Raw genomic sequence first — 56,428 nt, 5'->3', positions numbered from 1 at the left:
TCTCAGTGGAGAGTGTGTGTGTGTGTGTCTCAGTGGAGTGTGTGTGTGTGTCTCAGTGGAGTGTGTGTGTGTGTGTGTGTGTGTGTGTGTGTGTGTGTGTGTGTGTGTGTGTGTGTGTGTGTGTGTGTGTGTGTGTGTGTGTGTGTGTGTGTGTGTGTGTGTGTGTGTGTGTGTGTGTGTGTGTGTCAGTGCTGTGTGTCTCAGTGCTGTGTGTGTCTCAGTGGAGTGTGTGTGTGTGTGTGTGTCTTACAGTCATGTGTGCATACATTCTACGTATATGTGTGTGTGTCTCAGTGCTGTGTGTCTCAGTGCTGTGTGTCTCAGTGCTGTGTGTGTGTGTGTCTCAGTGGTGTGTGTGTCTCAGTGGTGTGTGTGTCTCAGTGGAGTGTGTGTGTGTGTCTCAGTGGAGTGTGTGTGTGTGTCTCAGTGGAGTGTGTGTGTGTGTCTCAGTGGAGTGTGTGTGTGTGTCTCAGTGGAGTGTGTGTGTGTCTCAGTGGAGTGTGTGTCTCGTGTGTCTCAGTGGAGTGTGTGTGTGTGTCTCAGTGGAGTGTGTGTGTCTCAGTGGAGAGTGTGTGTGTGTGTGTCTCAGTGGAGTGTGTGTGTGTGTCTCAGTGGAGTGTGTGTGTGTGTGTGTGTGTGTGTGTGTGTGTGTGTGTGTGTGTGTGTGTGTGTGTGTGTGTGTGTGTGTGTGTGTGTGTGTGTGTGTGTGTGTGTGTGTGTGTGTGTGTGTGTGTCAGTGCTGTGTGTCTCAGTGCTGTGTGTGTCTCAGTGGAGTGTGTGTGTGTGTGTGTGTCTCAGTGGAGTGTGTGTGTCTCAGTGGAGTGGAGTGTGTGTGTGTGTGTGTGTGTGCGTGCGTGCGTGTGTGTGTGTGTGTGTGTGTGTGTGTGTGTGTGTGTGTGTGTGTGTGTGTGTGTGTGTGTGTGTGTGTGTGTGTGTGTGTGTGTGTGTGTGTGTGTGTGTGTGTGTGTGTGTGTGTGTGTGTGTGTGTGTGTGTGTGTGTGTGCGTGCGTGTGTGTGTGTAAATCTATAGTGGCTAGTCCCCATAGGGGAATCCTTTATGGTTTTATGTAGAACCCTGCCAAATGTTCTACCTAGAAACCTCTATAAAGGGTTCTTCCTCTAACTCCTTGTAAATGGTTCTACCGAGACCCATCTATTAAAGTGTCTACTTAAAACCTATGTATTTTATAATCTAAGGGTTCTAAATGGAACCCTCATTGAATGGTAGAATCCTTTTATCTTTTGATACAAAATGAGCATTCTAAACTGATGATTTACAATGCATTACATTCACACTGAGACCTCCGGCCACTCTCTCACTCTGTCTGCATGGGTCTGTAAACTGTAATGATTCCTAAGCCCTTGAAAGCTACCTCTGCATAGCCATGAGATTGGAGAGTGTCTGAAGATAACTTTGGGAATATAAAGTCAACAGAGATGAAGTTGGAACACGCTGGACGGGTATTTAAGATAATGACTCCAGCATGGATTAATAGATTAGACTTTCATTGGATCTCTAGTTTACCCCTCCCTTTTTATATCTCTCGCCATCCTGTTCTCTCTCTCTCACTCTTTCTCTCTGTGTTAACCTCTCCCTCCTGTTCTCTCCCTCTCCCTCCTGTTCTCTCTGTGTTAACCTCTCCCTCCTGTTCTCTCTGTGTTAACCTCTCCCTCCTGTTCTCTCCCTCTCCCTCCTGTTCTCTCTGTGTTAACCTCTCCCTCCTGTTCTCTCTGTGTTAACCTCTCCCTCCTGTTCTCTCCCTCTCCCTCCTGTTCTCTCTGTGTTAACCTCTCCCTCTTGTTCTCTCTGTGTTAACCTCTCCCTCCTGTTCTCTCCCTCTCCCTCCTGTTCTCTCTGTGTTAACCTCTCCCTCCTGTTCTCTCTCTCTCACTCTTTCTCTCTGTGTTAACCTCTCCCTCCTGTTCTCTCCCTCTCCCTCCTGTTCTCTCTGTGTTAACCTCTCCCTCCTGTTCTCTCTGTGTTAACCTCTCCCTCCTGTTCTCTCCCTCTCCCTCCTGTTCTCTCTGTGTTAACCTCTCCCTCCTGTTCTCTCTGTGTTAACCTCTCCCTCCTGTTCTCTCCCTGTTTAACCTCTCTGTGTTAACCTCTCCCTCCTGTTCTCTCCCTCTCCCTCCTGTTCTCTCTGTGTTAACCTCTCCCTCCTGTTCTCTCCCTCTCCCTGTTCTCTCTGTGTTAACCTCTCCCTCTTGTTCTCTCTGTGTTAACCTCTCCCTCCTGTTCTCTCCCTCTCCCTCCTGTTCTCTCTGTGTTAACCTCTCCCTCTTGTTCTCTCTGTGTTAACCTCTCCCTCCTGTTCTCTCTGTGTTAACCTCTCCCTCCTGTTCTCTCTCTCTCCCTCCTGTTCTCTCTGTGTTAACCTCTCCCTCCTGTTCTCTCCCTCTCCCTCCTGTTCTCTCTGTGTTAACCTCTCCCTCCTGTTCTCTCCCTCTCCCTCCTGTTCTCTCTGTGTTAACCTCTCCCTCCTGTTCTCTCTGTGTTAACCTCTCCCTCCTGTTCTCTCTGTGTTAACCTCTCCCTCCTGTTCTCTCTGTGTTAACCTCTCCCTCCTGTTCTCTCTGTGTTAACCTCTCCCTCCTGTTCTCTCTGTGTTAACCTCTCCCTCCTGTTCTCTCCCTCTCCCTCCTGTTCTCTCTGTATTAACCTCTCCCTCCTGTTCTCTCCCTCTCCCTGCTGTTCTCTCTGTGTTAACCTCTCCCTCCTGTTCTCTCTGTGTTAACCTCTCCCTCCTGTTCTCTCCCTCTCCCTCCTGTTCTCTCTGTGTTAACCTCTCCCTCCTGTTCTCTCTGTGTTAACCTCTCCCTCCTGTTCTCTCTGTTTTAACCTCTCCCTCCTGTTCTCTCTGTGTTAACCTCTCCCTCCTGTTCTCTCCCTCTCCCTCCTGTTCTCTCCCTCTCCCTCCTGTTCTCTCTGTATTAACCTCTCCCTCCTGTTCAATCTGTATTAACCTCTCCCTCCTGTTCTCTCCCTCTCCCTCCTGTTCTCTCTGTGTTAACCTCTCCCTCCTGTTCTCTCTGTGTTAACCTCTCCCTCCTGTTCTCTCCCTCTCCCTCCTGTTCTCTCTGTGTTAACCTCTCCCTCCTGTTCTCTCTGTGTTAACCTCTCCCTCCTGTTCTCTCCCTCTCCCTCCTGTTCTCTCTGTGTTAACCTCTCCCCCCTGTTCTCTCTGTGTTAACCTCTCCCTCCTGTTCTCTCCCTCTCCCTCCTGTTCTCTCTGTGTTAACCTCTCCCTCCTGTTCTCTCCCTCTCCCTCCTGTTCTCTCTGTGTTAACCTCTCCCTCCTGTTCTCTCTGTTAACCTCTCCCTCCTGTTCTCTCTGTGTTAACCTCTCCCTCCTGTTCAATCTGTATTAACCTCTCCCTCCTGTTCAATCTGTATTAACCTCTCCCTCCTGTTCTCTCTGTGTTAAACTCTCCCTCCTGTTCTCTCTGTATTAACCTCTCCCTCCTGTTCAATCTGTATTAACCTCTCCCTCCTGTTCAATCTGTATTAACCTCTCCCTCCTGTTCAATCTGTATTAACCTCTCCCTCCTGTTCTCTCTGTTAACCTCTCCCTCCTGTTCTCTCTGTATTAACCTCTCCCTCCTGTTCAATCTGTATTAACCTCTCCCTCCTGTTCTCTCCCTCTCCCTCCTGTTCTCTCTGTGTTAATCTCTCCCTCCTGTCCTCTCTGTGTTAACCTCTCCCTCCTGTTCTCTCTGTGTTAACCTCTGCCTCCTGTTCTCTCTGTGTTAACCTCTCCCTCCTGTTCTCTCTGTGTTAACCTCTCCCTCCTGTTCTCTCTGTGTTAACCTCTCCCTCCTGTTCTCTCCCTCTCCCTCCTGTTCTCTCTGTATTAACCTCTCCCTCCTGTTCTCTCCCTCTCCCTCCTGTTCTCTCTGTGTTAACCTCTCCCTCCTGTTCTCTCTGTGTTAACCTCTCCCTCCTGTTCTCTCTGTTTTAACCTCTCCCTCCTGTCCTCTCTGTGTTAACCTCTCCCTCCTGTTCTCTCTGTTTTAACCTCTCCCTCCTGTTCTCTCTGTGTTAACCTCTCCCTCCTGTTCTCTCCCTCTCCCTCCTGTTCTCTCCCTCTCCCTACTGTTCTCTCTGTATTAACCTCTCCCTCCTGTTCAATCTGTATTAACCTCTCCCTCCTGTTCTCTCCCTCTCCCTCCTGTTCTCTCTGTGTTAACCTCTCCCTCCTGTTCTCTCCCTCTCCCTCCTGTTCTCTCTGTGTTAACCTCTCCCTCCTGTTCTCTCTGTGTTAACCTCTCCCTCCTGTTCTCTCCCTCTCCCTCCTGTTCTCTCTGTGTTAACCTCTCCCCCCTGTTCTCTCTGTGTTAACCTCTCCCTCCTGTTCTCTCCCTCTCCCTCCTGTTCTCTCTGTGTTAACCTCTCCCTCCTGTTCTCTCCCTCTCCCTCCTGTTCTCTCTGTGTTAACCTCTCCCTCCTGTTCTCTCTGTGTTAACCTCTCCCTCCTGTTCAATCTGTATTAACCTCTCCCTCCTGTTCAATCTGTATTAACCTCTCCCTCCTGTTCTCTCTGTGTTAAACTCTCCCTCCTGTTCTCTCTGTATTAACCTCTCCCTCCTGTTCAATCTGTATTAACCTCTCCCTCCTGTTCTCTCTGTATTAACCTCTCCCTCCTGTTCAATCTGTATTAACCTCTCCCTCCTGTTCTCTCCCTCTCCCTCCTGTTCTCTCTGTGTTAATCTCTCCCTCCTGTCCTCTCTGTGTTAACCTCTCCCTCCTGTTCTCTCTGTGTTAACCTCTCCCTCCTGTTCTCTCTGTGTTAACCTCTCCCTCCTGTTTTCTCTGTGTTAACCTCTCCCTCCTGTTCTCTCTGTGTTAACCTCTCCCTCCTGTTCTCTCCCTCTCCCTCCTGTTCTCTCTGTATTAACCTCTCCCTCCTGTTCTCTCCCTCTCCCTCCTGTTCTCTCTGTGTTAACCTCTCCCTCCTGTTCTCTCTGTGTTAACCTCTCCCTCCTGTTCTCTCCCTCTCCCTCCTGTTCTCTCTGTGTTAACCTCTCCCTCCTGTTCTCTCTGTGTTAACCTCTCCCTCCTGTTCTCTCCCTCTCCCTCCTGGTCTCTCCCTCTCCCTCCTGTTCTCTCTGTATTAACCTCTCCCTCCTGTTCAATCTGTATTAACCTCTCCCTCCTGTTCTCTCCCTCTCCCTCCTGTTCTCTCTGTGTTAACCTCTCCCTCCTGTTCTCTCTGTGTTAACCTCTCCCTCCTGTTCTCTCCCTCTCCCTCCTGTTCTCTCTGTGTTAACCTCTCCCTCCTGTTCTCTCTGTGTTAACCTCTCCCTCCTGTTCTCTCCCTCTCCCTCCTGTTCTCTCTGTGTTAACCTCTCCCCCCTGTTCTCTCTGTGTTAACCTCTCCCTCCTGTTCTCTCCCTCTCCCTCCTGTTCTCTCTGTGTTAACCTCTCCCTCCTGTTCTCTCCCTCTCCCTCCTGTTCTCTCTGTGTTAACCTCTCCCTCCTGTTCTCTCTGTTAACCTCTCCCTCCTGTTCTCTCTGTGTTAACCTCTCCCTCCTGTTCAATCTGTATTAACCTCTCCCTCCTGTTCAATCTGTATTAACCTCTCCCTCCTGTTCTCTCTGTGTTAAACTCTCCCTCCTGTTCTCTCTGTATTAACCTCTCCCTCCTGTTCAATCTGTATTAACCTCTCCCTCCTGTTCAATCTGTATTAACCTCTCCCTCCTGTTCAATCTGTATTAACCTCTCCCTCCTGTTCAATCTGTATTAACCTCTCCCTCCTGTTCTCTCTGTTAACCTCTCCCTCCTGTTCTCTCTGTATTAACCTCTCCCTCCTGTTCTCTCTGTATTAACCTCTCCCTCCTGTTCAATCTGTATTAACCTCTCCCTCCTGTTCTCTCCCTCTCCCTCCTGTTCTCTCTGTGTTAATCTCTCCCTCCTGTCCTCTCTGTGTTAACCTCTCCCTCCTGTTCACTCCCTCTCCCTCCTGTTCTCTCTGTGTTAACCTCTCCCTCCTGTTCTCTCCCTCTCCCTCCTGTTCTCTCTGTGTTAACCTCTCCCTCCTGTTCTCTCTGTTAACCTCTCCCTCCTGTTCTCTCTGTGTTAACCTCTCCCTCCTGTTCTCTCCCTCTCCCTCCTGTTCTCTCTGTGTTAACCTCTCCCTCCTGTTCTCTCTGTGTTAACCTCTCCCTCTTGTTCTCTCCCTCTCCCTCCTGTTCTCTCTGTGTTAACCTCTCCCTCCTGTTCTCTCCCTCTCGCTCCTGTTCTCTCTGTGTTAACCTCTCCCTCCTGTTCTCTCTGTGTTAACCTCTCCCTCCTGTTCTCTCCCTCTCGCTCCTGTTCTCTCTGTGTTAACCTCTCCCTCCTGTCCTCTCTGTGTTAACCTCTACCTCCTGTTCTCTCCCTCTCCCTCCTGTTCTCTCTGTGTTAACCTCTCCCTCCTGTTCTCTCTGTGTTAACGTTACTATTTATACACTTTTGTCATACATTATATATTTTCATTTCCACACATAATCCCCATAAACTTGATATAGTTTCACATTCTTTTCTGACAAATGACTAATACGTTTTACCTGTGTGCTTTTGACCATATGACAGCTAGGTATATATTCTGTTGCAGTGCAACAGAGCAGAAAACCCTAAGTGGCCTACTTCTATGTTTCTACTCCCATCTGGGTTACTGGCTGCCTCTGGCCCCACGGCTGGACAGTGGAAACTGCACAACAACATAGACCAACACTATGTCGCCTCCTATTGATCTCCATATAGACCAACACTATGTTGTCTCCTATTGATCTCCATATAGACCAACACTATGTTGTCTCCTATTGATCTCCATATAGACCAACACTATGTTGTCTCCTACTGATCTCCATATAGACCAACACTATGTTGTCTCCTATTGATCTCCATATAGACCAACACTATGTTGTCTCCTATTGATCTCCATATAGACCAACACTATGTTGTCTCCTATTGATCTCCATATAGACCAACACTATGTCGCCTCCTATTGATCTCCATATAGACCAACACTATGTTGTCTCCTACTGATCTCCATATAGACCAACACTATGTTGTCTCCTATTGATCTCCATATAGACCAACACTATGTTGTCTCCTATTGATCTCCATATAGACCAACACTATGTTGTCTCCTATTGATCTCCATATAGACCAACACTATGTTGTCTCCTATTGATCTCCATATAGACCAACACTATGTTGTCTCCTATTGATCTCCATATAGACCAACACTATGTTGTCTCCTATTGATCTCCATATAGACCAACACTATGTTGTCTCCTATTGATCTCCATATAGACCAACACTATGTCGCCTCCTATTGATCTCCATATAGACCAACACTATGTCGCCTCCTACTGATCTCCATATAGACCAACACTATGTCGCCTCCTACTGATCTCCATATAGACCAACACTATGTCGCCTCCTACTGATCTCCATATAGACCAACACTATGTTGTCTCCTATTGATCTCCATATAGACCAACACTATGTTGTCTCCTACTGATCTCCATATAGACCAACTCTATGTTGTCTCCTATTGATCTCCATATAGACCAACTCTATGTTGTCTCCTACTGATCTCCATATAGACCAACACTATGTTGTCTCCTATTGATCTCCATATAGACCAACTCTATGTTGTCTCCTACTGATCTCCATATAGACCAACACTATGTTGTCTCCTATTGATCTCCATATAGACCAACACTATGTTGTCTCCTATTGATCTCCATATAGACCAACACTATGTTGTCTCCTATTGATCTCCATATAGACCAACACTATGTTGTCTCCTATTGATCTCCATATAGACCAACACTATGTTGTCTCCTACTGATCTCCATATAGACCAACACTATGTTGTCTCCTATTGATCTCCATATAGACCAACTCTATGTTGCCTCCTACTGATCTCCATATACAGTGCCATACAAAAGTATCCACCCCCTTTGGTGTTTTTGTTTCATTACAACCTCTAATTTAAATGGATTTTTATTTGGATTTCATGTAATGGACATCCACAAAATAGTCCAAATGGGTGAAGTGAAATTTAAAAAATAACTTGTTTCAAAAAATAAACAAATAAAAACCGTAAAAGTGGTGCATGTATATGTATTCAGCCCCTTTGCTATGAAGCCCCTAAATAAGATCTGGTGCAACCAATTACCTTCAGAAGTTACAGAATTAGTTCAATAAAGTCCACCTGTGTGCAATCTATGTGTCACATGATCTGTCACATGAGCTCAGTATATATACACATCTGTTCTGAAAGGCCCCAGAGTCTGCAACATCACTAAGCAAGGGGTACCGCCAAGCAAGCGGCACTATGAAGACCAAGCAGCTCTGCAAACAGATCAGGGACAAAGTTGTGGAGAAGTTCGGATCAGGGTTGGGTTATAGAAAAATATATCCGAAACTGAACATCCAAAGGAGCATTACCATTATATCCATTATTAAAAAATGGAAAAAACATGGCACCACAACAAATCTGCCAAGAGAGGACTGACCACCAAAACTCACATATCAGGCAATGAGGGCATTAATCAGAGGCAACAAAGAGACCAAAGATAACCCTGAATTAGCTACAAAGCTCCACAATGGAGATTGGAGTATCTATCCATAGGACCACTTTAAGTCGTACACGGCACAGAGCTGGGCTTTACGGAAGTGTGGCCAGAAAAAAAGCCATTGATTAAAGAAGAAAATAAGCAAACAATGTTTGGTGTTCGCCAAAAGGCATGTGGGAGACTCCCCAAACATATGGAAGAAGGTACTCTGGTCAGATGAGTTTAAAATGGAGCTTTTTGGCCATCAAGGAAAACACTATGTTTGGCGCAAACCCAACACATCACCCCAAGAACACCATCCCCACAGTGGGGATGTTTTTCCATCGGCAGGGATTGGGAAACTGGTCAGAATTGAAGGAATGATGGATGCTGCTAAATACAGGGAAATTCTTAAGGAAAACCTATTTCAGTCTTCCAGAGATTTGAGACTGGGACAGAGGTTCACCTTCCAGCAGGACAATGTCCCTAAGCATACTGCTAAAGAAAAAATTCTAGTGGGTTAAGGGGAAACATTTAAATGTATTGGAATGGCGTAGTCAAAGCCCAGACCTCAAGCCAATTGAGAATCTGTGGTATGACTTAAAGTTTGCTGTACACCAGCGGAACCCAACCAACTTGAAGGAGCTGGAGCAGTTTTGCCTTGAATGGGCAAAAATCCCAGTGGTTAGATGTGCCAAGCTTATAGAGACATACCCCAAGAGACTTGCAGCTGTAATTGCAAAAGGTGGCTCTACAAAGTATTGACCTTGGGGGGGGGGGGGTGAATAGTTATGCACGCTCAAGTTCTGTTTAAATCTAATTTCTTGTTTGTTTTACAATTTAAAACATTTTGCATCTTCAAAGTGGTAGGCTTGTTGGGTAAATCAAATAATACAAACCCCTAAAAAAACTATTTTAATTCCAGGTTGTAAGGCAACAAAATAGGAAAAATGCCAATGGGGGTGAATACTTTTGCAAGCCACTGTAGACGAACACGGTTGCTTGTACTGAGGAAGATCAGGGTTAAAGCCATAATCTGCAATTCGTTTGGTAGCCAAATGTTTTCAACCCCACCACTTGGTTTGAAGTCATATTTTTCAAGAATCAAAATGGGCATTTAAGTCATTAATTGAAAAGGACTATTGAACAGCTGTAAACGTTGCAGATTGTCACTAGACATTCAGGTGGTGAAATAAAGGCACCATTTTCTGTGTGACAGCAAGACAGCAAGTTTAAGGATTTTGGTAAAGAAAGGCTTAGGGGTTCTCTGTCGATGAGCAGCAATCACCTCAGTCTTCCTGAACCCTCCCTCTGTTCCAGCAGTCACCAGTGCCCTTGGAATCTAACAGCATTGATTTTGTCTGACTGTGTGTGGCATGTACACAGATAGGGATCAATACTCTGCAATGGTCTATGGTGTCACCTCCCCTCGATCTTCAAACTATTATCACAGTGAAGCAATCTTATCCTAAAATAAATCAATACTAATTGCACTGTACCGTTAGTGCAATTTGAACACGTGCATTCTGAAACAAGATCAGTACACAGAAACCATAATGGATTTACTACTTAAAATGGCAGGCAACAAAAGCATGAATTAAATAAGGTGGCATACCAGGCCAGGCATGAACTTTTAACCCTATGAGCCTCCATCAATCTTTAGTAACGAGAGCCTCAGTCATCTTACCCCATATCTTTATCTGACCTTTTAGTTGTGACTGTCCCCATTGAGAATAAGAAATAGTGAGGTGAAAGGGGGTAACTTGAGCAGTCAAAGCCAATCAAATCAATAAACACATTTCCCCCCCCAAAAAATACTATTTTAAACTCAAATGCTTGTTTAAAAAAACTTTATTAATACTTTTCTAGTTCAAAGAAATACAATATAAAAGACAGTTCTTTCTACATTTGCAGAGCATAGTTTTTGCTTCAGAAAACAGAAACAAATCCTACTTGAACAAAGTGATCAAATAATCAATCCCCTGCAGTGACCATGTGCCAAATGGTGTCAGCAATAAAGACAACATATTCCTCATTTTTAAAACAAAGAAAGTCTGTGCAAAGAAAGAATGCATATCAAAACACAATGTTTCTGTCTCAAGTGGCACCCTATTCCTAAACAGTGCACTAATTTAAACCAGAGTGCTATGGGCTCTGGTCAAAAGTACTGCACTGCATAGGGAATAGGGTGCCACTTGAGACGCAAGCCAGTGTTGCTACATTAAGGCAAAACCCTATGGATAAAACACTGGTGAAGTTTCCTTGGTAAAGTGACAGTGTATTCATTCTTCCACCCCCCCCCCAAAAAAAAAAAACTTAAAAAGCAGCTCGTATTGCACTGACAGATCGACTAATACCCTTTAATAATAAAATCATAAGGAACTCCCTAGTTGACCACATAGAACAGAAGTTGAGGACGCACACACACACACACCACACACACCGCTACACAGTAGAGGCTGAAAAATAGTAGCCTGGTCCCAGAACTGCTTGTGCTGTATAGCTAACTCCTAAAATCTGGGTTAGTTATACAACACAAGCCGATCTGGGATCAGGTTAAAAAAACAGCCTTACTAATAAATAATCACAGATCACTTATTGAGTAAACGAATACAGGGAGCATCTTATTTTGGGGCCTCCATCTGTGAAGGTTCTGTTATGGAATAGAATGCTGAATGTCTGGAGCTCATAGAGTTCCGTACAAGTGGAGTTACTTTATATGACCCATTGGGAATGGACTAGGAGATTCAACCATTTATCTTTCCCTGTCAGAGTTCTGGTTTGGTTCAAGAACCCTGGCACTCATATACACATTAATACCGGGCTTATCGTCAAGACTTCCCCTCGGTTGCATTCCAAATTGCACCCCTTCCCTGCAAAGTGCACTACTGGTCAAAAGTGGTGCACTACTGTACATAGGAAATAGGGTGCCTTTTGGGACAGTACTGCTCTAAAATCAGAATGCAGTGCTGTACCAGGGCCAGATTCCTACCCCCAAATAACTTCTCATTGGCATGGAAACAGAACAGAAAATGCATTTCACTCCATTAGAACCATAAAATGAGATTCTAAAAGCTTAAAACGAAGAAACTTAAAAAATGCAAATATACTTATAAAACTGAACGATTATGTACGTTGCCTACTATTCTCCTAGAACACAGAATTCCCTCGTATTGTACAAGCGTTGCAGGTTATGAGCCCAATAGATAATTCACATTCTATACACGGATATGGAGCAAAAAAACAAACAAAAGCACAATCCAAATGAAATCAATCCGATCACACCGCTACTGCTGATCAAATCAACAGCTGCAGTTCAATTAACAAAATATAATAGGCAATAACCCTCAAATTAAAATGGGGTGGAAATTCAAAATCCCAAATCCATCATCGGTTTAAAAAAAGAAATATCCACATTGAAAAAATTCCACTGTCAGAATGGTAAGGTGATAAAGAAAGAAACCGTGGTGTTGAGACTGGACTGTGTCTGGAATGGCATCATATTCCCTAATTAGTGCATTACCGTGGACAACACTATGTAGGGTGCCAGGGTGCTATTTGGGACGCAGACTGGAAGTGGGGGAGTGGTTTATGTCTCAGTCTGGTAGATCTTGTTGGAGTCGTGGTGGTTGTTGGTGTTGGAGTGGTCCTTGGTGTGGCAGGTATATGCTAGCCCACCTATAGCTCTGTGGACAGGGCTGCTGTCGTCATCGTGGGAGGTGTTGCTGAGGTTTAGGAGACTGGTGCAGGTGGGCAGGTAGACATGCTGCACGTGTTCCACCTCAGATCGACACACCGGACACAACTGGGGAGAGATAATTGAATGTCAACATAAGACTAGCTGTCACTTGTTAAGTTACAGAAATGGAACAGGTCAAATATATCAAAGAACATGAAGACATGGCTCTCAGTAGTTTGTTAAAGCAATGGCACTGTTACTACGGTCTTTGGACCACTGTGTGCTACAAGTACTGCACACACCGCTTCAAAGGGTTCACACACACACACACCGCTTCAAAGGGTTCACACACACACACACACACCGCTTCAAAGGGTTCACACACACACACACACACCGCTTCAAAGGGTTCACACACACACACACCGCTTCAAAGGGTTCACACACACCGCTTCAAAGGGTTCACACACACCGCTTCAAAGGGTTCACACACACCGCTTCAAAGGGTTCACACACACCGCTTCAAAGGGTTCACACACACCGCTTCAAAGGGTTCACACACACCGCTTCAAAGGGTTCACACACACCGCTTCAAAGGGTTCACACACCACCCTATTTACCAGTGGAAGCTGTTGAGGGGAAGACAGTGTAATGGCTGGAATGGAGTGAATGGAATCAACCACATGAAACCATGTATTTGATACCATTTCATTTACACCAATATTATGAGCCGTCCTCCCCTCAGCAGCCTCCACTGGCATATACAGTGTTTTGGTTGTTTACGTGTGAGTCGAACTCATTCCATAAAAGCACGAATACCCACCACAAGCCCTGGGCTGCAGAATAGACCAGGCAACCAGAGTCTCAGAATCATATTGAAGACATCCAGAGCAGACTAATTATACTAACCAGTCTGTCAGTGACAGTGAAGAGTAGTGGAATAACACTCCAGTTTAATTTAACCAGTCAATTGTATTATAGCCGTGTAAAAGCCTGTTAACCAACCCGGGACCACTAGATGGAATTATCCACGATACACTGTTCAGAAAAGACTAAGGGGGCAGCCATGTTGGAATGATTTTTTCTGTCCCCGGAATGTTCTCCCTGCGTGGCAGTTCTCTCCTCTCACTGTGTTTGGGTCTAGCCACATAAAACAACACATTTCCCTGTGGATTTAGTGGAATAGACATTCGCTGGCCTGCTGCCGGCAGCTTTAATCCACAGCCGCTAACTCACCATCTGCGACGGCAGTTCAAGCAAAATTTAGGAGTTTAGTGGGAGGGCCAATCAGGTGAGCTGAACCCATACATGAGCAAAATACTGAATCGGTTTTTAAAAGTCATAAAATGGTTATGAGAGAAAGAGAGGTTACTGCTCAGAGGAGGTGACTCAGGAGAAAAGTCAAGTATTCTTCTTGAATCTGTGCTCTGCCACTCATGGTATTACACAGCTAGAACCCTAAAGTGTGCTTGTTGTGTTGTGCCAAGGACTACCAGAAAAGGAAGACATTAAACCTAGCGAGACAGCTTTCGTATTCATGGTAGATGGTAGTGGTGGCACCCAAATGTCGACTTGACCAAAAACCATGAAACATTTGTGCATAGGTTAGTGTTCATCGATTAGTAGTTGTTTCTCAATATGACCAAAACCAACACGCACAACATTCAATCATTTACAAGCATCGACTTTCGTCTCAGTCTCCTCACCGGTAGTTGGTTGGCGCATGTCTGGCAGCATACCATGTGTCCACAGGGGCAGAAGGCTGCGTCTATCTCTTCCTCACAGCACAGCATACACAGCAGAGCCTCCCTGAGCTTCTCTAGTCTCTCCAGCAGTGCCCTGCTCTGCTGGCAGCTGCCACAATCCTCCCCCATCCCCTCCCCCTGGCCACTAAGGGGACTGTGCCCCGAAGGCATCCTCTCGTCGCCCGTCCCCGCTGCACGTGCCACCAGGTCCACGATGCCGGCGTTGTAGAGCGCCCGGCGTGCGTAGTCGTAGACCTCCTTGGAGGTGCGTCGGATGTCGAAGACGTACTTCTTGCCCAGGTTTATGTTCTCGTTGAGGAAGAGAGACGCCAGGTGGCCCTTGAAGTCACGGCTGTACTGCATCATCACTGCGTTGGTCACCGTGTCACACCTGGAGGAGAAAGCGAGAAGTTATTAACCAAGAAGTCAATCCAACTTTTCTTCATCAGTCAATTGAACGTTGGACAATTTTTTAAATCAATTGATTTCCCAATTCTCCACTTTGACTCAACCTATGCATGGGATTGATCATGTTTAATAGCAGTAAAGGACTAGAAATCCTCTAAGTCTGATCCAGAAACAGTTACTACACTAAGCTCAAGTACAGAACAAGCCCATCACCACAACCTGGGGAAGACATGGTGAACAATTCTGAAAAATCCCCCCCCCCACACACACACACTAGAAGTCATCTTCGTGACTATTATAACCTAGCTGTGAACAATCTCATTGCTCTGCAGTAGGCCAATTTAAATGGCTGACCTTCATTTTCCTGGAAGAATAAAGCACTTTTTCATTAATATCAACACCATTACATTCCATGGCTTTATCAATCACTTCAGACCAAGAACATGTAAAAGGAATTGGTATATAGTAGCTTCAACAAACTTCCTCCTTAAGGACCATAGCATAGTCTCAGTGAATGTGTACAACTGTAATTCAGGATGCATAATTCACCGAGCAGCACTCCATGTTAAACAGAGCAAAATGTTGAGTGGAAGTGATTGAGAGAACCTGACCTATCAGGACTTCTAAATGGGGAAGTAAAATGCTTGTCTGGTTAGCTGCCCCCCTAGGCAGTAGAACTCTACAGTGCTTTAGGAGCATTCGTGTATTCTGAGGGCCGTAAAGTCGGCTGAATAAGTGACAGAAATACCATTTAGAGAGAATGATCCAGTCGGTAGTGTAAATAAACATTTTGTCAATTCATTAGCATGACAGTGCAGCCCATGGGTGGTTGTCAGTGTTTGTAGCTCTATACTATACTCAGAAGCACTCCTTTCAACCCTACTAAATAGTTAGCGGAGAAGCCAGTCCCTAAAAGGTTTCATCATGGATCATTTGATCAACAATGCCTTGGATCACTTGGTGATCAAATCTAACTGCACAATTATGATGACTATATGTGGAGTACACTGTATAATTGGACTGCATGACTGTTTGGGCTCCCCACAAGTGGATCCTCTCCTGTCCCCTCACCTGTAGAAGGCATGTGTCTCTGTGATGGCCCGGTACAGTCCGCTGGCAGCCCGGTTGCTGATCAGCTTGAATAGTAGAACCACACTATCGCTGGTATCCTTGATCACCGTCAGGTAAACACTCTTCCCTGACTGGGTGGCTATTTGGATTATGGGATAGCTGATCCTACAATGGATAAAGAAAAGTTGACGGCGGAAACTATTCTTTAAACTAAATCCTGTAACATGACACAATGTTGTACAACATTTTGCAATACTGTGTAATATTACAGGATTTCAGTTCCATGATGACAATCTCAGAACAATAAGAGATTTCCTCAAAGGTAAAGATTGTGGGATAAATCAGGTGGACATTACACTTAATATATATGGACATTTCAGTAAAGCACAGTATTTGTAGGAGATACTCTGAACTATGTACAGTAAATTGTATATTGTGCACCCCACATACAAAGTGCTCTGATATGACTTTAGTCTATATTATGTTTGAGCTGACTGCACAAGAGATGGAGCCTGAAGAGCCTTCATTTACCTGTTGACCAGGCTGAAGTCCTCTTTACAGACAGTGATGCCCTCCGGGCCCACCCCTATGGCCAGCCTCTGTGCCTCTGCATCCCTGGCCCAGTGCCACTCCACCCCGTAGTGCTCCAAACTGGACACCAGCTGCAGGGCCTGGTACTCCACCGACCCCAGGCTCTGACCCTCCAACGCCTTGTGCTTAGAGATGATACTGTGAAGTGATGGATAGAGAGAGACAGCAGTGTCACTACTGGTTCACATCCAGAGCCTCATTGCTTCAAATAGTTCATATTCTGTATTTATTTCCTGTGAGGGCTGTGAGAAAACAGTACAGAAATCCCATCTTCACACAGCTGAACAACGTGACAGACTGCTGGGTGCTGCCTGAGCAGTGAGTCTGTCACCCAGAGAGCAGATTCTCTAATATAAACCCATCATACCCCTAATCTGATCAAATCATATGGGAATCAGTTACTATAATGTAATGTGAGCCTCTGCTTGCGCTGCTAGTAGTTCTCTCCTCACTATATGTGCAGTGTGAATTAGAGTATGAAGTGAGCCATTATTGAGTTAACATTACTCATGGACTAAGCCTTTACTTCCTCAGTTCATATGAACATTACTCATACAGCTACTGATGCACTGATGTCTGTCCTGTCAATGGAAAATGTCAATACGTTTCCTTTACAGACAGCTTTGCTGTTCGGAAACTGCCACAACAGTGACTATATTTTCCTGCAGTAATTGCTTCAATATGGTAGAATGATATGCATGACATTTTTTCCTCTGGCATTGGAAAGCTGTTTCCAATCTTAGCATTTACAGCTATGCTAAAATTATGACACGACACAACCAATATCTGTACTGTGTTATCATCCCAAGACATACGCTTGATTAGGCGGAGCGAGAACTTCCATAAAATTACCCATAGTGCAATATAAATATGCTTTCGCCAATTACTAAAAACAGAGCTGAATAAAATTAACAAATTGGCTATTATAATTTTGAAAACACACTAACAAGAGAGCATCGTGTCAATTTAATCCTGATTAACCCAGTACATTGACATCTGCACTTACCCTCCCAATTATGATCTCAGGTGGGATCCTAGTGTGTGTCCCCTAGAGTGTGTAAACACAGCGATAGATCCATCCTCTGACCTTGCACAAACAGTCCCTAGTTTAGATTGGCCTGCACCCAAACTGCTGCTTCTCAAACTGTTGATTTAACCAGTCAACGAGCTGCTGTGCTACTCCCTGGCATGGTTCTGCGAGAGAGAGACTGTCTATTGTGGGCTTTATGGGTTGGTGGTAGAAAACGAAACTGATGTGAGCGTTGACTGCGCTTTTAGGTTTAGTTTCACAGAAAGGATAAGTTGATGTTTACCACCTAGTTATAGTCCTGTTTTTTTTATGGCTGTTTAAAGGAATGGGTCAAGTCAGATGAAATATTATTCCTATTTCAAGTTTTGATTTAGAGTGTTTCCAGAATATGTAAGACATTTAACCGGCTAAAACGCAAACCTGCTACTGTAGCTCCAATTGTCCCTTAGGTGTTGAGTTCAATGCCTGAACAGGTTTGGTTCATGACTAAGAAAAACAAGTGGCTGCATGGTAGGAACACGGGAGGGGTGTGTCTGTAGAGGGAACATTGTGACCATGTGTTATCCAGTTTGCGTCCAAAATGGCACCCTTTTCCCCATCTAGTGCACTACTGTTGACCAGAGCCTATGGGGAAATAGTGTGCCATTTTTGACTCTAGCTAGCTATAGGGAGCCATTTCAGACACAACCCAAGTTTCCTCCATCTGTTGCTCATGTCACACTGGGTGATATCATGTGGGTCAAACTTTGTTGTTCCAATTGCAAACCTACCTCTGCTAGTGAAAAACAAGTGGGTGCATATAGACAACATGGGAGGGGATGGGAGGGGGTGCTTTCTTTCCGTAGAGGGAACCTTGTGAGCGCGTGTTGTTTAAGATACAAATTAAAGATCACTTTATTGGCCAATCGCACACAGGGTCCAAACAAAATTTTACTTACACTTTTAACTCAACCCCTCTGAGTTGTGGTGTTATCCAGTTGTGTAAAGTACTTAAGTAATTTTTTTCTGTAATTTACTATTTATACTTTACTTTTTTTCTAAAGAAATGAATGTACTATTTTACTCCATACATTTTCCCTGACACCCAAAAGTACATGTTACATTTTGACAGGAAAATGGTCCAGTTCACACACTTATCAAGAGAACATCCCTACTGCCTCTGATCTGGCAGGCTCCCTAAACAGATTGCTTTGTTTGTAAATCATGTCTGAGTGTCGGATTTCCAAACTGTGCTGCTGTCTGCATTACCAGAGTAACGCGTACCCGGTTCTCATGGCACAAATGTTTATGTCAGCTGCACACGACTAACTGGTTCATATCCAAAAAGTAGAAGGCAAGGTTACGGCTTGGAGCAAATCAGTAAATTATAGTCTTTTACACTGAATTGAGCACCAACCATAGATTCTTGGGAATAGGTACACAGCTTGGGTACAAGTCTGACCAAAGCAACAGAAGTTAATTTCATGTAAATTATGGTCATAAATCTGTTTCGGGATGAATTTTAAACATTGGGAATCTCTTTGAAGCACCTGACTAGATGTCTGACTGATGTTGGATGAATCGTTAACACCACATCTGGCACTTGGTTCAGCTGGATTTTGATACTTCCATATCATAAGCCTACCATAACATTACGGTCTACCATATCTAAACCAGCCGGCAGGATTGGGGAGTAACGGATTACATGTCAGGGATTACAAAAATAACGGTAACTTTAATCCGTTACCAGCTAAAGTATTGTAGTCCGATTACAGATACTTTTGAAAAACTAGATGAATTACTTTGAGTATTACTTTTAAACTCAGAAAGGATATTTGCGGAAAAAAATCTTTGCTCAATGACATTCATTGCATTTAAAAAGCATGAAAAGAGGCACGTTTAAGTTTGTTCCTTAAAAACATGCGTCAGAGACCACTATGACGACACACCAAATGTGTTTGATGGGTCGCGGGAAAAGATCAGGAATGGGCTTTTGTAGGCTACAGTACAAGCTACAGTTGAAGTCGGAAGTTTACATACACCTTAGCCAACTACATTTAAACTCAGTTTTCCACAATTCCTAACATTTAATCATAGTAAAAATTCCCTGTATTAGGTCAGTTAGGATCACCACTTTATTTTAAGAATGTGAAATGTCAGAGTAATAGTAGAGAGAATTATTTATTTCAACTGTTATTTCTTTCATCACATTCCCAGTGGGTCAGCATACATACACCCAATTAGTATTTGGTAGCATTGCCTTTAAATTGTTTAACTTGGGTCAAACATTCAGGGTAGCCTTCCACAAGCTTCCCACAATAAATTGGGTGAATTTTGGCCCATTTCTCCTGAGAGCTGTTCAGTTTTGTAGGCTTCCTTGTTCGCACATGCTTTTTCAGTTCTGCCCACACATTTTCTATAGGATTGAGGCCAGGGCTTTGTGATGGCCACTCCAATACCTTGTCCTTAAGCCATTTTGACACAACTTTGGAAGTATGCTTGGGGTCATGGTCCATTTGGAAGACCCATTTGTGACCAAGCTTTAACTTCCTGACTGATGTCTTGAGATGTTGCTTCAATACATCCACATAATTTTTCTACCTCATGATGCCATCTATTTTGTGAAGTGCACCAGTCCCTCCTGCAGCAAAGCACCCCCACAACATGATGCTGCCACCCCCGTGCTTCATGGTTGGGATGGTATTCTTCGGCTTGCAAGCTTCCCCCCTTTTCCTCTGAACTTAACGATGGTCATTATGGCCAAACAGTTCTATTTTTGTTTAATCAGACCAGAGGACATTTCTCCAAAAAGTACAATCTCGGCTGATTTCTTTTGATTTTCCAATGATGTCAAGCAAAGAGGCACTGAGTTTGAGGGTAGGCCTTGAAAGGCATCCACAGGTACACCTCCAATTGACTCAAATTATGTCAATTAGCTAATCAGAAGCTTCTAAAGCCATGACATCATTTTCTGGATTTGTCCAAGCTGTTTAAAGGCAAAGTCAACTTAGTGTATGTAAACATCTGACCCACTGGAATTGTAATACAGTGAATTATAAGTGAAATAATCGGTCTGTAAATCATTGTTGGAAAAATTACTTGTCATGCACAAAGTAGATGTCCTAACCTACTTGCCAGAACTATAGTTTGTTAACTAGAAATTTGTGGAGTGGTTGAAAAACGAGTTATGACTCCAACCTAAGTGTATGTAAACTTCCGACTTCAACTGTATACACACACACACACATCCATCAATTGTTGAAAAATATAACTTATAAATGCCTCATGAGCCTAATTCAACTGTCACACTCCATGAGAACCCAAAACAAGCTTATTTTTCTCCAATGTTTGTATACATTGTAAATGTAAATAAATGCTGTATAGCCTCATAACATGGTTAAAACTATAATGTTGATGTCATGGATGGTCAGTCCTTGATTCCATAGCTCTGTTTATTAATCTGACAGTGGTTACATTTCTCCTGGTCCATTCCTCAGCGTTTTACCAAAACAGAGGCAGGTAACCATTTTGTTATTGTTTCATCTGTGAATTTGCCCTTTAAAACAGCTGCATATTATCAAGATAAAGTTTCACCAACAAAAATGGTAAACAGGCCTATAGCAAATGCAGCATATGGCATTCGCATTTCACATGTAAATAACACTTTTCAGTAGTGCTCAAAGCATGCCATTCCATGAGCACAGCATCAGTCCTCCAATACAACAAAATCCTAAACACCACAGTAGGGCTGGCTAAGTCCTTAGTTTTGGGGTTATGCTCAGGTTAAACAATTTGGCTAATCTATACTTCTATAAGTATATAGATATTATATTATATATTCCTCCTCCCCTCCCCCCCCTCCTCCCTCTCTGCAGATGACTTCGTCAACCATTTTGAAAAGAAGGTCGACGACATCCGATCCTCGTTTGCTAAGTCAAACGACACCGCTGGTTCTGCTCACAGTGCCCTACCCTGTGCTCTGACCTCTTTCTCCCCTCTCTCTCCAGATGAAATCTCGCGTCTTGTGACGGCCGGCCGCCCAACAACCTGCCCGCTTGACCCTGACCATTTCCGGAGACCTTCTCCCTTACCTCACCTCGCTCATCAACTTATCCCTGACCGCTGGCTACGTCCCTTCCGTCTTCAAGAGAGCGAGAGTTGCACCCCTTCTGAAAAAACCTACACTCGATCCCTCCGATGTCAACAACTACAGACCAGTATCCCTTCTTTCTTTTCTCTCCAAAACTCTTGAACGTGCCGTCCTTGGTCAGCTCTCCCGCTATCTCTCTCAGAATGACCTTCTTGATCCAAATCAGTCAGGTTTCAAGACTAGTCATTCAACTGAGACTGCTCTTCTCTGTATCACGGAGGCGCTCCGCACCGCTAAAGCCAACTCTCTCTCCTCTGCTCTCATCCTTCTAGACCTATCGGCTGCCTTCGATACTGTGAACCATCAGATACTCCTCTCCACCCTCTCCGAGTTGGGCATCTCCGGCGTGGCCCACGCTTGGATTGCGTCCTACCTGACAGGTCGCTCCTACCAGGTGGCGTGGCGAGAATCTGTCTCCTCACCATGCGCTCTCACCACTGGTGTCCCCCAGGGCTCTGTTCTAGGCCCTCTCCTATTCTCGCTATACACCAAGTCACTTGGCTCTGTCATAACCTCACATGGTCTCTCCTATCATTGCTATGCAGACGACACACAATTAATCTTCTCCTTTCCCCTTCTGATGACCAGGTGGCGAATCGCATCTCTGCATGTCTGGCAGGCATATCAGTGTGGATGACGGATCACCACCTCAAGCTGAACTTCGGCAAGACGGAGCTGCTCTTCCTCCCGGGGAAGGACTGCCCGTTCCATGATCTCGCCATCACGGTTGACAACTCCATTGTGTCCTCCTCCCAGAGCGCTAAGAACCTTGGCGTGATCCTGGACAACACCCTGTCGTTCTCAACTAACATCAAGGCGGTGGCCCGTTCCTGTAGGTTCATGCTCTACAACATCCGCAGAGTAACGACCCTGCCTCACACAGGAAGCGGCACAGGTCCTAATCCAGGCACTTGTCATCTCCCGTCTGGATTACTGCAACTCGCTGTTGGCTGGGCTCCCTGCCTGTGCCATTAAACCCCTACAACTCATCCAGAACGCCGCAGCCCGTCTGGTGTTCAACCTTCCCAAGTTCTCTCACGTCACCCCGCTCCTCCGCTCTCTCCACTGGCTTCCAGTTGAAGCTCGCATCCGCTACAAGACCATGGTGCTTGCCTACGGAGCTGTGAGGGGAACGGCACCTCAGTACCTCCAGGCTCTGATCAGGCCCTACACCCAAATAAGGGCACTGCGTTCATCCACCTCTGGCCTGCTCGCCTCCCTACCACTGAGGAAGTACAGTTCCCGCTCAGCCCAGTCAAAACTGTTCGCTGCTCTGGCTCCCCAATGGTGGAACAAACTCCCTCACGACGCCAGGACAGCGGAGTCAATCACCACCTTCCGGAGACACCTGAAACCCCACCTCTTTAAGGAATACCTAGGATAGGATAAAGTAATCCTTCTCACCCCCTTAAAATATGTAGATGCACTATTGTAAAGTGGCTGTTCCACTGGATGTCATAAGGTGAATGCACCAATTTGTAAGTCGCTCTGGATAAGAGCGTCTGCTAAATGACTTAAATGTAAAATGTAAATGTATAAGTCCTATTCTTGAAGATCGAAGAGTATAACATTTCTTGGAATGACTGGAATTCTGATAGACTTTGGTTTTTAATCTAAAGATATAATTTAATCATTACTTTATGTAGTAGAAAGAGATGGGTTAGAAGAGGCCTACATAACCAACCCATTAAGTAAAATGTAACATCCATTTATGGCCAGCTATGTAAACTTTTACATTGATTTATCTTGCAATTGGTAACATACATTTTTGTCTTCTTATAATACCACTTAGAGGAAAGTAATCTAAAAGTAACTGAATGTAATCAGATTACATTACTGAGTTTGGGAAATCCAAAAGTTACATTACTGACTACAATTTTGGACAGGTAACTAGTAACTAATGGATTACATTTAGAAAGTAACCTACCCAACCCAGCCAGCCGGCAACCTTGTCAAGGGCAGCTTTGCTTTCAAAATTCCAACAGTGTATTCATGTCCTGCAAACTCCAACCAATTAGCATTACGGCTCAAGCTCAAATCCTTTTTTAAACACACCACAGGTGTGTGTGTGTGTGTGTGTGTGTGTGTGTGTGTGTGTGTGTGTGTGTGTGTGTGTGTGTGTGTGTGTGTGTGTGTGTGTGTGTGTGTGTGTGTGTGTGTGTGTGTGTGTGTGTGTGTGTGTGTGTGTGTGTGTGTGTGCGAGCGAGCATCGGTGTGTCCAGTCTACACTCATTGTCTAACATATCCCCAGGTGTCCCCTGCCCTTACCTGTCGACTGTTGCCGGGCAGGGTTCGCTCCCACACAGCTCAGAGTAGCAGTATTTGGCAGTGTTCTGGTTGTAGTCTCTGAACTCGGCCTGGGCCAGTAGGGCACTCAGCACCTCAGCCTGCTCTGAACACATCCTCAGGTGGCCGCTGTGGAGGTCCTCCTTGACATGCATGAAGAACACATGCCTGGTGGAGGGAAGAGAGGGGCAGGAGTTGTTAGACATGGATTGGGGAGAAGAGGGGGTACACAGGGCCTGGAACCAAACAGGTGATGGTTGGTAGATCAGAGAGGGACACAGAATGGAGCAGGTGGTTAGAGGTTGGGTTACAGACACACACACACACTAGCTAATTAGTGAAAGCGGTTCCCAGTCAGTGTGTGACGTGGTTGGACTTTTAACCCAGTGACAGTGCGTGTGTTCTAATTGCTCCATAGCTCTCATCATGGTGGCAGAGTGCAGTGTACACACACAGAGCTCTATAGCCATTATCATAGTGTTCAGAGGAGCAGCAGCTAGTCCTGTACACCTTCTGCATTGCCTGCCTATTCACTAACCCCAGTGGTGTGCTGCGACGCGATAAGCAGCCAGGTTTCTACTGCTGTTGTGATGTAACACTGTGGGGTCTGGGTACGATAGCACCATTTAGCCTAGGCATCCCTCAATCCTTCCCTCCATCCCTTCTGCCTGGCTCATGTTTTCCCGTTAAACACCAACACAAGCCCACAAAGACGGGGGGGGGGGCTAAGTCAATGTAATGGCAACACAATGCTGTAATCTTGTTCTTTTGGCAAGGTAAGGGACCTTCCTGGTTGTCGGTAAACGCTTGTTATTATGGCAAATTCAAAGTGTGGAGGGGGAGGGGGGGCCATGGGGGAAAATGTGATAAAACAAGGAGGACTTTGTAGATCTGTGTGCAGAACACTAGGCTGCGGTGAGCCAAATACAAAACAACCAGAGTCAAGGAGGCTTTCATTGTTTTCACCGAAAGCTTTGTTTCTTGTTTATTAGTTTCAGAGATGTCGCAAATTATTAGAAGTTCAAGGTCAAGGTCCATCTGACCTGTGTGACCTAATACTTTCAACAGGAAAAGCCTATTCTCCTGGACTGTATTTATGGTTGGTAAAACCAGGATTTCCCTGAGTTTTGGAAACCCTGGGTTAAACAGTAACTAGTAATATGACAGAGGCAGTGACAGAGGGCTCATTCTCTCCCATCAAAAGGAGGGTGAACTAGAGTGGCCTAGTCTCTAAACTGAAAACTATCACAAGCCGGTCAGGTTACCCTCCCTCCCTCCCTCTACCCCCTCAGATGGGATGAATTCAACCTTGGTGAACCAAACCAGACTCCCTTCTTGTTTCTCACACATACCATAAAACTGAAATTTAAAAAATAGCCCGGTCCTTTATTTGCTTAAATCACTGAACAGGCACCTAGAGACAGGCTTCTATTTGAGCCAGGTGTCCATTTCCTTGATGCACACAGTTTTTGCTCACTTGCGTAGTTAATTTAATTCCAGCATTCACTTCCAGCATTTCAATCAATTTCTTCATTTCCTGCACCAATCAATGCGTTATCATTTTACACACTAACATTTATTTGTATCTTTTTTTTCTTCTTTTCGAAATGGAGGCATACCAACTGTCGCTTGACAGAAAAGCAATTTCCCCATTCCTGGTGGTCTGTATTCCCAAAGTTGTTGACCTTTCGTGCTTGCCAGTTAACTAGCAGTTATCAGCTATAAGCAGCCAATGGCTAGCAGTTTCTTACTGGTGATAACAAACAGGGGCACAACTTGGTTTTAGAAGTGGTGGGGGGGGGGGGCATAAACAGCCTACCCTACTGCTCAGAGGTAGCCGCATGGTCCTAAAGCTCACCATTGCCTTGTTTTGTATCATATTCCAATTATAAAACTATGAGCGGGGGGACAAAATAACATTTCAGAATGGGGGGGGCCCCAGTGAAAGTTTCACCCCCGATAAAAACTGATTGCCATCATTTTTTCAACTCATTACTAAATTACGTAATATAACAAATCGAAACCAAACCTCGTAAACAATTCATTTAGACCCGGCGTATATTTGAAACAGGTGTTTATTTGCTGAAATGTGTGCCGTTGCCCGGCTATTAAACGTGACAGACAGCTATGAGTCTCTGCATTTAATTGAAGTTTTACAGTACTGTAAAACATAACCAGGCATACCACCACCAGAGGCAATCTGTACAAATTAATAACACAGAACTACGCAACATCCATAACACAAAGCAATGGAAAATAGCACTCCCAAAGAGTAAGAATGTGTGACAGTGTGCCTTTAAAAGAGATGTACTGTTGACTGGTCTCATCTTGCCCCCAGTGCCTTATGGGCAGGAGTGGGGGCATGGGAACACAGATTGGTTGGCACTCAGTCTTCCTGCCTCCTCTGAACCCCTTGGCTTTAGCAGGGAGCAGATACACAAAAGAAGAAGAATCACTTCAGGACAAGAATTGAGAGGAATATTACCATACAATAAAGGAGATCTAAACAATAGTAGCTCTAGGGGCATAATAAACAACCATTTGAGATGGTGTTCAACAAACCACCCAAGTAGATCTATTCCAGAAAGTCCCAGCCCCCTTTCACAGCAGCTCCTGCCCTAGCTGGAACAGTACACACAGCTGTCCGTTTCCTGTATTGTGTTAGGTCCAGCAGCAGCACAGTGACCAGGCTGCTACCTGGCCAGTTGGAAACAAAGGGCTGTGACTACCTGGGGGTTACTATAGGCCACAGGCCCTCCTGGCCTGGCTGTTCTCCCTCACCACCCAGTGGAAATTGAAAAGGACCCCTCCTTTATCACCCCCACCACCCCATCTAATGCTGCACTCTAGAGAGGTTTAATCTATGCTTAGAACATGGGCTAGGTTACCATGTTTGGGTGTATAGAGTATCTGGAACATTCCTCGTAGTAAGAAGTGCAATACTAGGTGGGTGTTTACAAGGTCATGGCCTACATGGGGTAATATACTGTACAGGAACCAGTCAAGTCTAGTGTGCAGAGAGTACTGTAATGATTTCCTTCCTACTCTTTATTTCTTCCTGGCTCTTCCTGGTTGTTGATGCACACATGGATTTCTCATGTATCCCTGCTTGACCCCTCAACAGTCTAGCCTGTGCAAAGTCTGTACAGAGTGTAACATTGCATCCCAATTCTCTACCCTTCTGCCCTTAGTGTGCACTTGTCCACTTCCTTTAGGAGAATACAGGCGTAAGAAATATGGGAGTAAACTCCTCACATGATTTTTCTTTGCTCTTCCAGGTCGTTGAAGCACACATGATTTCTCATCCATCCCTGCTTGACAACTCTCTGTGGGTCTGCTGATTCCAGACTGCCCAGCTGGGGGAGGAGGGGGTAGTAGGTGTGTCCTGAGCCTGGCTCCTGGCTATGTGGGAGCTCCTCTATCAGGAGAGTCTGCCCCTGTCAGACCCTATAGCACACCCCACTGGGAGACAAAGAGCAGAGACTAGGAGGGAGGCTCTGGAAGCAGCACCCCATTATGGAGGTAGACATCCAGGGCAGCAGGGTGAGTGTCTCCCCTCTCCCCCAGTGCTTTGATGTGGACTGTGAAGGGTGGTGATGTGGAGGGGCTGTAAACTGGTCTGACTATCCACTGTGCAGGACAGTGACCGGTGCAGACAGGCTCACGGCTCTAACTTTAACTCCTACAGCGGCTGGAGGGCAGAAATGCCAGGCTGCATCAGGACAGAGAAGCATTACAGTCCAGAGGTGCCCAGACTGCCAACACCATACCAGTCACTTCCCTGCCCACACAACATACTGGTCCCTACCCAGACACATCTCCGCACCGCTGCCCACTGTCTGTCAAGGGAGAAGGCCACAGACAGACAAAACAGCGGCGGGTCTCCCATTAAGCCTATAGGGAATCTAATATAGGAGAAGAAAATACTTGACCCCCCCACCAGCCCAGTTTAAATACAACTGGGAAGAATAAAGCCTCTTAAGACATTCACTACAGTCAGCTTGATGAAGGGAAAGAAAACAGGGGCACGGAACGGCTGCTCTCAGACCAAGGGACCGCATGGTAGATTTACTGTTCACACACACACACGGGCAATAGATGACAGTGGGTGCTCCAACAAAGTCATCTGTTCTCCTGCTGGAATGTTAAACACTTCATTACATAGCTGGAATAATTCAATTAAAGTGCACCGTAGCCTGGCACGGCCGTAGCTGGGAGGAATATGGGTCATTGCTCCCTTTCTGTGACAGATGGAAGATGCAGGAGGAGAAGAGGGATTACTTGCTTAGTTCTGGGTTTATTAGTGACATTTCTACTGTTTTAGAGAGCAGCCCTGTGGAGTTTTAGATCGTCAAAGTTAACTTAAAGGATTTCCCCAAATGTAGTGCATTTCACACACTCATCTCTTTGCCAGATTTGTTTGTGTTAAAATCTCTTTTCCTGACATCCTGTCTTTACTTTTTCCGCCAGCAATTTTAAAAAAAACTTTAACTGTTGATAAGCAATATCCCAAGTGCAAACTCCGAGTATGGCATTCGGAATTTGGGTTGTCATCAGCCCCCCCACCCCCTTGCTCACGGCACAATGGAGAACGAAATAGGAAAGGCATGATACCTATGTCATGACATACCTGGACCACCCACTGAGATGTGCCTTTAAAAAAAAGTAAATCAAGTGTTAAATGAGGCGAACAGGGGACTAGAGTGCCACTGTAAGCTGTTGCTTGTTCACATGGCTGACTGTTTTTAATGAACTTATTTCAGAGTAAACATTCTCAAAAGAAGCCTATCACAGATTATAGGGCAATTTGGTGAAACTTTCTTTGTTCTTCTTACCATCCTGGCCTATGAAATAATTGTTTCAACTTGACTTCTCTCAGTAGTAAGAGAGAAGACATTAGTCACAGAGTTCTGTCTCCAATAGAACAAAATGTCCCTGTGAAATGAAATTATAAACCTCTGCCTAGTTACTGCACCGTGTCAGCCAATGAGAAGTGTCAGTTTCAGAGCTCACAGGGCCAGGCTCTAAACAATGTGGTTTGTAGAAGTAACAAATAACACAGCCCAGAGCTGTGTGCTAGAGGTAACTCCCAGTCAACGAACTCTAGTAACCCCAGTTCAGGGACCAGTTTTACAGTCTCTCAATGGAAACATCACAACAAGGATGTTAATCAAATAGTTTAACCAACAGAACGAGAGCAATAAAGAACATGTTTAAAAAAGTGGGGAAACAAAACACCAAATAAACAAGAGAAACATTTAGTTCTGGGCCGAGTGAACTCATGAATCCAACAACTGCCATTTTGAGATGAACAAAGAAGTTGTTTGTAAGCTAAATCGACCTCTGGTTAAGGGGAGAGTGTTCCAGATTAACGGATTGTAGAAGGGTAATTAAACATAACCCAGGCTGAGCCAGGGCGCTTTGGGCAGGAGTCACACATACACACAAGCCCAGAGCCTGACACAGCCATCCTTCCTGGCCAGGGACTAATATTATGGGTTCAAACCAGATATGAGGGAAGGCTACTTGAGTTCAGAGAAATTAAAAGTAAAGTTAAACAAGTCTGGGTGGGGGACAGGGACTGACAACCATCTTTCCTCCCTAACTAATCCTACTGGCTGCAATGCTGTGACAACATGAATGGTCTTAACGTGAGGGAAAAACATTTGCCTGGTGGTGAAAATATCTAGAACGTTCTGCTTCAGCAAACATGTAAAGACAGACACTTTTGGCAAAGACATCTGGAGTTAGCGGATCTGGATAATACAAACTGCTCTCCTCAGGTTTAGGGGGAGGACATCAAAACTGTTGGAGTTGGGTTGCAAAGCAGAAAAACATCTGACGACCTGTATTTGCACCCAAATAAAAATTCAAGTACACTATCAAACTTTTTAGCAATTTCTCCTCCATCTCCTCTCTATGATAACGAAATTCACAGATTAACGTGGACAGCAGACAGATACAGTAACAAATCAATTCAACAAGACCTTGACTCAATTAACAGCATTCTGAGGGGCAATGCATCCCCTCAACTTGTAACACAACCAAAACACATTTTTAAATAGAACTCCACATATGCATTTGTCATTATCACAATTTCAGATTATTTCATAACAGAAAAAAGGAAATCACATTAACTGCACTGCCCTATAATAATTTCCTTCCATTTTGAACCCAGCATTAACTGAATTGACCAGTCAAATTGCTTGGGTTAGGGGCTCAGAGTCTCTTCAAGAGATTCTATTTCTATGGGAAAGGCACTAAAAACATTCCTTTTCTTATTCATGGCAGATGAGGTCTGTTAATGGTTGTGCCCTCTGGATAGCTAACCCCCCGACCAACTGTTGACCTGATCAGAATGCTAAAACACTGCACAACAAGGGGAAAACATGTTCATTTAGACAAGCATGGAACACACACTACCTCCAGGCTAGTGAGGGGTAATGATGCAGATAGTACACCATTCATTGAGGGGGACAAGTTTCAACCATAGAATTAGAACTATTAGAACAGAACTGACATTCTAATAATTATATTTCTATGGGGCCAACTCAATCTCTGAATCAATAGAAATGTAAGAAAGTTTAATAAAAAGGGGACATGGTTGTGGTTTGAGCAAACATCTTCTAAAACAAATAGGAAGTCTACTACTTCTCTGGAAATACCCACCAAATGCAGAAGTAGATATTAAACTGCCCATATCTGGTCAGTGCAGTGTACACACACAAGGCTGCCTCAAGCCATGGTCAAAGACCAGGCAGGGTGTTTCAGAAGCTACCGGGGCAGAGCGGAGCTGAGAAATTCTGGGATCTCAAAGCTACAGGATCAGGATGGGGGGTTTGTTTGATGTTGGGAGAACAAGAGCAACTGCAGAAATCGGACCAAATTGAGCCAGTACTACAGACGAGAGCCGTGTGTGTGTATTTATAGAAAGCTTTGAATGTAGGAAAGTGCGTGTGTTACTGAATCTCTCTAGACCCCTCCACACACACACAGGTTAAACCCTGCAATGGATCACCGTTTCCTGGGAGTGGCTAGCTGCACCTTAGGGTTTTACTCCTCGTCTTTTAGAACACAGAAACATGGGATGCCTGTCAACTGTAAAACAGTAAACGCACACTAGCTGATGTCTCCAACACTCAACCTCACACTTAGTAATCCCCATGTCTGGCATAGAGTGGACGTCTCTGGTAAAAAAAAATACTTTTTTTAACTATTCAAGGATAATGGGATAGCAGCAGGATTTAGTGAAGATTCTGTAAATGGCCAAGCTTATGTAAGCAGAATTGTTTATTTTAATTGTATGTGTGCCGAATCCACCATATGTTATGTAACCCAGGCTGAAAGAGGGCGAGAGAAATAGGCGTGTGTGTCTACTGGCACTCGGAGGGCCAAGCTTGTCTGTCTGCACCCACCAAGGACATTTCGTACACACCTGTTACTACACACAGGTTTTCTTGTACCAGGACATTACGTTTTAGGAGTGTGTGTGCCCTATAATGCTGGACAATCCCCTGGCCCCTGGGTCAGGTCACCACCCAGCACTGTTACTTGCCAAGAACACTCTGTTTTATTGGTGGATATTAGTTTGAGCACGTTCCATTGGTCTATTTTAGTTTCTAAGAGGTGTCCCTCACTAGTAAACTATTCGGTGGTCTCTCTCTCATGCACCAACTGACAGTGCAACACTTGAAGCTATCAGACTAAGCCAATGGATTCAAACAGAGACTAAAACACATGCAGATAAGAGATGGAGGGACACTAGTCAGAGACTGTTCTCTCTGCTACCACACAGTATGCGGTACTGGAGCGCCAAGTCTTGGTCCAAGAGGCTCCTAAATAGCTTCTACCCCCAAGGGGCGGCAGGGTAGCCTAGTGGTTAGAGCGTTGGACTAGTAACCGGAAGGTTGCAAGTTCAAACCCCCGAGCTGACAAGGTACACATCTGTCGTTCTGCCCCTGAACAGGCAGTTAACCCGCTGTTCCTAGGCCGTCATTGAAAATAAGAATTTGTTCTTAACTGACTTGCCTGGTTAAATAAAGGTAAAATAAAAAATAAAAAAATAAGACTCCTGAACAGCTAATCAACTGGCTCTCCAGACTATTTGCATTGCCCCTCCTTCTGGAACGCTGCTGCTACTCTGTTATCATCTATGCAGTCACTTTAATAACTCTGCCTACATGTACATATTACCTCAACTAACCGGTGCCTCCGCACTTTGACTCTGTACTGGTACCCCCTGTATATAGCCCCGCTATTGTTATTTTACTGCTGCTCTTTAATCATTTGCTATTCATTTCTCTTACTTTTTGGGGGGTATTTTCTTAAAACTGCATCGTTGGTTAAGGGCTTGTAAGTAAGCATTTCACTGTAAGATCTACACCTATGGTATAAGGCACATGTGACAAAATTTGATTTGAGACACAGTCACGCATTCCACATCTACTTACTAAGATGTTCTGCCCTCACTATGAGTACCAACTTATGTGTTAACGAATATGTATGTTTACGAGTGTATCTATTTCTGCCTGCAAGCCTGTCCGTTTATGGTCTGAGTGACGGCCGGAGGGAAGCAGCAGTAGCCCAACGAGGGGAAATGTGAAAGCACAAAGAGGGTTAAGGCACATGACGACATTGTGACGTTAAGAGTTTTTACGGCTGTTGATGCGCACCAAAATGTAGGCTAGACGCCAGCTGAACCAAAGCAAGCAGAAGGCTTTAAGGGAACCCTGCCGGTCTCCTGTTCCACTGTTGCTCATCTCGCTGTCTGCCACACACACAGAGGGAACAAAGACCTGTTTTCACCACAGAGAGACATGACCTTCCAGTAACCACTGAGTCACAAATACCACCACTAGAACAGAGAGAGTAGAGAGCACACAGCATGCTAACAGAAATATACATCATGAGTGTGGAGAGTTTCCATGAGTTGAGATCACCACAATGGTTCACACAGGCCTGTTCTCTAGAGAAAGATGCAGAGGAAGACAAAATGGCCCCTTCTTTCCTATCTGAATATCTGGTTCTCATCGTCTTGAAAACCATCCAGAGAAAGAGAGAGAGATGTGGCTCCATCCTCAACCACTTTAAATGATTCTACATCTGGTAGTAACAGCGTGCAGGCCAAAAATAAAATTGTTGAGCCGAGCTCTACCCACCACAACGGTGTGTGCGCAAAACCTTTACTACTTTTAACTAAGACTCACACATTACCATCCCCTCCCTCTATACACCCCCCCCCCACATCTTTATCTCCCCTTTCCCCTTGTCTCCGGTTCCACACACACCCTGTCACCGGTTCCACACACACCCTCTCTCCTCACCATCTGTTAAAGACCCTCCTAATCTGCCAGAGGTCAGCAGTGGATGAACTGCCATGGGTCCTGACGTCTTCCAATAGCAGACACACCATTAGTGTTTTCTGGCCGAGAGGACTTAGCGCCTCTGAACAGAGTACCAGACGTAATTTCAAAAACGATTCTACATGTAGTCGTCAGCAGCCATGCGTTTACCGGCGGATGGTCCCTAAAAACATACTTCGACATTCGCTGCGACGTGTGCGCACATCCTAAAACTGTCCTCAGAAAGCCTGCTTTTAGCTCCCTCGCCCCTTAGCTCCCCTGGTCAACTCCCCTTACCCCCCCTGGCAAACTCCCCTTTTCTTCCCCTTAACTGCACATGCACGCTGTCCAGTCTTAAAGACACACAAAGTCCATTGGGTGGCAGGTAGCCTAGTGGTTAGAGGGTTGGACTTGTAACCTAAAGGTTGCAGATGGAATCCCCGAGCTGACAAGGTAAAAATCAGTCGTTCTGCCCCTGAACAAGGCAGTTAACCCACTGTTCCTAGGCTGTCATAGAAAATAAGAATTTGTTCTTCACTGACTTGCCTAGTTAAATAAGGGGAAATTAAAATAAATCAAATAAAAATCCTCAAAGACAGACAATGAAAGGAAAAAGGACTTGCCCTCCAAGCCAGGGGGAGGGAGTGGTAGTGTGTACTTATAGTCCAGACAGAGACAGCTGGGAGGGGGGCAAAAGGGATAGATCTCAGTTTAATGAACAGTTACTGACCGACCTTGCCTGGAGAGAGCGAGAGGAGCTAAGAAGCTCAGAGGCTCAGCCCCACACACAACTCCCTCTCCTCTAACAGCATGTTATCAGATGCCTTCCCTGGCAGACTGCCTGGGGTTAGAATCTACTTTTAATGATACCGTATCTGTCCTACAGCTGTGGAAAGATATCTGATGATATTAACGTGAATGCTGCATGCAAAACGTTACTGGGGGGTGGTGGGGTTAGCAATGAGAGCAGAGCACCCTTTTGCAGAGCAAAGGAGAAGCTCGGAGTTCTCTGCTGGTGCATTTCCATACAGGATTTACCACATATTTTTGAGTGAGGACGCATCACACCTTGTTACATACAGGACTTAAACCAGTGTTTTACCCAAAAGGCTCAGACTCACTGGGCCATGGCTCCAGCGGACCTGCTCTCACCTGGGGACAAAGCCTGACAACTGGTACTTTTCAGCTTGCATTTACATTACAATGGCTCACCGGACTTTAACCCACAAAGCATCTTTTGACTACACCGAGGCTGTTAATTCTACTCTTCACAAGTCCTCACTGTCAGCCCCAGTTATGGAAACAATTTCCCTAGTGTAACATAAGGGTGTATACACTAGTGTAACATAAGGGTGTATACACTAGTGTAACACTGGTGTTACAGTCAAAAAAAGCAGCACGTGTCCCCCCAAATGGCACCCTATTCCCTATTTAGTGTACTACTTATGAACAAAGCCCCTATAGGGAATAAGGTCCCATTTACAATCAGCCTAAGATTCAGTCAGGATCAAGCGTGTTAGGATGTGTTACTTTGTATGGAGATTTCTAACTAGAGGACCTCTAAAGGGCTGGGGGGAGAGAACTAAACTAGACTCCAAAGGTCCTGTTATCCATCAGCCAGAAGTCGGTGTTTCAGGCCTTTCGCTAGAGATACGTTTCAACAAGTTTAGAAGACTGGGCCATTTCTTCTCTGGTTAATTTATATTACAGTCTTTGTATAAGAGAGGAAGAATGATTTTTTAAATGAGGCTGACGGAACACAGAGCTAAGTGAGAATATTATATGAGAAAACTACACTAAATAAAGCCTTTTACATTGGTGTCTGAAAAACTATGAAAACAAGTTTTTTTTGTTCTTTCAATTCAAACATTTTCAGAGTTTGTAGTAAAAAGCACTTTTAACATCTAAAAGTTACAACTTTGAGATGTCCTTCGAGACTTTGTAAAAATCCAAGACAAAAGAAACGAGGCAAAAGCACAACATCAACAAAAGTGTTAATAAGGACACTTCTCCTGAATGAGAAAAAGTATACGAAAGACAAAGGAAACCGAAATGAGCACACGTCATCATTCGTTTGAATGAGAGCCAGCATGGGATGTCTGGAGGGGGGGAGGGGGTGTAGCTCTCAGCAGGCAGGGCCAGGCAGAGGGACCCTGGGGCAGCGGTAAAGGAGTCTGGAACCTCTACAGAGATCATATTTCCTTACTGCCTCCTGCCCGGCTCTGCGCCACAATGACCTGTAGTAACCCTGTGTGCTGCGGGGTTACTGTAGGCCGTTTCACTGTACAGCAGAATCAGGAAGTCACAACTAACTTCACAGGCTATGACAGATCTGGTTGTTTCTCTTTCCCCCTGATCCTCCTCCTCCTATAGTACATGACTGGAATCTGAATGGTTGAGTTAGAGAATATGTTGTAATATGTATATTTAGTAAGTAACTGCCCTGGGTTCTTTCTCTCCTTTTGTCATTTTAACAAGATGCTGCAGGGATGGAAGAGAATGACTATTGTAATGAGATGGTTAAATATGCATGTATGCTCATGATGTGGTGTTGAATTTTGTCTGTGTGCGATATACAACATCCATACCTAGTCTGTTCCTGGAGTATGAGATGTGGTTCCACAAAGAACTTGACTCTAAGCCTGAGTCGGCAGGGAGTCAGATTGTCCATCTGCTGACAGATTCTGTTCCTCAGGTTGAGCCACAGGTTCTCTCCCTTACTGCCTGAGAACTGCAGGCCAAAGTAGTCCACCTCTATGATTCCCAACTTCCTACACACCTTTGGAATAAAAGAGGAAGAAGTCAGTTTTGGAGAAGAAAAAAAAACTACGTAAAAACCAAAGTAACCTAACCGCAGTTTGTGTAGGCCGATAAGCATCTTCAAGAAAATATGAGACAGTTTAGAATGTTTCTTTATTATAATTTTTGCATTTGCCATACATCAATATCAAGGCAGTAAAGCCGGTGGGAGCAGTTAAGTGGGAAATAAATGTGGATATTTTTCCCGCGGTAATAAACTTCATCACGAGCGCATCCCACGCGCCTTTCACCAGCTGCAGTAAAGGAACAGAGTTATGTAACGTCAAGTGTAGCCGAAATCCAGAGGGGATAACTATACCGATTCAAATGACATGTCAACGCGCTGTGTATATGAGATAGGAGCTTAGCATTTATTTAGAACTCATTAGAAGACAACGATTAGGCCCTCTGACAAATTCACATGTTTACGGATTGATGACTAGGCCTACATCATTGGCACCATAACGTTTAATGCACATGATAATTGATATAACGACTTTGGTATTTATGAAATCTAAAAACAGATTAATGCAATGTGGTAGACCACTATTGGATATTCAATGTTAATTAAGTCAACAGTAGGCTATTTTCGTGAGAACACCCATTGAAGCTACACAACATTGCTAAGCATGCACAGGGACCAACATGAACTGAAGTAACCTTTGCTCGACAAAGCCATATACTTTCCTCGCGACTAGACTACCAGGAAGCAACTCCCTCAGATGGCACCTTCATACTCATTTCGAAAATCACCAACTCAATCATCATGAGTTGAATTGTACCATAAATCAAAATTGTGGGCTCTTTCTTTGTTGCGGAAAATGTAGCCAACTTGTTTCCAAACAAAGCAACATTGTTGCACGATTGAGGAAGCACATTTGTATCGCTGTGTGTGGCAATGTAGCATGCATATCCAGTGACAGAATGCTGTTTAGAGAGAACTGATCCTGGCGACAGAAAATGTAGCAATAAACTAACTTTGAACATCAAAATGTGGATTTCTCATCTCGGCAACAAAAAAAACACGTTCATGCTGACAAAGTGTTGCGATTTAATCCACAAAAAAAATGTGCACTTGCAGGACAATTTTCACTGTGTTTCGACAAATGTATATATAAACCTAAAAATAAACTATAAACAACAACCCGAAAACAGAAAAATAAACAAAAGGAAGAATTAAAATGAGTATCTACCTTATTCAGACAGTCTTCACCATTCGCCTTCGAATCAACTTCCACTTCCATAACCACCGAATCCGGACGGGTAACATGGCAAAGCATTTTGGCTATCTAGTATTTTATATTTGGTCTATACCTCTTTTAAAATAATAACACAACCACGGTATTCCTCTTTTGAGACCCTACATCAAACCTTCGTCCACTTTCCAAACCCTCTCACTTCGTGTGGCAGCCAAACACTCCCTACCAGCGGTAAGCTACATCAATGAATTGCTATGCAAAGCACTGACTACTCCGAAACAGCCAATTACAACGCGTTTAGCATATGAGGCTTGCACCCGCGATCACCGTCATATCCAAACGGCTAGTGCAATCCGGGATCCTTGGGACATCCCTATGCTAAAACCTAATCCAGGGGTGTCAAACTGTGAGATGGTTCAGTACGGCTGAGTAAAACAAATAAAACAATTGTGAATTTTTTCCCGGTGTTGGACGAACTCAAAAACCTTTAAAATAACTACAACGAAATCGAAACGTTATAAAAACGATAATGGAAAAATATTCATACAGTTTCTTGATTGTCTAGCCCGCCAATAATCAGTAGACAGTCAGCGAGAATAGAACATTCAAAACATGATGGATAGAGGATACATTTTTGACTATTTAGAGTAACCCCAAACTTAAGCCCCTACCCTAACCATAGCCATAACCCTTACCTATAACTAACCTTAACCCTTACCTTAACCATTTACATTTCAATGGGGTAGGGACATCCCAAGGAGTCCGAATAGCACATACCATATTCAAACGAGATCATCTCGTGGCTACAATGCATGATGAGGACAACAGAGGCGCCCCCTTCTGGGGTTTTCTCCAGAGTGTGCAGCTCGTTGGACCTCCCATAAGTCTATGGGTCTTTCACCTGCTTGATAAGAGATGACTATCCATGGAAATAGCTGGTATAGAGTGGCTTGAGTTGTAAATTGAGAGCTGCATATGAATTAATAATGCATTGAAATAGGCTAGTGATCAGAAATAGCAGCAGTAGAGGACTATGTGCACCCCAACCATTTATTTCTGTGCTTACTTTCAAAAGCATCTGAATGTTCAATAAAAAAATCTCCCATTGTTATTGCTCAATTACACACCTTTGCCGTGTGCCCAGTGAGCAGTCTATTCCTGTACGTTGGCTAGAGCTAGGTATAGGCCTACAACCTGTCTCTGTTGTTGACGTTCAGTAGCCTACTGTGTAAGTCAGAAAAGCATTTGCAAGCATGTACAGAATGAGACCTGGATAAATCATTTGACAGGTAGACTGGTTGAGCACTAAACATGTGGTTGTTTCTGAGGTTTCCCCAGTTATATTCACTCACTACCTGTTAGTCAAAGTCACCTTTCCGCAACCACTCTTAATTACATCTTGTGGTCTTCACTAGTAAGATCTAATAACGAAAGGTGAGCATTATATTATTTGTGTCTGTAAAACTCCCTTGATGACAGGCACTATAATATGTATACATATCATACAGTTATTGGATGGTTATAATGAAATGCAGTCGTTCCCACAGAGAAACACAAGCCCTATATTCACATGTTGACATGCATGAACTCAATAGAAAGAAACACAGCTGTGTGTGTGTGTGTGTGTGTGTGTGTGTGTGTGTGTGTGTGTGTGTGTGTGTGTGTGTGTGTGTGTGTGTGTGTGTGTGTGTGTGTGTGTGTGTGTGTGTGTGTGTGTGTGTGTGTGTGTGTGTGTGTGTGTGTGTGTGTGTGTGTGTGTGTGTGTGTGTGTGTGTGTGTGTGTGTGTGTGTGTGTGTGTGAGTTATTATAGGTCGGAGGTGACTCTGTCAACGACCTCCATCCATACTGACATAAAAATACAATTTGAGTCTGTCGATGTTGCATGGCAGCTGGATGCAAATTTAGTATTTAGTATTTTCCCATCTAAATAACTTTGTAAGTCGAATTTCTACAATTTTCACAGAGGGACATTTTGCCACATCATGTCCTCCACCAAGTCTGAATATATATTGCTTTGCAAATAAATGACTGTGTGTGACAATTACTGTATAAATTGTTCTACTGACATGAAAATAGGATAACAGGAGAAATGTAATATGGATTAAAACATGAAAGCCTAGATGAGAGCAGGGTTGTACTCAATATGAATTGAAGGCAGTCAATTTTGTAAGAAAACTAAAGTTACAATTCAATACTCGAAAAAGGGCATTTATTTACAATGGCTTCTTAATAAAATGAAAAGTAGAAGCTATTTATTTCAAAAGTTTTAAAATGTCTGAATGTTCAATTCAAATCACTTCCTGAATTGACTTCCTTCGGTTTGAATTGAGTCCAACCCTGGCTGAGAGTGAGTGACACATCCCAGCTTCCTGAAATGTGTTGTCAATGTATAAGTGTGGTGTTGGACGAACTCAAAAACCTTTAAAATAACTACAACGAAATCGAAACGGTATAAAAATGATAATGGAAAAACCGTCTGACCTCCTGCACCCTGCCAAAGGACATCAGTGAGCTTGGCCTGGGCCGCCCATCGAGTCTGCCAGTCAGAAACAATCAGTGTTCACTTCTGATGCAGCTAGTCTAATGCTGTTTCACCTAAATGGATTGCAAATCACATACATTGAATCTCTTTGTATTCTCTTTTGATTTGGGCTGCTTGTGTCTTAAATGACACCATATTCCCTATTTATTTCACCACTTTTGATCAGGGCCCATGGGGCTCAGGTCAAAAGTAGTGCACTATACAGTACCAGTTAAAAGTTTGGACACCTACTCATTCAAGGGTTGGGTTTTTCTTTATTTTCACTATTTTAACACTGTAACCAAAACAGTGTTAAACAAATCAAAATATATTTTATATTTGAGATTCTTCAAAGTAGCCAACCTTTGTCTTGATAACAGCTTTGCACACTCTTGGCATTCTGTCAACCAGCTTCATGAGGTAGTCACCTGGAATACATTTCAATTAACAGGTGCGCCTTGTTGAAAGTTAATTTGTGGAATTTCTTTCCTTCTTAATGCGTTTGAGCCAATCAGTTGTGTTGTGACAAGGTAGGGTTGGTATACAGAAGATAGCCCTATTTGGTAAAAAACCAAGTCCATATTATGTCAAGAACAGCACAAATAAGCAAAGTGACATGACAGGTCAGTCAATCTGGAAAATTTAAAGAACTTTGAAAGTTTCTTCAACAATAAGTTCATTAGAATTACCAGCCTAAGAAATTGCAGCCCAAATAAATCCTTCACAGAGTTCAAGTAACAGACACATCTCAACATCAACTGTTTAGAGGAGACTGCATGAATCAGGCATTCATGGTCGAATTGCTGCAAAGAAATCACTACTAAAGGACACCAATAAGAAGAAGAGACTTGCTTGGGCCAAGAAACACAAGCAATGGACATTAGACCGGTGGAAATCTGTCCTTTGGTCTGATCAGTCTAAATTTGAGATTTTTGGTTCCAATCGCCATGTCTTTGTGAGACGCAGAGTAGGTGAACGGATGATCTCTGCATGTGTGGTTACCACCATGAAGCATGGAGGAGGAGGTGTGATGGTGTGCGGTGCTTTGCTGGTGACACTGTCAGTGATTTATTTTGAATTCAAGGCACACTTAACCAGCATTCTGCAGTGATACGCCATCCCATCTGGTTTGCGCATAGTGGGACTATCATTTGTTTTTCAACAGGACAATAACCCAACACACCTCCAGGCTGTGTAAGGGCTATTTGACCAAGAAGGAGAGTGATGGAGTGGTGCATCAGATGACCTGGCCTCCACAATCAAAAATCAAATCCAATTTTATTGGTCACATACACATGGTTAGCAGATTGTAACGCTTGTCGTCTGAGGAAGGAGAGGAGGACCAAGGTGCAGCGTGGTAAGTGTTTATATTATTTAATGAAATATGCAACACTAGACAAAAACAACAAACAGTCCTGAAAGGTGAAACAAAAACACTAAACAGGAAACAACCACCCACAAAACACAATGGAAAACAGGCTACCTAAATATGGTTCTCAACCAGGGACAACGATTGACAGCTGCCTCTGATTGAGAACCATACCAGGCCAAACACAGAAATAGAAAATCATAGACAAACTAACATAGACAACCCACCCAACTCACGCCCTGACCATAATAAAACAAAAGACGAAACAAATGAACTAAGGTCAGAACTTGACAGTACCCCCCCCCCCCCTCCCAAAGGTGCGGCGGGTGGGAGTCTGGGTGGGAGTCTGTCCGCGGTGGTGGCTCTGGCGCGGGACGTGGACCCCACTCCACCATAGTCTTTCTCCGCCTCCTTAACCACCTCTTAAGAGCGGCGACCCTCGCCGCCGACCTCGGGCAGCGCCGGACAGGTGGGAGACTCCGGCAGCTCCGAAGTGAAGGGCGATTCTGGCATCGCCGGCGTGACAGGCGGCTCTGGCAGCTCCTGGCTGACTGACGGCTCTGGCAGCTCCTGGCTGACTGACGGCTCTGGCAGCTCCTGGCTGACTGACGGCTCTGGCAGGTCCTGGCTGACTGATGGCTCTGGCAGCTCCTGGCTGACTGATGGCTCTGGCAGCTCCTGGCTGACTGACGGCTCAGGACAGACTGGCGGCTCTGGCAGCCCAGGACAGACTGGCGGCTCTGGCAGCCCAGGACAGACTGGCGGCTCTGGCAGCTCAGGACAGACTGGCGGCTCTGGCAGCACAGGACAGACTGGCGGCTCTGGCAGCACAGGACAGACTGGTAGCTCTAGCAGCTCAGGACAGACGGGAGACTCTGACAGCTCAGGACAGACGGGAGACTCTGACAGCTCAGGACAGACGGGAGACTCTGGCAGCTCAGGGCAGACGGGAGACTCTGGCAGCTCAGGGCAGACGGGAGACTCTGGCAGCGCTGGGCAGGAGGAATGCGTGGTGCGTGGAGGTGTCACCGGGTAGACCGGACCGTGAAGGCGCACTGGAGCTCTTGAGCACCGAGCCTGCCCAACCTTCCCTGGTTGAATGCTCCCCGTAGCCAGGCCAGTGCGGTGAGGTGGAATAGCCCGCATTGGGCTGTGCTGGCGAACCGGGGACACCATGCGTAAGGCTGGTGCCATGTACACCGGCCCGAGGAGACGCACTGGAGACCAGATGTGCTGAGCCGGCTTCATGGCACCCGGCTCGATGCCCACTCTAGCCTGGCCGATACGAGGCGCTGCAATGTACCGCACCAGGCTATGCACCCGCCCGGGGACACCGTGCGCCTCACGGCTTAACATGGTGCCTGCCCGGTCCCTCTCGCTCTCCGGTAAGCACGGGGAGTTGGCTCAGGTCTCCTACCTGACTTAGCCACACTCCCCGTGTGCCGCAACCCAAAACATTTTGGGGGCTGCCTCTTGGGCTTCCTTGATCATCGTGCCAACTCCATTTGCCGAAACAAAGGAACTAAGGTCAGAACGTGACACAGATGTTAATGCGAGTTTGTGCTTCTAGTTCCGACCGTGCAGTAATATCTAACAAATAATCTAACAATTTTACAACAAATACCTTATACACACACAAGTGTAAAGCATTGAATAAGAATATGTACATATAAATATATGGATGAGCGATGGCTGTGCGGCATAGGCAAGATGCAGTATATGGTATAGAGTACAGTATATACATATGAGATGAGTAATGTAGCGCATGTAAACATTATATAAAGTGGCATTGCTTAAAGTGACTAGTGATACATTTTATAAAATTACATTTGTAATTATTAAAGTGGCTAGATATTTGAGTCAGTATGTTGGCAGCAGCCACTCAATGTTAGTGATGGCTGTTTAACAGTCTGATGGCCTTGAGATAGAAGCTTTTTTTCAGTCTCTCGGTCCCAGCTTTGATGCTCCTGTGCTGACCTTGCCTTGTGGATGATAGCGGGGTGAACAGGCAGTGGCTCGGGTGGTTGTTGTCTTTGATGATCTTTTTGGCCTTCCTGTGACATCGGGTGGTGTAGGTGTCCTGGAGGACAAGTAGTTTTCCCCGGTGATGCATTTTGCAGACCTCACTACCCTCTGGAGAGCCTTACGGATGTAGACGGAGCAGTTGCCATGCCAGGCGGTGATGCACCCCGACAGGATGCTCTCGATTGTGCATCTGTAGAAGTTTGTGAGTGTTTTCGGTGACAAGCCAAATTGTTGCGCCTTCTTTACCACGCTGTCTGTGTGGGTGGACCATTAACAGTTTGTCCGTGATATGTACGCCGAGGAACTTAAAACTTTCCACCTTCTCCACTACTGTCCCATCGATGTGGATAGGGGAGTGCTCCCTCTGCTGTTTCCTGAAGTCCACAATCAGCTTGTTTGTTTTGTTGACGTTGAGTGTGAGGTTATTTTCTTGACACCACACTCTGAGGGCACTCACCTCCTCCCTGTAGGCCGTCTCGTTGTTGTTGGTAATCAAGCCTACCGCTGTGGTGTCGTCAGCAATCTTGACGATTGAGTTGGAGGCGTGCATGGCCACGCAGTCATGGGTGAACAGGGAGTACAGGAGAGGGCTGAGAACGCACCCTTGTGGGGCCCCAATGTTGAGGATCAGCGGAATGGAGATGTTGTTTCCTACCCTCACCACCTGAGGGCGGCCCGTCAGGAAGTCCATGACCCAGTTGCACAGGGAGGGGTCGAGACCCACGGTCTCGAGCTTAGTGACGAGTTTGGAGGGTACTATAGTGTTAAATGCTGAGCTGTAGTCGATGAACAGCATTCTTACATAGGTATCCCTCTTGTCCAGATGGGTTAGTGTGCAGTGTGATTGCATCATCTGTGTACCTATTGGGGTGGTAAGCAAATTGGAGTGGGTCTAGGGTGTCAGTTAGGGTGGAGGTGATATGATCCTTGACTGGTCTCTCAAAGCACTTCATGATGACGGAAGTGCTAGTCATTTAGCTCAGTTACCTTAGCTTTCTTGGGAACAGGAACAATGGTGGCCCACTTGAAGAATGTGGGAACAGCAGACTGGGATAGGGATTGATTGAATATGTCCGTAAACACAGCAGGCAACTGGTCTGCGCATGCTCTGAGGACGCGGGTAGGGATGCCGTCTGGGCCGGCAGCCCTGCAAGGGTTAACACGTTTAAATGTTTTACTCACATTGGCCACGGTGAAGGAGAGCCCGCAGGTTTTGGTAGCGGGCTGTGTCAGTGGCACCATATTGTCCTCAAAGCGAGCAAAGAAGTTGTTTAATTTGTCTGGGAGCAAGACGTTTGTGTCCGCGACGGGGCTGGTTTTCTTTTTGTAATCCATGATTGACTGTACATCCAGCCACATACCTCTTGTGTCTAAGCCGTTGAATTGTGACTCTACTTTGTCTCTATACTGTCGCTTAGCTTGTTTGATTGCCTTGTGGAGGGAATAGCTACACTGTTTTTATTCAGTCATGTTTCTGGCTGCCTTGCCATGATTAAAAGCAGTGGTTCTTGCTTTCAGTTTTGCAATCACCTGACCTCAACCCAATTGAGATGGTTTGGGATGAGTTGGACCACAGAGTGATCTAGACGGCTACTTTGATGAATCAAATATAAAATATATTTATATAACACTTATATAACACTTATTTGTTTACTACATGATTCCATATGTGTTATTTAATTGTTTTGATGTCTTCACTATTATTCTACAATATAGAAAATTGTAAAAATAAATACAAATAAATATATGCCATTTAGCAGACGCTTTTATCCAAAGCGACTTACAGTCATGTGTGCATAAAGAATAACCTTGGAATGAGTAGGTGTGTCCAAACTTTTGACTGGTCCTGTATATGGAATAGGGTGCCATTTGGGAGGCAGTTTTCATCTCATTCAGATGAGTGGCTATCCAACACTGCCAGATGATAGAAGAGAGCGGATTTGGGAAGTGAACTGCAGATCACAGTCTCTCAGGGACTAGTTCCAGTCAACAGACAGACCCTCACACTGACACTACCAATGACAAGCACGCACACACGCACGCACGCACAACACAACACACACACCAGAAGCCTCAACACAGTTTATTCTCCTGTTCTCCCTCATGGACATGACAAAGATGTTTGCCAGTGACATCGATGACATGCCATCTTCAGCAGCGTCACCGCAGATTTACTACAACGTTTACCGTGACTACATTCCTTTCAATTATGTGTTCAGATTATCCCAAGGCATCCAAGTCACTGGAGTTGTCTTGACATGACATACACTACTCATGTTGTTTATAATAATAAATACATCATTTGCTTTTGCTGCTTTAACTCTCTGTCACGCCTTGGTCTTAGTGTTTTGTGTTTTCGTTGATTGTTTGGTCAGGCCAGGGTGTGACATGGGTTTGTTTTGTTGTATTTCGTATTGGGGTTTTGTGGTTATTGGGATTGCGGCTGAGTAGGGGTGTTGTATGGGCTTGGCTGCCTGAGGCGGTTCTCAATCAGAGTCAGGTGATTCTCGTTGTCTCTGATTGGGAACCGTATTTAGGTAGCCTGGGTTTCGCTTTGTATTTCGTGGGTGATTGTTCCTGTCTCTGTGTAGTTTCACCAGATAGGCTGTAATAGGTTTCACGTTCCGTTTGTTGTTTTTGTATTTATTAGTTATTTCATGTATCGTTCCGTTTTTCATTCATTAAAGACATGAGTAACCACCACGCTGCATTTCGGTCCGACTCTCTTTCTACAAACGAAGAACGCCGTTACACTCTCAGGAAGAGCTCTCTGTGCACCTGGCTGCAACATCAGTATAAAAGAAGGTAGGCGCTTATTGTGATGAGTTATTTATTCCAGTGATGCAGAAGCCACAGTCCTAGAGCAGTACATCAAATATAAACTAGCTAGTGCTAACCTGCACCCACAGAGGCAGTCTCTCAATGCATCACATATTAAACTAGCTAGTGCTAACCTGCACACACAGAGACAGCCTCTCAATACATCAAACATAAACTAGCTAGTGCTAACCTGCACCCACAGAGACAGCCTCTCAATACATCAAAAATAAACTAGCTAGTGCTAACCTGCACCCACAGAGACAGCCTCTCAATACATCAAAAATAAACTAGCTAGTGCTAACCTGCACCCACAGAGACAGCCTCTCAATACATCAAATATAAACTAGCTAGTGCTAACCTGCACCCACAGAGACAGCCTCTCAATACATCAAATATAAACTAGCTAGTGCTAACCTGCACCCACAGAGACAGCCTCTCTTTGCATCTATGTGGAGTGTCATTAAAGCAGAGCGATGGGAAAGCAGTGACTTGTGATCATGTCTTCCAATGTATTTATATGATCTCTTCCAAGTTGAATTATTCAGAATGCCCAATGTATTTGGTGCAGGGCTGTAGGAGGAATGGTTTTATTCTGCCATGTGGGACCACGAATCAGCTCTGATGTAGTCCACTGGAAGCAGGGGGGACAGTAAATGATTCCAGCGATGCTACTGTAACTCCCAAGGGTGTGTGTGTGTGTGTGTGTGTGTGTGTGTGTGTGTGTGTGTGTGTGTGTGTGTGTGTGTGTGTGTGTGTGTGTGTGTGTGTGTGTGTGTGTGTGTGTGTGTGGATTGCAGCATACACACAGAGTGTAATCAGAATCCAATCAGTCAAATATGTTTTGATATCCAGGGACCTCATCATGAAACAACATGAGACCTGTCTAGGTAGTACACATCTCTGATACACAGAGAAGCAACATGAGACCTGTCTGGATATTACACATCTCTGATACACAGAGAAGCAACATGAGACCTGTCTGGCTATTACACACCTCTGATACACAGAGAAGCAACATGAGACCTGTCTGGCTATTACACACCTCTGATACACAGAGAAGCAACATGAGACCTGTCTGGCTATTACACACCTCTGATACACAGAGAAGCAACATGAGACCTGTCTGGCTATTACACACCTCTGATACACAGAGAAGCAACATGAGACCTGTCTGGCTATTACACACCTCTGATACACAGAGAAGCAACATGAGACCTGTCTTGTAGTACACACCTCTGATACACAGAGAAGCAACATGAGACCTGTCTGGCTATTACACACCTCTGATACACAGAGAAGCAACATGAGACCTGTCTGGCTATTACACACCTCTGATACACAGAGAAGCAACATGAGACCTGTCTAGGTAGTACACACCTCTGATACACAGAGAAGCAACATGAGACCTGTCTGGCTATTACACACCTCTGATACACAGAGAAGCAACATGAGACCTGTCTGGCTATTACACACCTCTGATACACAGAGAAGCAACATGAGACCTGTCTAGGTAGTACACATCTCTGATACACAGAGAAGCAACATGAGACCTGTCTGTGTAGTAATTCCCCCTGATACAAAGAGAAGCAACATGAGACCTGTCTGTGTAGTAATTCCCCCTGATACAAAGAGAAGCAACATGAGACCTGTCTGTGTAGTAATTCCCCTGATACACAGAGAAGCAACATGAGACCTGTCTGGCTATTACACACCTCTGATACACAGAGAAGCAACATGAGACCTGTCTGGCTATTACACACCTCTGATACACAGAGAAGCAACATGAGACCTGTCTGGCTATTACACACCTCTGATACACAGAGAAGCAACATGAGACCTGTCTGGCTATTACACACCTCTGATACACAGAGAAGCAACATGAGACCTGTCTGGCTATTACACACCTCTGATACACAGAGAAGCAACATGAGACCTGTCTAGGTAGTACACACCTCTGATACACAGAGAAGCAACATGAGACCTGTCTGGCTATTACACACCTCTGATACACAGAGAAGCAACATGAGACCTGTCTGGCTATTACACACCTCTGATACACAGAGAAGCAACATGAGACCTGTCTAGGTAGTACACACCTCTGATACACAGAGAAGCAACATGAGACCTGTCTGGCTATTACACACCTCTGATACACAGAGAAGCAACATGAGACCTGTCTGGCTATTACACACCTCTGATACACAGAGAAGCAACATGAGACCTGTCTAGGTAGTACACATCTCTGATACACAGAGAAGCAACATGAGACCTGTCTGTGTAGTAATTCCCCCTGATACAAAGAGAAGCAACATGAGACCTGTCTGTGTAGTAATTCCCCCTGATACAAAGAGAAGCAACATGAGACCTGTCTGTGTAGTAATTCCCCCTGATACACAGAGAAGCAACATGAGACCTGTCTGGCTATTACACACCTCTGATACACAGAGAAGCAACATGAGACCTGTCTGGCTATTACACACCTCTGATACACAGAGAAGCAACATGAGACCTGTCTGGCTATTACACACCTCTGATACACAGAGAAGCAACATGAGACCTGTCTGGCTATTACACACCTCTGATACACAGAGAAGCAACATGAGACCTGTCTAGGTAGTACACATCTCTGATACACAGAGAAGCAACATGAGACCTGTCTGGCTATTACACACCTCTGATACACAGAGAAGCAACATGAGACCTGTCTAGGTAGTACACATCTCTGATACACAGAGAAGCAACATGAGACCTGTCTGGCTATTACACACCTCTGATACACAGAGAAGCAACATGAGACCTGTCTGGCTATTACACACCTCTGATACACAGAGAAGCAACATGAGACCTGTCTGGCTATTACACATCTCTGATACACAGAGAAGCAACATGAGACCTGTCTGGCTATTACACACCTCTGATACACAGAGAAGCAACATGAGACCTGTCTGGCTATTACACATCTCTGATACACAGAGAAGCAACATGAGACCTGTCTGGCTATTACACACCTCTGATACACAGAGAAGCAACATGAGACCTGTCTGGCTATTACACACCTCTAATACACAGAGAAGCAACATGAGACCTGTCTGGCTATTACACACCTCTGATACACAGAGAAGCAACATGAGACCTGTCTGGCTATTACACACCTCTGATACACAGAGAAGCAACATGAGACCTGTCTGTGTAGTAATTCCCCCTGATACACAGAGAAACAACATGAGACCTGTCTAGGTAGTACACACCTCTGATACACAGAGAAGCAACATGAGACCTCTCTGGCTATTACACACCTCTGATACACAGAGAAGCAACATGAGACCTGTCTGGCTATTACACACCTCTGATACACAGAGAAGCAACATGAGACCTGTCTGGCTATTACACACCTCTGATACACAGAGAAGCAACATGAGACCTGTCTGGCTATTACACACCTCTGATACACAGAGAAGCAACATGAGACCTGTCTAGGTAGTACACACCTCTGATACACAGAGAAGCAACATGAGACCTGTCTAGGTAGTACACATCTCTGATACACAGAGAAGCAACATGAGACCTGTCTGGCTATTACACACCTCTGATACACAGAGAAGCAACATGAGACATGTCTGGCTATTACACACCTCTGATACACAGAGAAGCAACATGAGACCTGTCTGGCTATTACACACCTCTGATACACAGAGAAGCAACATGAGACCTGTCTAGGTAGTACACACCTCTGATACACAGAGAAGCAACATGAGACCTGTCTGGCTATTACACACCTCTGATACACAGAGAAGCAACATGAGACCTGTCTGGCTATTACACACCTCTGATACACAGAGAAGCAACATGAGACCTGTCTAGGTAGTACACACCTCTGATACACAGAGAAGCAACATGAGACCTGTCTGGCTATTACACACCTCTGATACACAGAGAAGCAACATGAGACCTGTCTGGCTATTACACACCTCTGATACACAGAGAAGCAACATGAGACCTGTCTAGGTAGTACACATCTCTGATACACAGAGAAGCAACATGAGACCTGTCTGTGTAGTAATTCCCCCTGATACAAAGAGAAGCAACATGAGACCTGTCTGTGTAGTAATTCCCCCTGATACACAGAGAAGCAACATGAGACCTGTCTGGCTATTACACACCTCTGATACACAGAGAAGCAACATGAGACCTGTCTGGCTATTACACACCTCTGATACACAGAGAAGCAACATGAGACCTGTCTGGCTATTACACACCTCTGATACACAGAGAAGCAACATGAGACCTGTCTGGCTATTACACACCTCTGATACACAGAGAAGCAACATGAGACCTGTCTAGGTAGTACACATCTCTGATACACAGAGAAGCAACATGAGACCTGTCTGGCTATTACACACCTCTGATACACAGAGAAGCAACATGAGACCTGTCTGGTAGTACACATCTCTGATACACAGAGAAGCAACATGAGACCTGTCTGGCTATTACACACCTCTGATACACAGAGAAGCAACATGAGACCTGTCTGGTAGTACACACCCTGATACACAGAGAAACAACATGAGACCTGTCTGGCTATTACACATCTCTGATACACAGAGAAGCAACATGAGACCTGTCTGGCTATTACACACCTCTGATACACAGAGAAGCAACATGAGACCTGTCTGGTATTACACATCTCTGATACACAGAGAAGCAACATGAGACCTGTCTGGCTATTACACACCTCTGATACACAGAGAAGCAACATGAGACCTGTCTGGCTATTACACACCTCTGATACACAGAGAAGCAACATGAGACCTGTCTGGCTATTACACACCTCTGATACACAGAGAAGCAACATGAGACCTCTCTGGCTATTACACACCTCTGATACACAGAGAAGCAACATGAGACCTGTCTGTGTAGTAATTCCCCCTGATACACAGAGAAACAACATGAGACCTGTCTAGGTAGTACACACCTCTGATACACAGAGAAGCAACATGAGACCTCTCTGGCTATTACACACCTCTGATACACAGAGAAGCAACATGAGACCTGTCTGGCTATTACACACCTCTGATACACAGAGAAGCAACATGAGACCTGTCTGGCTATTACACACCTCTGATACACAGAGAAGCAACATGAGACCTGTCTGGCTATTACACACCTCTGATACACAGAGAAGCAACATGAGACCTGTCTGGCTATTACACACCTCTGATACACAGAGAAGCAACATGAGACCTGTCTAGGTAGTACACACCTCTGATACACAGAGAAGCAACATGAGACCTGTCTAGGTAGTACACATCTCTGATACACAGAGAAGCAACATGAGACCTGTCTGGCTATTACACACCTCTGATACACAGAGAAGCAACATGAGACCTGTCTGTGCAGTAATGATACACAGAGCAGCAACATCTGATCCATACAATCATAAATCAGGTATATAAAACCTGTATTTGCTTTCAATACAGCTGCTGTTTTACATATCAGATTGCTCTCTATGAACAACCGTACAGACACTGACCCATACAGCACTGTACTGTCCTGTTGTGATGTGTCATATTTATAGGGAAATGGAAATGATTAACAGTATAATCAATAATACCCATTAGGATTCATATTTAATCATATGTTAGAAAATGGTGCCTGTTGGACGATAGACAAAAGCCTTATTTCACTCGTAAAGACATGCTTATTCATGGTTTTTATTTTTTTATGGGGAGGAGTGACTTTTTGTTCCCCTCAAACTAGCTTAACCATGACATAAACATAAACCATTAAACCAAAAAATCAGTACTCTTTATTGGTGGAGGTTTTGTCCTGTATGATGACATCATCCAATATGACATCACAGTCCTTCAAGGCACTCACTGATGGGAATAGAACATTAAAGCATTATCAGGGTTCTTCTATCTGTGAAATCCTCCACATTTCCATGTGAGATGTGTCACTGTCACTAATGCAGTGATTATGTCATAAAGGACCAGGCCAGGCAATGCTCACAGGGTGTTGTGTATCTGTGGTAAGATTCATTACACATTTGTTTCATCGCAGCTCTGTACAGTAGCAGGCAGCTTCATCAGGGAGCTCTTTCTTCTTGTGGTGACTATGATGAAGAAAGGCCGGAGGTTCAGCTGTGTCTGCTTCCGGGGATAAGCAGAAAACCCATCCCAGACCGGAATATGAAAGATGGACTGTCGACAAAGGGCACAAATAGACTTGTGACAGCCAAAGAGATGGTTAAGTCAGATCTAGAGACGTAATGTAAACTGTCTAAAGAGCAGGACAAAGAAGACAAGAGAACATGTGACAGCCAATTGTCTGTGCTGAAAATACAGGATGTGTGGTCATCGCTTACTGGTTGTCTCACCTCGCTGCGCTGTCTCACCCTCAGCAGACACAAGCCACACAGGGACATCTCCCTATCAGAGGTCACACAGTGCCCGGACAGCTCAGACTCAACCAATGGGAGCCCTTGGAACACAGACTCCTCTAATGACGGACAGCCAGATAAACCAATAGGATTGGTGGATGTCCCTTTATCCCCACAGGCTGAGGAGAGGCGGGAGGAGGATGAGGAGGTGGTGCAGGCCCCTCCATGTTTCCCATGCCTGGGGTCCAGCTATACTGGTCTCTCCAGCTATCTTAGTTGTGAACATTACATTTACATTTAAGTCATTTAGCAGACGCTCTTATCCAGAGCGACTTACAAATTGGTGCATTCACCTTATGACATCCAGTGGAACAGTCACTTTGCAATAGTGCATCTAAATCTTAAAGGGGGGGGGGTGAGAGGGATTACTTATCCTATCCTAGGTATTCCTTAAAGAGGTGGGGTTTCAGGTGTCTCCGGAAGGTGGTGATTGACTCCGCTGTCCTGGCGTAGTGAGGGAGTTTGTTCCACCATTGGGGGCCAGAGCAGCGAACAGTTTTGACTGGGCTGAGCGGGAACTGTACTTCCTCAGTGGTAGGGAGGCGAGCAGGCCAGAGGTGGATGAACGCAGTGCCCTTGTTTGGGTGTAGGGCCTGATCAGAGCCTGGAGGTACTGAGGTGCCGTTCCCCTCACAGCTCCGTAGGCAAGCACCATGGTCTTGTAGCGGATGCGAGCTTCAACTGGAAGCCAGTGGAGAGAGCGGAGGAGCGGGGTGACGTGAGAGAACTTGGGAAGGTTGAACACCAGACGGGCTGCGGCGTTCTGGATGAGTTGTAGGGGTTTAATGGCACAGGCAGGGAGCCCAGCCAACAGCGAGTTGCAGTAATCCAGACGGGAGATGACAAGTGCCTGGATTAGGACCTGCGCCGCTTCCTGTGTGAGGCAGGGTCGTACTCTGCGGATGTTGTAGAGCATGAACCTACAGGAACCGGCCACCACCTTGATGTTAGTTGAGAACGGCAGGGTGTTGTCCAGGATCACGCCAAGGTTCTTAGCGCTCTGGGAGGAGGACACAATGGAGTTGTCAACCGTGATGGCGAGATCATGGAACGGGCAGTCCTTCCCCGGGAGGAAGAGCAGCTCCGTCTTGCCGAGGTTCAGCTTGAGGTGGTGATCCGTCATCCACACTGATATGTCTGCCAGACATGCAGAGATGCGATTCGCCACCTGGTCATCAGAAGGGGAAAAGGAGAAGATTAATTGTGTGTCGTCTGCATAGCAATGATAGGAGAGACCATGTGAGGTTATGACAGAGCCAAGTGACTTGGTGTATAGCGAGAATAGGAGAGGGCCTAGAACAGAGCCCTGGGGGACACCAGTGGTGAGAGCGCGTGGTGAGGAGACAGATTCTCGCCACGCCACCTGGTAGGAGCGACCTGTCAGGTAGGACGCAATCCAAGCGTGGGCCGCGCCGGAGATGCCCAACTCGGAGAGGGTGGAGAGGAGGATCTGATGGTTCACAGTATCGAAGGCAGCCAATAGGTCTAGAAGGATGAGAGCAGAGGAGAGAGAGTTAGCTTTAGCAGTGCGGAGCGCCTCCGTGATACAGAGGAGAGCAGTCTCAGTTGAATGACTAGTCTTGAAACCTGACTGATTTGGATCAAGAAGGTCATTCAGAGAGAGATAGCGGGAGAGCTGGCCAAGGACGGCACGTTCAAGAGTTTTGGAGAGAAAAGAAAGAAGGGATACTGGTCTGTAGTTGTTGACATCGGAGGGATCGAGTGTAGGTTTTTTCAGAAGGGGTGCAACTCTCGCTCTCTTGAAGACGGAAGGGACGTAGCCAGCGGTCAGGGATGAGTTGATGAGCGAGGTGAGGTAAGGGAGAAGGTCTCCGGAAATGGTCTGGAGAAGAGAGGAGGGGATAGGGTCAAGCGGGCAGGTTGTTGGGCGGCCGGCCGTCACAAGACGCGAGATTTCATCTGGAGAGAGAGGGGAGAAAGAGGTCAGAACACAGGGTAGGGCAGTGTGAGCAGAACCAGCGGTGTCGTTTGACTTAGCAAACGAGGATCGGATGTTGTCGACCTTCTTTTCAAAATGGTTGACGAAGTCATCTGCAGAGAGGGAGGAGGGGGGAGGGAGAGGAGGATTCAGGAGGGAGGAGAAGGTGGCAAAGAGCTTCCTAGGGTTAGAGGCAGATGCTTGGAATTTAGAGTGGTAGAAAGTGGCTTTAGCAGCAGAGACAGAGGAGGAAAATGTAGAGAGGAGGGAGTGAAAGGATGCCAGGTCCGCAGGGAGGCGAGTTTTCCTCCATTTCCGCTCGGCTGCCCGGAGCCCTGTGAAGCGTCCCAGTTGTTTCTGGCCCAATGGAGGAGAGACATGATGCTGCGTATGGAGCTGGTGGACATGGGAGGGGAGAGCGGGGATGCGACTCACGCGAGGTACAGGGCAGAGTGGAGCATGTTTGAGGGGGACACACAGGTGGCCCAGGGGGTGTGGCTCCCAAGGTTGCCAAATGGATTTGGGGTGCCTCACTGATGGATTATCAGCACCCAACAAGGTTAGAGTTTTATGATGTTTAATACTAATACTATCATACCTGGGTTCAAATCATATTTGAAGAGTTTCATTGCATAACGCTATAAACCCATTTCCAGAAATATAGGTAAATGTACTTTGATTGTTTAAATAACTTATGAAAGAGATTGATGTGTTTTTTCCACATCTAATCATGGCATGAGGTTATTTAAATTACAGACATGTATTTCCACATCTAATCATGGCATGAGGTTATTTAAATGACAGACATGTATTTCCACATCTAATCATGGCATGAGGTTATTTAAATGACAGACATGTATTTCCACATCTAATCATGGCATGAGGTTATTTAAATGACAGACATGTATTTCCACATCTAATCATGGCATGAGGTTATTTAAATGACAGACATGTATTTCCACATCTAATCATGGCATGAGGTTATTTAAATGACAGACATGTATTTCCACATCTAATCATGGCATGAGGTTATTTAAATTACAGACATGTATTTGTTTGAAATCTATCTCTTGATGATTTCATTTCAGAGAGACAAAGAATGATGTTTTGTTGCAAAGCGCTATATATCCGCATCACTCTCTGAGAAAAAAGTAGCACTGCTTGGTTTTACACAGTCAAATGTGACAAATCACTACATTTTTTATAAAGAACTGTACAAATGATACATTTTGTGACATCAATACTTTAAAATGTAGATAACATAAATTAATCAAAACAGTAATATGAGATCTGTATGTCAAATATTTACATTGGACATTTTAGGGTGTGTTAATAAATTCACTCTGGCTATCTACTTCGTACACTCTCATCTGAGCATTCCAGAGCGCAGAATAACTGATGAATTTACAAACACACAACACCTGTTGAGTATGACCGGTGTCAGTAAATGTTGACAAAAAAAGTAATTCAATTGTTGCCAGGAGCACAGTTACAGTCCAACTCTCTGGATAACATGAAAACACCCTAACCAGCTCTGCTAGAGGGAGTAAAATGGTCAGAGTGGGGTGTTCTCTCATTGTGTTTGGAAATAGCTAGTAAGCTAGCTAACTTTAGCCAGTTAGCTTGGGTGCTTGACTGCCGTTGTGAGGTCAGAACGCTTGGATCAACCTTACTCCTCAGCCAGAGCGTCAAGTGACAGTGTGTGCTCTGAAAGCGAAATGCTCAGAAATTATGAACGGACAATCTGACAACGCTCTGAATTTACGAATGCCCAGCGCTCACCCTGAGCAAGCTCTGGCACTACAGGTCAAATTTACGAACACACCCATAGTCATTTAGTAGATACAGTTAGTGGATTCATCTTAATGTAGCTAAAAGAGACAACCACATATCACGTTCAAATATACAGGATACGAACATCATTTTGCAACTAAATCCATTTGAATACACATCTAAAATGTATAGATAAAAAAAATATGAGAACAGTAATATTTTACAGACACATGAAGGTACCCAATCATTTCTGATTAAAAAACACGAATGTGAAAAACTGGTGGCTATAGTGTTTTGAAACTTTTTGCTTTTAAATACTTTTTATTTTGTAATTTTATCACCCCTTTTTTTACCCAATTTTCATAATATCCAATTGGTAGTCTTGTCTCATCAATGCAACTCCTGCACAGACTCGGGAGAGGTGAAGGTCTAGAGCCGTGCGTCCTCCGAAACACAACCCAACCAAGCCGCCCTGCTTCTTGACACAATGCCCACTTAGCCCAGAAGACAGCCGCACCAATGTGTCGGAGAAAACACTGTACACCTGGCGACCGTGTCAGCATGCACTGCACCCGGCCCGCCACAGGAGTCGCTAGTGCACAATGGGACAAGGACATCCTTGCTGGCCAAACCCTCCCCTAACGCGGTCGACGCTGGGCCAATTGTGCGCCGCCCCATGGGTCTCCCGGGCACGAACCCAGTGGCACAG

General features: G+C 45.0%; 1 protein-coding gene across 1 annotated transcript; it reads right to left on the bottom strand.

The window, feature by feature from the left end:
• Positions 1 to 10,389: 10,389 nt before the first annotated feature.
• LOC124012730 (E3 ubiquitin-protein ligase MYLIP-A-like) lies at positions 10,390 to 37,119 on the bottom strand. Its single transcript, XM_046326639.1, has 7 exons — positions 36,827 to 37,119; positions 35,423 to 35,613; positions 23,476 to 23,661; positions 15,989 to 16,186; positions 15,458 to 15,622; positions 13,940 to 14,369; positions 10,390 to 12,359 (listed from the first exon to the last, which is right to left on the bottom strand). The coding sequence occupies exons 1-7, from the start codon at positions 36,911 to 36,913 to the stop codon at positions 12,144 to 12,146; spliced, it is 1,473 nt and encodes a 490-aa protein (XP_046182595.1). The 5' UTR covers positions 36,914 to 37,119; the 3' UTR covers positions 10,390 to 12,143.
• Positions 37,120 to 56,428: the final 19,309 nt, after the last annotated feature.

The sequence above is a fragment of the Oncorhynchus gorbuscha genome, linkage group LG24, assembly GCF_021184085.1.
Source record: "Oncorhynchus gorbuscha isolate QuinsamMale2020 ecotype Even-year linkage group LG24, OgorEven_v1.0, whole genome shotgun sequence".
NCBI lineage: Eukaryota > Metazoa > Chordata > Actinopteri > Salmoniformes > Salmonidae > Oncorhynchus > Oncorhynchus gorbuscha.
Note: the sequence above shows the minus strand (reverse complement) of the source record. Positions and strands in the feature narration are given on the sequence as shown.

Excerpts from the sequence above, each read along its gene's own strand:
- LOC124012730 (XM_046326639.1), bottom strand. The coding sequence starts at position 36,913 with ATGCTTTGCCATGTTACCCGTCCGGATTCGGTGGTTATGGAAGTGGAA. Across the intron at positions 23,662-35,422 it reads ATACTCCAGGAACAGACTAG|GCATGTGTTCTTCATGCATG; the intron begins GTATGGATGTTG and ends TCCCTCCACCAG. Across the intron at positions 16,187-23,475 it reads TGCCCGGCAACAGTCGACAG|TATCATCTCTAAGCACAAGG; the intron begins GTAAGGGCAGGG and ends ATCACTTCACAG.